The 72089-nt window shown below is 39.5% G+C and overlaps 2 protein-coding genes across 2 annotated transcripts; one reads left to right on the top strand and one right to left on the bottom strand.

Annotated features, from left to right (window-relative positions):
* Positions 1 to 6220: 6220 nt before the first annotated feature.
* Positions 6221 to 9399, top strand: myl13 (myosin, light chain 13). The gene is given in 8 exon segments (XM_056390458.1): positions 6221 to 6244; positions 6246 to 6290; positions 6292 to 6402; positions 7926 to 7953; positions 8364 to 8513; positions 8696 to 8869; positions 8971 to 9082; positions 9180 to 9399. Coding segments are annotated over 7 exon segments (639 nt in total). The 3' UTR covers positions 9078 to 9082; positions 9180 to 9399.
* A 4300-nt stretch (positions 9400 to 13699) lies between these two features.
* Positions 13700 to 47874, bottom strand: LOC130179444 (corticotropin-releasing factor receptor 2). Its single transcript, XM_056392423.1, has 12 exons — positions 47680 to 47874; positions 47448 to 47567; positions 27595 to 27680; positions 26929 to 27035; positions 25659 to 25776; positions 25334 to 25487; positions 21486 to 21546; positions 21337 to 21409; positions 20690 to 20775; positions 18882 to 19017; positions 18289 to 18330; positions 13700 to 16826 (listed from the first exon to the last, which is right to left on the bottom strand). Exons 1-12 carry the CDS (start codon positions 47798 to 47800, stop codon positions 16686 to 16688), a joined length of 1245 nt encoding a protein of 414 aa, XP_056248398.1. The 5' UTR covers positions 47801 to 47874; the 3' UTR covers positions 13700 to 16685.
* Positions 47875 to 72089: the final 24215 nt, after the last annotated feature.

The following is a 72089-nucleotide window of genomic DNA, read 5'->3' as shown; positions in this document are numbered from 1 at the left end:
TGAACTTTCAATAACAGACACTTTTTGTACAATAAAACAATGGTGCAATTACACAACAACAACAAAATGTTTGAGGTCAATGACTGAAACATTCAAAAATTGGAGTCAGCTGATCCAAGTTCTTCAGGCATTTGTCAATCAAGTGATGTAAAAGAAATTTAAATGATTTTGAAAGGCGTACTAAACTGAACACAGATTTCCCATTTTTAAGGAATAAACTGAGATGCCATGTGATAACGTTGGACGCCCTGGGCGCCCGCCTCACAGTTTAACTTTGCTCCACTGCCCTGGACAGGGATGTGTCCAGTAAACAAATACGATGTGGACAGAACATAGGAGGTCATTTAACCGATCAATAACAAATCAGAGCACTGGGGTTGAAGGGACGTGAAGAACAGCTGCGTCAAGGGGGCTGTTTGTAACTTTAATGCAGTCTCTGCACTGTGCAGAGCTCACAACCCAGAATGCAGTTTTAAAATAAACGAGCGCTTGTCACAGTGGCTTGGCAGTTGGCACTGTCGCCTCGCAGCAAGGGCGTTCTGATGTGTGCTGTGGTGGTCGCTGTGTGCTGGAGAGTGGCAGCCCACTGCTCTGCTGAGTCATACGTAACTCTTCTCTATCAGCTCAGTAAAGTAGAAGGCAGTATGGTAGGTCTGAGGGGACAGTGTAGATTGCAGAAAATAACAGGGAGAATCGGGTTTTAATCAAATTAACTTGATATGTGTGTGTGTGTGTGTGTGTATGTGTGTGTGTGTGTGTGTGTGTGTGTGTGTGTTCGTGTGTGTGTGTGTGTGTGTGTGTGTGTGCGCCTAATGCGAGGATACTTTTATACAAGGTTATCTGAAACATGCCTCAGCTGGGTTCAGCAGCCAAATGTTCAAATGACTCCATTGTTTCTGTGTGTGAACTCATGTCAGCTGAAGGAAAACATTATGAAAAGAGGGAATGGGTGAAATGAGTGAAACAAAAGAGGACAAATCAAATAACCTGGGGTTTGAAAAGAAGATTTATTTCTAAGTGATCCAGCTAGTTACACTGTGACCAATGGAGGGCGCTGTGGCTCAGCTGCTGAGTTTGCTGTTGCTGTCTGACAGCACAGATGTTGACATCCGGCCCCTGAATAAATGATACTTCTTCCTCTGTTAGTGTAATCTTTGATGCACAAACTCTCCATCTGTGAAGATACGTGCTGATGTGAGAGGTGTTTAATTGATTGTGAAAGAATGAAACCAAGAATAGTTAAAACTAGGACTTAGTAAATTTTATGTTGGACCCTGGAAGCACACACACACACACACACACACACACACACACACACACACACACACACACACACACACACACACGCCCACATAAACAGGAACAGCACAAATGTTGTTTATCAAGGCCAAAATGTTTGATATATAAATGTTTTTAACGGAAATCCTGCTGTGAATCTCCATAAAAACAGTGTTTATATTATCTTTACTAAACAAGAATTTCTGCCAAACAACATGGCTACGGAGTCTATGTTGGAGTGAAGCCTGTACAGACTGGCACCATCACCGCTTCTGCACACTAAACTGGACACCGCATCGGGCACTGTAGCTGGACAGGGGACAGTTTAATTACATGCTCGCTCACTTCACTGACTGCCCTGTGGATTTGATAATGAACACGTCACAGCTACCAGGAATCCAGCTGGTGTATTAACTGCCTTATTAGTATTAGCATTGGCATGGACACGCTATATCCTGAGTGCTGGTAAATGATCACAGTGGAGCAGTGTCGCCACAGGTCCACAGAGAGGTAATACAGAGCCATAGGGGAGTTTCAGGCTGTTAATGCAGTTACAGAGTGTGGCGCACACTTGATACTCCTGTTTTAAAGCAATCTAAATGTAAATAAAAGGGTTGTGCCAAGACGGGAACCTGCAACCACTTCCAAATTGACTGACAGGTTTTTAATACAGGTACGAACATTAGACAACATCTGTATCCAACATATTCATGTTTCCTGGTGCTGGTTAATGGCTGTTTTTTGTCTCTCTGATAAACAGCAGGAAACAGGCTTGTATTTAAACAGTGATCAAATACTGAGTTTAAATCCAAACTTTTTAATGATGAATGTGAAAGTTAATTGTGTTTAATATGAGTAATTGCAGATTTTTTTGCACATGAAAACCATTCTAAGACATCAAGTTTATGACCTTTGTATTGGCATCCAGCTGATAATTTATCAACTGGCATTTTAACCATGTTATTATTGTTAAATTTTTTTTTATTTATGCCAAATAAGCTCATGCAGTGTGACAGTTAATCAAGTCTAATGACTCAAACTGAAGCTTAGAGTATTTCATTCTTTAAACAGACAATTATAAAAGGTTCATCTGATCTAATCATGTCTCAGCATCAAAACGTGCATCACAAGTGACTCCATCAAATTCTACAAACACGCGGCTGCGACAAAACAAAAACCTGCAGTTATAACCTGCATTGTGTTGCATGTGCTCAAAAGGATGTGGCAGTAGAATCGAAACACACGAGTAATACAAGCATTAGAGTTGACTCAGCGTTTCCTACTCAGCATTAAGATTTGTCAAAACTATTGTGTGAGTGATTTAACATTCTTGTCTTGTCTTGTCACTGCAGTTTATTTCAGAGCCTTTCTCCTTTTCCTCATCCACCTCCTCCTTCTGAAAATAGGGCCCTTTGTATCTTCGCTAACAGGATTTCACACCTAGCCACTGTCACAGCACATATAGCGGGGCGACATATATTGCCTGTTGAACTGCACTGTGGAGACGTTTCAGATGTTTTTTAACGTGAGGATTTCATGTCTTTCGGCTGCAGATTATCTTCTTCATGAATAACGTTAATATCGTATGAGTGGCACATCTGAATTAAACTACCCTTTTTTAGGGGGTTATCATATAACAGCCCTGCTTTTATCCAGGCTGTTAATGCACTGTACAGCAAAGGCTGCAGCTGCACTGAAGGTCGTCGGATGGGTCCAAGCAACAATTGGCATTGTGCACAGATTGGAGCCTTTCCAAGGTACATGCCAGCAAGACAACAGGCTAACTCCAAAATAGCAAATTGCACAGGTCTTGGATGTTTTAAGAGCTTGTATGGGGTTGGTCATGTCGTGAATTGCTGTTGGAGCTTGTCAATGGCAGTCACCTGGTGGGATCTGAAAGGGGGTGGGATGGGGTGGGTGTGTATGTGTAGGGCTATGTAGGGCCGAATCCATTTATACTCAGACTGACATACACTGTTTCCGTCTGTGTCTCTATGTAGGTTATAACTCCAGCCAGACACTGACAACTTCAGTCATGTGCTGTTTGAAAAATAATGAGGAACAAACTGCAACAATGACTTATTATTTCTCCATGCAGCTCGCACTAATGTGGTGATCATTTTATCCCTGGATGTCCTATCTCTTCCACTGCAGTCCAGGCCACAGAGAGAGAGAGAGAGAGAGAGAGAGACATAGAGAGAGAGAGAGAGAGAGAGACAGAGAGAGAGAGAGAGAGAGAGAGCAAGAGGAGCATAGCGGGCCGAATTGTTTTCCAGTGTGTGCTTCTCTTAATTGTGTTTAAAGGATGATATTCTCTTGGTCTTCCATTATGGTTTAGTGTCTTCTCATATATCAATGAACAATACCAACCTGCTACCATATCAAAAACTCTTCCTGTCTACAACAATCTCAACACAAACCCTGCAAATCCGTTTCTGCAAATTCTTACTGACAGGCTGTGCTAATGTGAGCTATCATCTTGGTCCAAAGCCGATATTGTCTCCGACATCATCCCCCAGAGTGTTAATTTAATTCTCCAGTTCGGTCATTAAGATTTGTTTTTAACTGACATGAGTAGGTTTTGTTTTAATCATGCACAACTACTAGATTATCATCACTACAGTGAAAATCACCACTTTATTAGGCTTTAACAATATTGTCGTTTCTTTCAACCTGTCAATTGCAGACCACTGAAACTCTCTCAGCTGGTTCAGAATTCATACTGACTTAAAAGTCTGTGCTCTTCATCTCCGAAAGCCGGTCCGCAAGGGTTAAAGGCAAACAGATAAACCTAAGAGGAATGTATGTAATGCGGCACTTCAGGCCGAACAGATGACGATGAAGGCCGTGTTTTACATGTGCCAAAACTGCACCATTTGCCACTACCTTTTGCCACATGAGATGTGTGGGAGCCTACACTTTAAATACAAACCCCGAGCAGCTGTCGAGTAATATCTCTCAGCGCAAAGACAAAAGGATGTAATGAAGTCTGTGAGATTATGGATGAGCACTGTGTGAACAAAAACAAACCATTTGTTGGGAACAGTGATAAGATGAAAAAAAACAAACAAAGAGGTATCTAAAAACACAAATACAGGACTGAATTTATGTCTCTGCATTATTAATAGACAGTTCTAAGTCGGACAATGTTCAGCTTGATCGAGCCTTTGAAGTTGCAGGAAAAATTGTTTTCGTCTTTTTTGTTTTTCCTTTTTTTTATAGCTTTCACTCTTGTTTATTTATGGATAGGTCATATTTCATCCTCCATATGTCAAGAGGTGCAAAATCAAAATAGATGGTGGCACACAAATAAAAACGTCCTTTTCAGTCCATACTGAACGAACCCCACAACCCACCCACCCCCCAATATTAAATATAACAAAACAGAATAAGGAAAATACTGAAAAACTCACACAACTCACACAAACCATTTTTTACTCTCGCAGGACTGTGAGCTGTCAACCAAATGACTCGGCCCTCATAATTATGATAATTATGATTAATCTTCACGACTCCAGTCTTACCTGCTGTCACGAAATTCAAATGTGACCCACAAAAACTGCACATTCTTTAAGGGATGAAGCTCATCATCCTTGACTTGAATATTTGCTAACAAGTTTCTTCTTAACAAATACTGTAACATTTTAATGTTACATTTTGTCACCACACCTGTGTAGAGGCTTCATTTATTAGCAAAACTTTCATTGCAAAAGACAGACGTTCAGGTTCATTTGTATAGAGCACAACGTCACACAGGAGCAATCCCACACTGGACGGCTGTTAATTCAAACACAATCACTGAATGCTCTATTGCAAATCAGTTGCGTTACAGTGTGTGCTTTTTTTAATGTGCTTATTGATCTATACACAGGTTACAGTGTGAATACCGTCTAACAGAAAGAAGAGGTTATTTAGAAGACTTTTGAATGAACATCTTATGTGAAGTCAAGCATGACCCTTTCGGAGTCAGATCCACTCGAAAATTAATTTTCAAATTGATTGAATGTTTATTTTCACTAGTATGACCTTTATTCCATGACAATGCGAGCCACCAAAAAACACCACCCTGGCTGCCACTCTGTCTGTCTCCACTCAAGTGTGAATGGCAGCTTCACAAAGTGGCACTTAGTGTCATCCCAGATTACTTTCTTGACTCCTGTGTTCGAGACACTCACACTCACACACAAAAGTCCGAGATACAGACTGAAACAACATTCAGTGAATCCTGTTTCGGGGCGGATTTCAGTTTAATACTCTGCAAATCCCTCTGATCAGACCAGATAAATGGTCATCACAAGGATTTGTCCTGGCACATCATGTGCACAGTGAATAATGCTGTCTCATTGGTTGCACTTTTGAATAATAATCAAGGATAATTACTGGCAATTGCAGTTCATCACACAGCGCTGTGGCATTGTAATTTAAACAGCTTCACTCCCCTCTTATCCAGCAATCATCATTTTCTTCACCCCCCACCCCCCTCACTGATAACAGCCGCACTTCACTGAACAAGGTCAACAGTCTAAGATAAGGGAGGTTACTCGGGGTCTCACTTGTGCTGATGGAAATAGCCCAATTAACAGAAGGTTCCAGGCCTGGAATTTCGGCGTATATAGTTTTCCATCATCTATATCCTGATGATGTACACACACACACAAACACACACACATACACGCACACACACACACACACACACACACACACACACACACACACACACACACACACACACACACACACACACACACACACACACAACACACACACACACACACACACACACACACACACATACACAACAGTCTTTGTCTTAAATAGAAGCACAAAGGCATATCCTTTTATAGTCCTCCCCCTATTGTTGGCAGTGTGGTTGGGCGTGGAAGGGAGGGGTGTGGGGTGAAGATGACACCTGTGGACAGTGGATAAAGGGACCTAGCCTCTAATGGGCCACCTCCAGCTGCAGTGTGCTGGATCCCCCTGCACTATCAGTCCTCCCCTTCTGTCTCCTGAGAGCTTCTTGCAATGGCCCCCAAGAAGAAGGAAGAGCCTAAACCAGCACCAGCTCCAAAACCCCCAGAGCCTGAGCGCCCCAAGACCCCGGCGTTTGACGCCGCAACAATCACGGTAAAACAACTAAAACATCTTTATTCAGCAATGCTGCAAGACTGTAAAGTGACTTTAGATGAGGATAGATTAGAGTGGTTTAATCTTTGAAATGACTGATGAACACTCTGGAAATGAAACTTATAATCCACAGATTTGTTTATTAAAATTGTAGCGTTTATGTTTATTTTACAGTTGGATTATTGCTAATAATTCTGATCTAGTTCACTAGTTTCTAGCCAGAGCAGTGTTTAAAGAGCATCAGAGACCCCATGTGACCTAAACTTGGCAGTGCAGGCAAAACAAGACTTTGCATCCATTTGAGTGGACTATGGTTATCCTGGCAATTTGTATAAGATTCACAGCTATTTCACAGAATATCTGTTAAAGTTCAAACAGGCCTAGCAAATTATATTACACAGTAAGGGAAGCTGTGACTTCTTGGGGAAGTTCAGAGGCAAATTAGCTGATACCACACATTATGGAAAGATCTTCTGCTGACTTGGCCCCTTCTCAATGGATAAATGTTTTCCTGGTTGAACGAGCCGCCATGTTACAATGGAGCGCGGTTAAAGCCACAAAATATGATTTTCATTATGTCTCTGAATAGCAGACCACCCGCACCAGTCCTCCCAGGGCAGAAAAGGGTGGAAAAACTGAGAGGAAGAAAAATATAGATAATTAGATCCATCACCATCCATCTTGAGGCACGCTTAGATAAGTGTTTAGATAATATTTTTGCAAAGCTTCGCGGTGGAGACAGGGTTTTGTGGAGGTCCAGACGTCAGGTAAAAAGTGAGGGCACTATCTGATGGGAGTCCAAAAAATACATGGAGTATTAATAGGCAACATTTGTCATGGCTGTTCAGAATAATGATTTATTTTTAGAATTAGAATAACTCATCAAACAGGAGCGCAGTGCAGAGTGTAAAACCGAAATGCAATACAGATACTGTAGCTGTAGTTAAACCTTCATCTCTTTTTCTGCTAAAGAACATTAACATGCTCTGCTGTAGTACTGAACTGACTCAAAAAAAATAGCAGCACATGTTGCAAGTCAATGTATTCTAGTAACTATTCATTTTAAATTGTGTGGGACCGTGCGATTTATCGGCTTCAATCATTTTCTTTAATGCTCAACACAAACGTCCAACATAATCATTAGGTTGTGGATTACTGCCCTCTCTGGTGTTTATTGTACCAACAATTCATTGCCACATATCACATCCAAAAATAAACTCAAATGAATCTGACAGTAGCTGACAGTATAAATACTATAAGACGGGGGTGTTAGACCCAAGGTCACTGATAAACAATGTACTATGATCAGAGCAGATGCAGACTGTAACTGGATCTGCTGGAATGGCATGATGAAGGTGGAGGCAAGGTCAGGGATCATGCTTAGCAGTTTGTTATCCTTTTTTTTATTTTTATTTATTAATTATCCTCCTCTGTAAATCCCATTCATTTGCCTTGTCAGCTGTAGGAATTCTTGAATGAGCAGCAGCATCTATAAGCTCCCTGTTTGCTTTGTGTCTTTTCAGCTGGAATTCACCCCGGAGCAGATTGAGGGTAAGGTTGAGGTTGCTGTTACGGTTGTCATTTGTAGTGCATGGACTGTCTGCTATTTATAGAGGGAATTAATGGGTTGTGTGATGGTGCTCTCCATTGGTGTTGCGAGACATGTTCAACAACAGCTGATGATACAGTGGTTCAGGGATGTGCTATCGTTTTCAAGTAAACACATCTAAGTCAATCCCTCTGAAAGGAGGGTTATGTTGATTGAGGTCGAACACCTTAAGGATTGACTCTCTCTCTGGCTTTGTCTTTAGCAGAGGACCCTTTTATCCGAGGCATGCCATCATACATTATGACTTCGCCACACAGGCAGCATCTTCAAGGCCTCTCCTCAAAGCTTCTTAGATCACATTGAACTGAACAGAATTCAAAAGGAATAACCAGCTCTTTATTTCTGTTAACAGATTTCAAAGATGCTTTCCAGCTGTTTGACAGGACTCCGACCAATGAGATGAAAATCACTTATGCCCAGTGTGGTGACCTGATCAGGGCTCTGGGCCAGAATCCCACCAATGCAGAGATCATGTATGTCCTTGGAAAACCCAAAGCTGAAGGTTGGTAGAATATGCACACAAGTACACTGAGTGATTCCCCTGTATGTGCATGGTGACACTGGTGTTAATACTCTGTGCTGAATCTGGTTCAAGGGCAGCATCTGTTGAATACAGAGAAAGAAGCCTGTTAAGCTTCTTTTTTTTAACTTAGATAAAATCAGCACTGTCATTATTTTCCGCAGACATGCAGAGCAAGATGCTTGACTTTGACCAGTTCCTCCCAATGCACCAACACATCTGCAAGGCCAAGGATCGTGGAACATTTGAGGACTTTGTTGAGGGTCTGAGGGTGTTCGACAAGGAGGGGAATGGCACAGTCATGGGAGCTGAGCTCAGGCACGTTCTGGCAACACTCGGTGAGTCCAGCAGTTTTACTGCAAACAGAATTTTTTTTTTTCATAACGCTGCTGTTGCAAGAATATACACTGAGCATGAGTTTCCGCCTCATGGACCACAGGTGAGAAGATGAGGGAGGACGAGGTGGAGCAGCTCATGCAAAACCAAGAGGATGCTAATGGATGCATAAATTATGAAGCTTTTGTAAAACACATTATGGCATCTTAAAAAAGGTACATGTGTATTTCAACCATTGTCATTCTGGTGCTACATCACACTGCATTATGAAATCAATGAGTGAGTAATGAGATTGTGTCTTCACTTCACTAGAAAACCAACACCCTGAATTCTTGACTGCAGAAGATCTCTATCGTTCTGTAAATCCCATCTTGTATATTTCTCATTTCCATGCTTCTCAAAGGGATCTGTAACTCATCAATATTTCACCTTGTTTTTCTAAGACCACTTGTGTTGATGCTGTGCACACATTGCACATTGCCCCTGTTCATATTGTAGATCATGGTAAATAAATAAATACATTTTGATGGTGTTCTTTTTTAAAACAGTGCTCTTTCACCACAGTTTATCGTCTGTATGCTTCACAGGAAAAGTTGTGCTTCAGAAAGAGTCATATACACATTACAGTATGTCATTACAATAGAGAAAATAGAAACTTAAGTAAATTACGTGACAAATTAAAAGCGGGATCCCTGCTTTCATCGGAACAGAAAGAAATCACAGTTGGAAAGCAAAAAACATCTGAGGTCTGTGGGTGCATCAAAAACCAAATCAGGTGTAATATAGAAAACAATATAGGACACAGTTCCATTAATTGGAAACCATCATGTGAAGGAAATGTTTAGAATAGTAGTATTTCCACTCTTTGCCCAGCAGAGGGAGGTGTTGCTCAAGTCATTTTGGGAGTCAGGAAACACAGTGGTATAAAGAAGACAACCTGCCATTCCTGTGCTGAATAAGTGAATAAACTTCAATACAGATCCAAAGCTCCAGTGGTTTGTTTTCAGCGTAATGAGAATAAATCGCTATAATTCACCTGTCAGTAGCCCATGCATCCCACAGAACTCAGATCCCATGCACTCAAATTCAAATTTCCATTTGTTCCAACCACAGTTACCTCATCACTGATGAATCTACATCTTTCAACACTTTAAATAAAGACTCATAATCAGCCTAATTTAAATAACTGTTAGAGGCTCTTTCCCTCAAAATGCAATACACCCCTGCCCTTACTTGTAGCTGTGGAATAATCCCTCTCTTGTTTCACACTCACATTTCCACTGAATGTGAAATAACACAACTTCCTTCTAGACCTGAATATGATGGATTTGTGTTGTAGCTGGTTGAACATTTCAGTGTTATTATGCTACTTAACTTGTTGCTAACAGGCTGATTTACGCCATAAAATATTTAGTGGCTGAAGGTTATTAGTTTTCAATGGCAAAATCATCCTTTTCCACCAACGGTAGGATATGTATTGTGCATTAACTTGATTCAACAAGCAGTAGCCTATGGGATGTGTACACTACAGAAAAGTGAAAAGTGAAATATTCAAGCTAATTTTTGCTGTTCCATGTATCATTTTATACACATATCCCCAAAATGTATTTACATTTTGCATCCTGGAATCAGGTTTGAACAGTGTTTTGCTGCACCACATGAGTTTGTAATGCCTGACCCACCAGTTTGGGGATAAATTTGGAAACAAATCCTTCCTTACTGTTTTAATTTTAACACTGATATGACCTTCATTTCTTCTGGCCTTCATCACATCACGTACCCTTTGTGAGTCAGCTCTGCACTTCCAGCCTGAGCGTCAGGCTATATATTTATCCATTATTTGTGCACAGCCAATATTTCCGCTGGACCTCCAGGATGGCACCAGTGTCACAAAGTGACCTGGAGATACGGGGTTATAGGATTGCACTATGTTGACTTAATTGTTTGCAGTGTTGTGTGATATTGTTTAATAGATTTGTCACTAGGTTATCTGCTGAGTCTCTGGAGGACCTCGACTGCGTGGATGCAGGAGGACAATCACCTTCCCGCACAGTGATTGGTTGGACAGAATAGAAAAGACACCGAGAGCGGGGCTGTGGAGCAGCGGCCGAAAAAGAGAGAAAAAAAAACAGCAGGAGGGAACGGGTGTGAAAAGCAGCTCCCGATCAAGGCAAGACTTGTTGAGAACATGAGAAGCGAGTAAACTCTTAAAGGACTTATTGAATGCCGCTGTGATGTCGATGTTTCACCTTTCCCTCCCCCTCCCCGAGATAAAGCGCAGTGAGAAAGGAGCGAGGAGCGTGCACCAGGGCCGCAACCACGCCGTCCACGTCCCAGCTCCCCTCCCTCTTCCTCCTCCTCTCTCAGACATTGCCTTTAGGACTGAAGTAAAAAAAAAAAAAAGAAAAAAGAGAGGCCTCAGGGACTATTAATAGGGCTATATAGACTGTGTTGGCCAACAAATAATTCAGACTTCATGGGCTGCTCCCCAATCCATTTGAACAGTTTTAAATGAGCTTGCCTGTGGAAAAATAAACCATTGTTCTAAAACTGAATCTTGACTGTCTGTCCGTTTACTGCGTACCAGAGAATAAAAGATATCTGTGACACCAGTTTCTGGTTGCTGGGATGTTTTGATTCAGTAAAGCAGCTGTATCTTAATGAAACCATTCCCCTAATGTTATTCCAAGTAAAGACAAATGCTGCTCCTGTTAAAGAGCTATTTAATCTTACTCGGCCCAAGCTCCCCCCCCCCAAAGTCTCATCCTTAGGGGAAAAATAATACTGAAATGAAATGTTCTCATTTCACATTCTTTGCTTTGGCTTGATTGATTTGATTAATTAGACAGATAGTGTATTAAGCCTTCCCTTTGCAAAGAATTGAGCTAAAGTATATAATTCTACTGGCTCCTCCGATTTTCAGCTTCAGTGTTACAGACATAACATAAGTCCAAATGCAGTCCACCATACTTCCATTAAGAGCATCCGTTCAATAATGTTTCCAATTAGTGAATGATTTGTTGGCAACAGGCACTTCGTGGAACAGTGATGTTGCTTTGATGTAACCAGTGGAAAAATGTATTACATGTTGAACATCGTGGCCTCTATTCCAATAATTTTATAAAGAAAAGTAAGAAAGTTAATCAGGATATGAATAAACACAACGTAACAATTTTGCCTCTGTTGTTACTATTGTAAACATAAACGCTGCAGTGCTGTGCTTCAACTAAACAACCGACGTTTAAAACATATGTTTTAGTTTACACTCAAGAAAATTGTTACCAATTAAAGGTGTACCTTTTAGTACTGCACTTCCTTTAAGTTTGGGGTAAGTCACTAATGACACCTTTAAAAAAGAAGAGATATCCTTTTTCAGATAGCCTGAAAAATGTTGGATCCCACATTTCCCATCATGTAACCACAGTATTTTTTGTCAGATCATCCCTGCGTTTAACACAGGCAGGACGTTTTTGGAGTTTTAACAATTTTAAGGGACATTACATTAAGTTCTAAACAACATACTTAATTTCGACTGCTTAAACTAAAAACAAAACACATCAATAAAACATTCACTGTTTACCACCATGACTTGTTTTCCTTGCTGTGCGTAAAAGGCTTAGTAACAACATTTGAGAAACATTATTGAAAGGTACAAATAATTAAAACATTTTCTAGACTTTCCTCTTTGTGTCTGGTCTGAATCTTCTGGGGATGGGAATGGAGACAACTGTGGGGACTTGGACAGAAGATCTCAGTATTTCTAACATCCTGGCTTGGGCCTGAACGCAGGCTCTTTTAAATTTAAAAAGACTTGACTTGTCAGTCTTGACAAACCTCCTCAGGATCCACAGAAAACATTATCAAAATGACAAATAAACTGACTTTTATGTGGAAAATCGACAGGGTGCTCTTTAAAGGATGCCACCCAGGAGCTTTATTCTGGATGAGATCATCATTCTCTCTAAAAGCAAGCATTCCTTAATTGATTTATCAATCTTAACATTTCTGCTTTTTTTTTTTTGTTTGTTTTTTGTTTTTGTTTTCGATGGGAAACACCTCATTATAACATTATAAATGGCGAAGCATTGTTAAGACTGCAGAGCTAGCCTCAGGCTGTCATGTCAGTCATTTATTTTCAGCTGAGGTAATGACTGGTGAAATGTAGTTCAGTATAGACACAAGGGAGCTCAGGGCAAACAATCCACAATAAAGTGCAGATGTGCAGCTGGCCTCTGGCATTGCTAAACTGAAGAATATCTAATCTACTGTCTGCCTTTCATACTGTTGTCAACGATAAAAAGCATTAATTGTCACAACAAGCCTTTATTAGGCCGCATCAGAGTCCCGGCTAATTGTTTGGGGATGTATAACTCATCGAGTCCTGAGGGTTCTAGGCACAGGCAGTAGTTTCTGCTCCACTTCTCTCCAGCCCAGCCTGAAATATATGAGACTGTATCCACGATCATATTACATAACCTAACAGGCGTTCTCTTAGGGCATCTTTCCTTCCATCACTAAAAACTATATTTACAAGACAATTACATGCCACAGTGCCTGTGAGGCTGCAGTAGTGTACTCTATCATAAGAATAATTACTTGATTGAGTCATCACAAGAGTGCTGCATTTATTTCATACAGTATGGGATAAATGGCAAATGAATCAACTAAGCAGATCCTATTAGTGCAATCTGTGGCTAATGTTAAATTGCCAAGTTGCCCAATGTAACTGAATGGACATAATGCATCATATACTTTGTCAACACGGATTACCGTTGTCTACAAACTCCCTCGAAAATATGAGATTGTTAACAAGAAAAACCAACGAGCAAAAATAAGAGTATCATTTCAATTTAAATCAGTATTTTTCCTTTCACATGTGCATGTACAAATGTATATCAGAAACACAATGATACATCATTTACAGAGACATTAGCTTCCTTTTCACAAAAAAAAAGCATTTCCTTTTGTTTGTAAGGCAACATGGGTGGTTCAACAAAGAGTCTTCAATAAAATCAGTAGGTCAAATATAACTTACCAAATCTGACATCACACTGCGTTGAATACATTTACTCATCTACAATAAATGGTGTACAAAATAACAGCAACAAGTTTTTTGTTTACAAAGTGCAGTGGGAACAATAGAAATATGTAGATAATAAAAATTCTATATGTTGGTAAACATGGTTTGTCTCTTTGGTGAGTCTGAATAAATGATTTGTTTACTTGTTTACGTATGAAAATATTTCACAACCATTCTGTGACGTACTTTCTATGTTTATGATGAGGTCATGGAAGGGTGTGCAGTGTTACACGCTGCACAAGCTATGATGCTGGAACCAGAAATGAAAATATTTACATTAAAATCACTTTGGATGACCTACATTTGATATGACACATAACATCAGTCCACATGAGCAGCATGTCAACAAAAACAAAAAAATGTCTGCACTATTGTAAGAAAAGTTTGCAAAATACAAATTTGAAATGTATCTACATTTTAAAACAAAGACTGATGAAATATTTTATGTTCTATACAACACCCTCAGATACATATGATCACAGGTCTCACATAAATTCTATATTTTTTATTTTACTTTTTTAAAATCCATACTCCACAGAAGTGTAGATCCAGTGGATTTTAATCCTGTATCAAATAATTTTATAAATAACAGATAAATACCAAACAAAAGAATTACATACAAACTAAAATAAAACAAGATAATTCATTTAAAAAATGTTCACTGTTTGTTTTGTAAAATGTGCTTATTCCCTTTCTTGCTTAGAGTTAGATACGAAGATCAATACCACTCTCATGCCTCGATGCTAAACATGAATCTACAACTAGGATCCAGATATCTTAGCTTAGCATAAAGACTGTAGAAGCGGGGAAACAGCTAGCTTTACTCTGTCCTCACATTACAATTACATCTCTATAAAATTCACTTATTAACAGTAACAGTAAGGGAAAAAAATGTGTGGTTTAATGGGAGGGGGGGTTTGTTCCATGTCTTTATGCTAAGCTATGCTAATAGCTGCCGGCTGTACCTTCATAATTAACAAACAGACATGAAAGTGGTAGCCTATCAATCTTCTCATGTGATTCTTGGCAAGAACGTGAATTCCCAAAATTGTCAAACTATTACTTCAGACATTCTTAATTGTACCACCTGACAGACCAAAAGTCTTTCTGGGACACACCAGGGAACATCTGCATCAAAGCTTAAGCTTGCGGCATAATTCAGACTTTTTGGATTGTTCGTAATCCCATTCAAAACTAATATGTCCTTCCTCCACTTTATCCTTTAGTACAAACAAAGGTACTTTTGCTTGTTATTGCACAAATATGGCTGTTCCCAGTATTACTGTTTGAGCAGCCTGAGCAGATGTAAGAGATGGTGTTACAGCCCGACAGTATGTTGATCTGACCAGGGCAAGTGGTTAGGGATACAATTGGCGCTCACTTAATCAAGCTTCTCTTCTCTTGAACCAGCAGCTTAGTTGTGACACTGATTACGAGAAAGCCACAAGGATTTTATGAGGCCAAAAGAATTTAATCTGCTTCCACTGTGCCTGCATGATAAATCCATGCATGGCACTTAACTCACATTTGCATTACATAAATGACTTCAAATCACTTTTGCAACTCCATATATAATCTTCCATTTACTTGTTTGGAAGAGAGCTTTTATTTGGGACTGCTCATCCATTAGCTTCAAAGAATTCAAACACTTATCACATTAAGTTGCTGTATGTTCACAAAAACCAAACAATGGTGGAAACAAATAGCTGGAACACAGCATTAGAGAGGAAGCTTAGCTTTTGAACAATTATTTTCAACAATGTTTAAAACAGCACAATACGAGAATATAAATTCAATGTGGTATAAAAAAAAAAGAAAAACGACTTAAAGGAGAAGACTCCTCTGAGGAAACATTATAAAGGCTCCATTAGAATGGCTTGTTTGTATAAAATATTCAGCTCAGATTGACCAAAACATACGCCTCAACCGATTGTGTTTTGGCGAATACTTTTTATTCACCTAACACTAAATTATTTTGAATCCCTTTTCACTACCGAGAGCAGTGACTCTTTTGAATCTCATGCCTTTTATTCCGTGCAGTTTTTTTTTTTGATATTTAATTCAGGTGAATCATCTTCTTCCCCAAAGCTCCTTTCCAAACTGTCAAAAGCAGCTGTTGATGCCAAGGAGCACTTAACTCAAAGAGCATTTTTTGCATTTTGATGTTCATCATACTCAATAAAAATGGCTGCTTTGGCAACATTGTGAATGCATCTTAGCCAATTAAACTGCAAGTATTCCTCAATGCCTTCCCTCAAAGTCACAATGGAGCCACGTGCCTACATGTGTATGAAATATCCTGCTGCAAATCCCGCAGGATTATCTTGGTCCACTAATAACTACTAAGCAGTAAGAAGACAGGAATCAGATGATAAGACTTGTTGTGATGTGACAGTTTGATGATGTCATTTTTATATCTTTTTAATACACTAATCTCTAGAAAAACTCAAACCCTCACATCTCATGTAGGCTACAGTATGTTACATGGACATAATCTTCCAAGACTCTTATGTGTCCATTTTACTTCATGTGCACTTCAAGTGTAATTTTAGGTGCTTTTTAATTTTCTGACCCGACAACAGAAATTTCCTGGACCTTCAGTCACGTTGGACACACTGTGGCCTTGTTTGAGAAATCAGTCCGTTCTGTAAATCACTTCATTATTTGTACTGGAAAAAGAGTAAGTCTGTTCCCTCAGATGCTGTGGTAGAGATTACAGTATGTGTTTGTTCCCCTGGTCACACGGCTGTGGTCTGTTTGATGCTGTGGAAGCTGATCCTGGTTGGAGATGTGGGGATGGACATGGCTCGTGCCACTCGCACTCGAAGCGCGTGGTTGTCCTGCCAGCGATGCCACCGCTTCCGTACTGCAGACCGTACCTGAAATGTTGAAGATAAAAAGTGGTATTATTATAGGTCTAGCACTTATTGTAACTGCTTCATATGAGAAGAGAAGAGGAAATGCTACAACTTCAAACCTTGACCTTGATCTTTTATTGATTTAGGGAAACATACTTGCTGAGAGTTAGATGAGAGAATGTATTAATTGGTGAGCTGCTAGGTAGATATTTTTAACCTTTGGAGACAGTCAGCTATTCTTTTCTGGATTTCATTTCAAGAGCTACATGAGAAGAAGTTTAGTTTAGCACAAATGCAGAAAACCAGGGGGGGGAACAGCTAGCATGGCTAGCACTGCTAACCTGGCTCTGTCACAAATTGTTGTCCTTATACTTTAAGTTTGTACAGATTAAACAGATAAGATAAACATGTTAAGAAGTGAACTTCAATGATTCTGTTTTTACCTTTGAATGGATCCAAGCTAGCTGTTTCCCATTGTTTTTCAATCTTTAAGCTAAGCTAACTGTCTCCTGGCTGTAGCCTCGCACTCAACAGAAAGATATGAGTTGTATCAATGTTCTTGTTAAAGATAAGAAAAAGATCCTTTTTGCAAAAGAAATTAAATGTCATGTCAAACATTTCCTTTAATGATGAATCCTACAAACAATCCAGAGAGAATGGAAGAGCAAGGAACTGTAGGTTTAATTTCTTACTGAATTTACATTTTCGAGTTTATGGGAATAGCAGTTTGAAAAGTTATTGCTATCCCTTCGCTGTAAATGTTTTAATGGCCAAATGTGGAGAAACCGCAGGCATTTTGAAGCATGCCCAATAAAGCATTTCCCCGCCTTTATTAAACCTTTTAAATCAGGGCCAGATGAAGAAGAACTGTGGCAAACAAGAAAACCGCCTACATCCATGAAAGCAGTGATTCAAAAACATTTAAACCTATCCATTAATGCCACACAGTCATGTTTGCCAATGGCAATTTGAACTTATGTTAAATAATTTGACAAGAGGGGTGTCTCAAATTCTTCACAATTCTTTATTAGCTGCCTCTCCACCCCCAAATTTCAATTATTCAAGGCTATGAGAGAGCTGCAAGAGGGTCCTTCATTTTTCACTATTCTGACATATGTGTAATTCTTATGAAGGCATTAATGACTTTCATACAGCTGGATATGCAGCAATTTGGCTTTATTTCAATTAAACAAAAATGACAGAGCTCAATTAAGGTTTTTTATCATATTTTAGGATCCTCATCAAATTATTACAGTCTCACCGATGGAACAGAAACCCTTTTAGCTGTTTTGTTTCTCACTTTTGAAAGCTACCTGATCCTACCCCTGTAACTCGGAGGTAATTTAGAAAAAAAAAACATTACTAAACTAATCAGGGGAATTTGTTTGGAATTTTATTAAAATCATATATCAAGAACACACATTTCACAACTGAATGAAATTCATAAATTCTGACAGTCTTGTGCAAAACTCAAGTGACTCACCTCTCCGTTTAGAAAGCAGTAAAACACTGACACAAAGAACCCCTGCAGAATCACAGACATTACAGTTAGAAACAGAAAATGCTGCAGGATTGTGTAATGGCACCTGAATTAGACATAAGAGAATTCACATGCTGCAGTCATGAAATAAAAATACAAATATCTGTTCAATTTTGGGAGCAAATCTTGTCATGCCAAATATAAAAAAAGGAACTCTGCTCGAAATCCCTTTTTCCTCTTTCCTCCCACTCAGTCTTCGATTTAAACACAGGAGATAGAAAGATAAAAAAAAAAAAGGCCACAGAGCAAAAATCATGCCCATGTGGCCTTGTTAATCCTGACAGTTGAGAACACTGAACATGAGGCAGGAAGGCCATACTGTGTGTAAGGACAGCCAGGATGCTACTTCTAATCATTTTCCCACAAGTAAGCTCAAACCTGAAATGGCACCGTGAAAGAAGTGATACAACACTGCGATACAATGAAATCAGCATGAAACTATTAAGATTTCATAGTGATTATGATTGTTCGCTTCAGGACAGAGTGTGTGGGTTTTCTAGGTCAATGTCACACTGTATCACTATAATTATTCTCACCTGGAAGGACTGTAAAAAGGAGTTGAAATAGATGAAAACGATTTGTGAGATGTCGTCCTCTCCGGGATTCACAAAGAAGAGCATGTAGGTGATGCCCAGCAGAGGTAGCAAGACTAGTGTTGCTTTCACGGCTTTTCTGTGAACGCAAGGATGGAGCAGCATTTGTAAAATGACTAAAAATAAGAACTTGGATTCCACTAGGTGTTGGAAAGTTAGAACAAACGCACAATCCTGCGTCAGTGGCAGAGTGGGAAAAACACACACCACTGCTTTTGCTTCTCACATTTTCAACACATTATAATGTCTAGCTTGCAAGATGGGCGCCACTTTCTATCAAGACACTCTGTATAAAGGGTTTATAAGATGCACAGTAACTTATAGATTTAATAAATAGTTAACAAATCATTTACTAATGCTTTGAAGATCAGTTGTAGAACAACTTATGAGGTTCCAAGTTACCAAACTACTTTTGCATGGTGTTTGTCCTGTTTGTTTGGAAATCATTAATTATTACTCATACATTTTAAACCATCAGGTTGTAGCTAAATGTTTATTAGTCATAAGTAGTTTTTAAAATAATCACTTGTAAATGTCGATAAGTTGTAATGTTCTGCAGGTGTAACTGTCCATTAGAGAATTTTTTCTGATGGAATAAAAGGGATTTTTTTCACAACCTGGAAACCCAAGATGTTAAAAATGAAGATATGTTTTCTGCCCATGTTCTTCTTGATGTGTTGTGACAGGCCAGAATATTTAAAGATGACAGAAAACCCCAGAAATACCCATCAACGCATCAGCAGCGTTTAGAAGGAACCATTATATTTCATTTTGAGGTCAACAATTCAAAGCTTGACACTCTTATTCTTTACTCACTTGCAATCTGCATGGCTCACATCAGCATGTCTGTCACCCACCAACCAAGGAAACCAACTCTAGCCTGAAAAGCCTGAATTAAAGTTATCTGAGCTGAGACACTGTAAACACCCCATCAACTCAAAATAATCCCTGAAGGAGAAAACTACAAAAGGCGAGAAAACAAACTCACAATTTTAGCGGTCAGACGTACAAGATAACAACTTAAAGCGCACCGCTCACCTCACTCAAGCACATATCAAACACTCATCAAGTCCTGTCAGACACATTTTTTTTCCACCTCTGAAGACTGGGGACATGTACTCGTGCAAGTTGGGCTCGCTCAGACCAATTTGTTTGTCTAGACCTGAAATAGGCTCTGCGGGATGTTACTGAAACACAACAAATTAAATTGCACCTTTGATTTCCAAGGAAAATAATTCAACATGCATCTCTCCTATGATATTGGAGGAACAATACAGCTGAGAAAATCAACATGTTTTGGCCACTTTTTGACAATAGAAATGCTGTTTTATTTGCTTTAAGTATCAGTGGGAACAGAAATAATTAGGTTTTAGGGTGTTAAGGTGATTTATTGTTTTTCATTTACCAACTGTAACTGCAATTACCAGCAACACTGAAAGAGGCAAAGAAAAGCCATAATAATGATAATGGGTCTCTACTACTATTGCGGTACTTGGCTGTGATTTTATTTTATTGTCAATAACATCAGATCCTCAAAAATCTGCTGGATGGGAAAATATTTGTGGACGAAGCTCGTCGAGAGCAGTGACACTGATTATAAAGGTTCAAATGAGTCTGCTTTCTAAACTGGCTACTTTGGCGATACTTTCTGTCTCCTGACAGCCTTAAAGCGCTGCATGTTGTCCTTGCAGGATCAAAACAATAGGAGGAAGTCGTTTGTATATCGTACACAATCCTGCACAGATACTCACCTGTATTGTATTGTTTCAGATGTAGTTGAAGCTCTTAGTTTGGTCATAAGAATTCGTACTATATTGAAGAGGAACACAAAGTTTATCTAGAAAAACAGACATACAAAATAATTAGTTTTGAACCCTGCGCTAATGGCTCACACTGAGATACACTGCGAGCAATTTTCTGCTGCGAACAAACTTTGCTCATTAAATGCTGAGTAGGAGGAGCAGAGGGCGACACAAGTCAGAGCCACTTTCTCAACAAGTAAGTGTCAGAGGAGAACACTAATCAGAACTGGTCACTGCACTGCTGCATGCTGGTGTAACAGCTTGTACATAACCATTAGTGGATACATTCCTATGAATACAATTTCTTATTTTCAGGGATATACATTTGCGAGAATACCTTAACCCATCAGGAAGATTAATTCCACCTTTTTTGGCGAGCTAGTCGAAGGATGGAAATGGCTTTCATTATAAAAACAATTTTCATCTCAGGGCAGATTTTTTTTTTTTTTTTTCATCAGTTTACACCTACAAGCAAACATTAGTGATAAATCTTCTCTTAGTGTCGCATTATATGAATTAATGGTTCTAACAAAAAGTAAAACTGAGAATAATGGCCGCGGGGACACAGTACAATGGCTTTCTGTGTTGTTACTTACCAGAAGGACAAGAATAACTGGCCCCTGGTAAATGTAGTCCATATATTTTCCAGGCTCTTTACCGAACCAACATCTGTTGACAGAGGAGAGGAGAGAATCAGTAGCATCTAATCAAGGAAAATTTTAGGAAAATAGATTTGGACACTTACTGTTCATTTTCATAATACAACTTTCCGATGGCCCAGGCAACAATTATAGGGAATGGAATACCTGTAACAAAAAAAAAGACATAAAAAGATTCAGATAAGCCAGGAGCAACATAAAACAAGTATCACAGTTCATTCAATCATTCATCCATTCTCTGCTCGCCTTTTCCATTTTAATAACCCCGGCTTCCCCGCCTTTTATCTGCTGCCCACCTCCTAACCTGTTCCCAATTCCCTAATCAACTGTTAGTGTTCATATCGACCTGTTTCCACTAATTCCCCACTAGACTCTCTATTGTCTTTTCCACACTGTCTCTCTTTTTTTTCTTGTTTTTGACCACCTGCCTGTTTTGGGATTTTGCCTTAAACTGCCAGCCTGTTACCAACCACTGCCCACGCTCTGCTTTCGCCTGCTGTTTGCCTTTGCCTGGTTCTGCCTGCCGAGTCTTAATGCAGGTGAACTGTTCTGAACTATTAGGGTCTCTGAGTTTTGCCATAGTGTTGTCCTCAACCTGAGCCATGACAATAAGGGCCATAGAACATTGTTAGGAAAAGATTTTAACGAAACTAATAAATGTAATATATTAAATAATACAGGAACTCACAGTAAACCCATTGGTAACATCACTACAAACAGCTTTCAGATGGCACTGGAAGCAGATGGTGATGACCACACAGTCTATTTGTTCTGCTTGATCAAACATAACAAGACTGCAAGACTCTGGACTCTACAAAGCACAAACCTGGGGAAAAAAAATGAAGAAACATGTTCCCACTTTCCAGGGCTACAGAGTCAGCTACACTAACAACATTTAACCCTACAGAGGCTTCACAGTCATAAGAACACGTCACTCAAGAGCTCACGCTCACAGCTGCTGCCTTCATGGAGGTGCAGGAGAGAAATAACGGCCCTATGTGCATGTATCTGTGGAGTGGCTGCTGGTCTAGAAGTAGAAAAGTTCATTTGCATAATTAGATGACTGACTTTATAGACTCCAGCCCCCTCGTTACCCCAAATGGATAAGCTGTGTGGCTAATGAATGAAAGAATTAATTAATGACGAACTTGATTTAAAACAGGTGCCCGTACCGTACATATGAAAATCATTGTTAGCTTCAGTTATCCCTGAAAAAATGTCACCAATTTACATTAAATACTGCCACTTGCTAAAATGCACAAGAAACACTCTCCACAGTGTGTAGATTGCAGCTCTGTCTGCTGAACACTGTTTCAACAGTAATCTGCAATCAGCATGAGTTGAAATCCACACATGGCCGTGACATGTTTCGAGTGGAGGACGACCGCTCACTCGGCTCCGGGGATTTTATTTTATCAAGTCTGAATGTGTGGTTGAATTTTCAAAACAGAGGGACAAAAATATTACGGAGATTTTTAAGGAACCTTTTCACACTAGAGCACTTGTATCAAGTTTATTATCAATCAATCAATCAATCAATCGATTAATCAATCAATCAATCAATTAATCAGACTTTATTTGTATAACACTTTTCATACAAACAATTTAACACAGTGCTTTATAAAATAAAATGAATAACAATAAATGAATCTACGATGTTTTCATGTCTGTGGTCTGTGGGCCTGTGCTGCACCACAACCTCTTTGCTGTTGAAAAGTATAGCCCAAAGCACTCAGGACTGCAGTTCAAGGAAAAGTGTGCTCCTTTTACACGAGCAGTTGATCCTTGACTTTTTTCACCCTGAGCAAAACATCTTCCAGCTAAAGATCATTAACCAGTGCATGAATCAGACGTTTTAAAAACAAGGTCATAGGGTCAACTCTGTAACTAGCTCGACGAATTGGATCAGGTGGTCGAAAAGGTGAAACGATCATCGAAAATGACCTTTAATGGAGCTGAAAGAATGGTCTGGACCTATTTAGATCCCAGCTTCCATCAGGCCTCTAGTGGAAGACAGATTTAATGTGCCCTACTTCCATCATTTCCTCATGCATTCTAATTTACATGTTCTCAAGACTAATGTCAGCGGCACAATGAGAAGTCCTTTCTCTTTACTGATTGCAGCCGTAGCCAAAATGAAGATGATTTTATAAATTATTATTCACACCATATTACATGTACACTGTAGCTATTATTTAAACATTATTCTTAACAATTCATTTCAATTTTTTATTTTATTTTATGTATCTGATTTTAAATAATTATTCCTCTATGTGATTCTTCTTTAGCCTGTTTCTTTTGCTACTGTATCATATGAATTCCCCCCCGGTGATAAATAGTCAACAGGTTTGTAACAGGTGAGTGATACTGTATTCTTTTCATGGATTAAATATCTTGCAGCAGGTGATGGGCATCAATGACAGAAAATGAAAACATGATTTTTCAACATGTTGTGTTAACTGAAAACACCTCCAACATGTGGTATGTAGCAGCACTGTCACACTGGATCCCAAAAAAAAAACAAGTTTAATCTGCACTTGCACAGTGTGCTCTGTGAATTTAAAGTACTGATGAGTTGACCATCCTCACAGAGGAGGCAGCACAGATAATATAATCATCATACGAAAAGCTGTCTGTTACTTAAATTTTTTAATCTTATTAGATCATTAGCACTAGATTGATATGTGTAATATGTTACTTTGGTGACTTCTATTTTAAGGTCCATATGCGCTTCCCAATCATTTCATCCATCTGTCATTACCAATAATCTGTTATCTCCTACTTATATATTTATACTTCATTCTTATGTTCATATAGCTCTGACTCATTTTAGCCCGGCCTATAGGCAGTAGGGTTACTGTATTTTCTTCCTACAAGAACATACAATGTCCATTACATAAAAAGGATGGAATGAAATGTCAGACTGTCTCAGGGAAGCAGTGAAGCATGTTTCCATGTGCATTTTTCTGCCTCAGGATGGAATATCCCAACACTGGTTTTGTCTCTGTCCAATTTACTATATGCTTCCTCCAATAATTTAAGTCAAGGTGAGCATAAATAATCCATGTGGTCATGACAGGGAATCTGCTGCATGTTCAAAACTCCTTCTATCAGTGGAAGTCAAGCACAAAAAATGACATTTTCCACACTTCACTGCTGCTCTGTTCTCTTATGAAATCAGAGCCTTATCTTGTGTCTGAAACACTAAAGGGTCTCCCTCCACTTCACTCGCTGACCAGCCTTCACCTAACCGCTTTCATTCAAGCAAATGTTCACTCTGAGCTGTGGAGAAATATCATATAAAACTGCGGTCCAGCTGTTTCACAACCGGGTTTTCATTTAAAGGAGTTGAGTCAAATTCTGATTAAGCTCATTGCATTTTGCTAGATATATGATTAGTATATCTTCAATGTATGTAAGCCATCAGTCATGCAGAAATAATTATGTGATCAAATGACCAAAAGCTCAAAAATTTTTAAGCAACAATGGATGAGAAGTAAATATGGAAACTTGACCATCTGCATTTCCACGACAACGGAGCAAACACCATCTGCTGACGACGTGATATGATTGGAAGCTCTAGAGCAGCTACTATAATGAGCCCAATCATTCATAATCTTGATTTAGTATCACCAAATACATATGAATCAACAAAACCAATGCATTTGAGTTCATATTAAGTTTAAACTCAGAATTCAGGTTCTAATATTTTATATATTATATATATATTACATTATAAGTGAAATGTTATTAAAATCAGAAAAAGGTTAAACCGGAAAACCTTGTTTTAATACATTCTCATGCACGAGAAAGAGCAAACACCTCTGCTGCCACGTCGTATTTTCAGTGTACCAAAGCATGAGCCATGTGTGTCGTACAGAACCAAGAGCTGAGTGTAGCGTTACTAATGCACTGTCAGCATGAACATACTCACACCATCCGATGAAAAGGAAGACCCACTTTCTGAGCTTATCGGTTGAATAAGTCATTACAATGGCTGTGTGAAGGTAACACCCCTCAACAAACATCCAAAAAAAGTTTGTCACCACAAAGTAGTTGTATATCGTCGTAATTAATCGACACCAAGGCTGAAAAAGAGAGAGAAAAAAGACGCAGAGTTATTTAAACAGAACCACAACTACTTTTCTTGGTATGAAGAACAACACTTCATATCTTATTAAGACTTTTTAATTGCTTTCTGTACTCTCACTTGAAGTAATAATACATTACAACAGCCCATAATACATCAGTGCTGTTACCTCGTTGCTCTCATGAATATTGTGGTCAATCAGCTGAAGCAAAAACCACATGACATTCCTCAGTATGAAGGTGGTGATCAAATTCCAGTGGATGATGTTTCGAAGACATCGTATGCTCCTAAACCACAAGTCGAACGAAAGAGACGTTTGATCGTTATGCTTTCATAGAGACAGCATTCATAGTAAAGTGAGATTCTACGTGTGACTGATGCCAGATCTGTGTTGTACTTAGTAGGGTTAGAACGCAAATTTGTTTCTTATACTGCAGAGAGAGGCGCCTGTAGTTCATGCAAACAGTCATGAAGTCTGTCCAGCCCTACGTTTTTTATACCGAATTAACCTACTAGCAGCTCCAGTCTGCCTTGTATCCATGGATGTGCAGACAACTATCATTGGATTTCTTCAATAATGAAGAAAACCTAAAAATGTGATATTTCTCTGTCCAGCAGTTATAAGAAGCATCTTTTTTCCCCTATTATTTCTGAGTTGTTTATGAGCATTTATGCATGAACATCAGAGGAACTGATGTCCCCATAAAGTGTAAGTCACACTGAATCTGTGATCATGAATATCATGTCCCTGTCTTCAGATTTGACTCGGCTATGACTCAGAGAAAAAGGTGTCATCTTGATGCAAATTGCAGTTAACGGACTCCCACTACTAAATATTGAAGATATGGTGGGTTATCGTGCTTTAAAGAGCTATTAAAAGTTGAATAATTTAACTTATCTGGCTTTTAACACAGAGTTTTAGGTTCAGATGATGGTCAAAATGCTTTTCCCAGACAATTTTCTATTATGCAGAGGAAAAAAAAAACCATGGGCAAAACAGAAGGTGATGCTCCATGAAATCTAAAGAGATTCAATCCTGGGACAAAATATTGACTTTTTTTTTTTTTTTGGTCTTTAAACTAAAGACATATCTATTTGCTTTCAGAAGCCCACACTGACCCAACCCTACTGCACAGCACTTCTGAGGCTGTTTGGTGTTTACAGTGTTCTGACAGAGTAGATGTAGGTATGTGTGTGTGTGAGAGTGTGTATTTAAAACAGTACATAATGCCTGGATAAAGACGTGTTATGAAATACACATTATGCCTTTCTTAAAGCCTGAACTGTTCCAACTGAACTGTGCTGCAGACATCTATTCATTTGACATAAGTGAATTAATTATAAGCAGTCCGAGATTATTACATGAATTTCCCTGATTGTCTTCTATGAGGTCTCAGGCATACAGGACACATTTAGATAAGCATTATTTCTGTACTTGCCTTAAGCACAAGAAGAGAATGAAGGCCACCACTAGAGCTCCCACAGAGATACAGTGGCCTAGGTAGTTGATGCTCAGTGCTATTTTATAATGCATTGGATATTTTCTCTGGAAAGAACACATGTGAATTACTTCTTTAATGCACAGACAGAAATGAGGTTAAGAATACATGAAGACATGAGAAGAAAAGGGGTGTGTCTGAAGTGTCTGTCTGTTTTGGCTGCAGTGTGTTGAGTGAATGAAACATCATTAACACACTTCAGATGTCGTGGCTTAAAATGATGTGAGAAAATAGAGCGAGACCCAAAAATACACATAATCAGGAGACATGATGTGAGGCAATCAGGCCAAAACTCATTACACACAATACATCAGTCTTACACTGAGCCCTCGGGCTTCTGTTCGTAGGGACACAGGCAGCACTGTACTTATGCATTTGTTAAGTCATCTGGAAACACATCTTTAAAGTCTTTAAAACTGAATGCACTTCAGTAAAGCTTGAAGAGATCAAAACACCACAAGTTACTTTCCCGTATATCTGATTAGTTTCTCCCCGTTTGCTATTAGAGTAATGATGAGACTGTGAGGAGCATTTGTCTGAGATGATTAACAGGTTGTGTACTGAATGAAGGGCATAGCAGGATTTCTCCTGCGTCGCCACACTAACCTTCTCCTCCAAAATGGGTTCACAATTGGAGTAATTGCTCTTCAACGCCCACGTCCCATTTTCCATGCACTCTCTGTAAGCACTCCCTGCAAGAAAAGAGTGAGGAGCACAGCTGAGACGAGTGTAATTGTAGCAGCGTTGCAAATATTGTTAACGTTTAAAAAAAACCCACAAATTTATTAATAGATACTGTCCAAGATTTTGTTTGTCAGATCAAATCTCCCATCTGCATTCAACACCACACGCTGCATTAGCCGAGTCAGTGATGGTGCAAGCCTGTTATTTGTTGTGGCAAGATTGTAGAAGTGTTTGCCAAGCAGGTAAAGCTAAAACATCCTTGTAATTTCCTCAGGGCTCAGTTCAAAGTTGAGCACTACTATCTGTCTGAGTCTTGCACAGAATACCAATTTGGCAATGCAAAATTTTATACATGGGGGGGGGGGGGCACAAAGCCTCTTACTGTGACAGTTTATTTGCATATCATTTAAAACACGCTTTCCAGCAACTTTGAACTGAATTTTTCATTTTGCTCTTCCCCTGCCGTGCATTCAGTGGGCTCTTTATCTTTTTAACACTGACAAATGTATAAAGAATTGGGCAAAAACAGAGCAGAAATAAATTTGTAAAGGTTATTATAATCCATTCTATTATAACCGGCCACTTAAAGTGATAATTTTAACCGCTCTGCTGCCAAGATATGAATCATATATATAGTTTTTTTTTAAAATTAATATTGTGCATGAAAACTCATCAATTATGCCGCCGTCAGAAGTCACCACTGCCGGATTCATAATATTTTCATAATAAGCAGAATAATAGATTCAGTTCATCCTTTATGGTTATTTTACCAAATTATATTTTCCCAGGTCAAGGCCTCTAGTGTGAATTCTTCGAGTCCAGATGTCTGTATGTCAGATTAGTGTATCCTGAATTCACTACATGATCAGTTTAGCTAAACATTATCACTTCCGCCAAGGAGGTTACATTTTCCCGTAACATTTTCCAAACGATGTATGGATCTGATTGATGTAAAAGACATATACATGTAACAGACATATTTATGGTTTTGAGACCTATGATTTTGAAATGTTGTTATCATACTAGTGCTTTTTTCCTTTTATTTTTCTATTATCAGAGCTGGACAGACGTGTAGGATTGTTTGGTTTAGCTGAATGCTGCTTTGAAATTATGTTCTTATGTTGCAGCAAACGATCCAACTTTGCGTGAGTAAATGAACCCTGGAGCCTCTAATACAAAATACAAGAATGGATAAATGAATAAATGTGTTTATCTCTGTGTCCAGAAAGTTGCATAATACAGATGTTTTCCCATTGTTTTCCCATTAGCGTTTTAGACAAATCGCACAACGTAAACTGTAATGTTCATGTTCACTCATCCTGACTCAAAGAGTCTTGTGAACAACAGCGAGGAAACCATCCACCTTAGAAATCCCTACAGCGACTCTTCAGGCAATGGCAGCAGCAGAGTCAGATCCTTTGCATTTGAATCAACGTTATGTAATACGGCATTAGTGCTTAGACAGCAGAAATCTGCTTGTGGCGGCTAGAAACAGAGAAGTAGAAAAATCATGAAAAATAAAACCTTTAAAACAAGCTCACATTATGTTTTTCATTTGACTCATGGCAGTGAGTACTGTACTGTGACTAGGCAATGCTTTGTGCGATGTTTAGGAGCGAAACATTTGAGTCTGAGCGTTGTGGCACAGAACAGAGTGATAAATCAGTCAGTTAAACCACTAAAGCTCTTGAATGAGGGGAAAGTGTGTCCCCTGAGATGCAGAAAAACAGTCAGTTGCAATACATTCTAAAACACACTGGGCTTGTTTGTTTAACTTTGCGAAAACAAAAATGAAAAAAAAACTGCCTCGACATTTTCATTGATCAGTTGCCATGTGGCATTTACAGCGTTCTTGTGCAGTCAAGGCAACCGTGATAGGACAGCCGATGTGTCACGTATGGTTCGACCACAGGGCTGCAGATTGTGTTTGTGCCGGCAGCGAGGACATGAAGTAATGAAAGTGTTGTTGATTTAACTCTATGGTAATTTGCAAAGCTTTCTGTTGTTTGCATTGGGCTCCACGTACCTTAATGTCTCCAGTCTTGAAAATAAAGCAGTGCAGCAACAACAACACAAACTACCCCTGAATCAAGAGCTATCTTACTCAACAATGGGCTGTATTTAAAGGATTTACTTCTTTGTATGTACTCTAACATGTTACTGTTGTTTCCACTTATAATAAAGAGTTTACCAATGATCCATGAAGCATTTACCAATGCTTCATGGATCAGTTATAAACTGGCTTAAATCCGCTTCTTTGGTTGCTGGGCCTCCAATTTGACCATTTGACCTCTGACCTTTTGGCCTTTTAACAATGGCAGATGTGATTTATATATATGTAAATCTGCAGGCTTGATGCCTTGTAAAAAGAGATCAATGACTGTATTACAAAATTCACGACTGTAAACATCAGCCAAAGGAGGTGTTTTTTTTTTCAAGCTGGTAACCCAAAAGATATTCTTATCAATGGCTTCTAACTTGACGATGTACATTTCAATTCCATTACAAAAAGCCAGCTGAATAATATTATTGCATTCCCTGACATCCGTCTGTTTATGCACATAATTTAAAGATAACCCAATGTTTTTTTTTTATTTTTAAAAGCTTTTTACAGGAAAATAGTAAATCTTTACTCAGTATTCAAAGGAAAATTGGAAAATTACTGTCCACATTTGAATGGGACAATACATTATTTTGTATGAATTGATGATTTTATAGAGAATATGTTGATTTTAATCTGCTTTACTTCCATATTGATTCAACAGTTACCTAAGGAGAGATTTGCTGCTGAAGCTTCTACATGGATTTTTGGTGTTAGGAGTAATCAAACTTTATTTCAAAAAGATTGTGTGGGAAATCACCTTCTCTTTAATTATAGAGGTGTGTTTATAATGTTCACGATTCTGTCTCTGGTTAAACTCATTTTTGCTATAGGCTACCAGAAATATTTGACGTAACACCACATTGTCTATATCTATATATATATATATATATATATATAGATATATATATATAGATATATATATGTGTGTGTGTGTGGTCACTCCATTCTCTGCCAGTCTTTTCCAATACCATTTCAGACCCTGCCACTCCCACTTGCCCTGCAGTAACCCCAGTCTTTCCCACCTTCCAGTCACCTGACTTCTCCCCGCCCACCTGCTCACCTGATCCATACTACCTAATTACTTCCTGGTATATATACTGGTCCATTTCCACCTACACTCTGTCTGTTGTGAATCGTAGCTTTGCAACCACTTGTTTTTGGACTGTTTGCCTGGTTTTCCTGACTTCACCTCCTGTTTATGTTTGCCTGCTTTTGTCTGCTGAGCCTAATTAAGGTAAACAGTTTTGTCTTTAAATCATGCATTTTACTCCTTCTAATCTGAGCTGTGACCCAGGAGATCATTTTCTAAATGAAAAGTATGATGGATAATCTGTGCAGTTCATCACAATCATATGCCCTTTGTGTCATTCATACAGTTTTGGAGAATCAAGTTGAGAGTCAGCATGGCAACATCTACGGCATCACTTTCAAGTCAACAGCAGCTAACATTCCTCCAGGCAGGTAAGTCTGCAACATCTGACGTAACAACACAGCAACTCAGTCAAAGGTTTTACTACATATTCAACATTGTACTTATTTGCAAAACATGATGAACACTATTCTTACCCTGAGCCTTGTTATATCTGCAAACAAAATCAAGAAAACTGAAAAAAAACAAAAAACTGCAGTGTTGTCGTTGTTTTCGTCTGAGCTAATATTACAGTAGCAGCAGATGCTCCAGATAAAGTTCTCAATCTCTGCAGGCAAATATCACACTGGGTTTTGTGAAAGAATCAGTGATGGTGCAGAAATGAGCGGAAAGGGAACAAGTTGTGAGGTTTGACCCTGTGAGCTATTCCACTGATGCAGGACTAATTCAAGGCACCGGTGTACGGAGAGTGGATTTCTCTCTAACCATCTGTGCATTACGAACGATAAAGCTATTCTTTTCACCTTTTTTTTTTTTCTTCCTTCATATTCATGCAATTAAAATTAAAAATCACTTGATGACTCAGTCTCTGACGAGTTCGGGGACTGGCATGAGGTGTTAACAATGCTGTAAGCAACCTAACACTCCATTGGTGTAAAGATACACAACGAGATTAAAGAAATGTGCAATTCCCAACTGGCATACCCAACGCCAACAGCGCCCACCCCCTCCACCAGCTACCCCGCCAACTTTCTTTCTTGGATGCACAAATATGTACATGCAAAACAAAAAACACCATTTTGTTGTTCAGGGATTGGAAGATTAGAAGCTTGTTTGTTGAGATAAAGAAGTAAAGGAGCTTTTAATTACATATCGTAAGCATGGATTGGTTGTTCACGCTTAAGTGGTGCTTCAATTAAGGATGGAAAACAAAATTCAGTTATTAATTGTGGAAAGAAAAATTACTAATAAATTCTCCTAATTAATCTGGAAGGCAAACCAAAGAGTGTGCGTCTTCACTGCTGCCGAGCTTGACCTGTTTCTCTCAGCTGATTGTTTCTGTGCGACCAGCCGTGGGATCTGCAACAATGCCACAGGAATATAACGGTACAACATTTTTCACTTAAAGGTTGTGTAAGCCTGCCTTTCTGTCGCTGGCGTTTGATTGCTCTGTGCTTCAGATTGTCATCTGTCTCTTTAGTTCTGTGTTACTGTTGTGCTACGAGGTCGGTTGTCTGATGGATGGACTCAAACAAACAAACAATAAAACTACGCCTCCTCATCAAAGCACCAGGCTCCTGCTCACGGTTTATCACAAATTACTCACTCCTTTCAGCTGTTTAGTGAAATAACCACTAAAACTGAGAGCCTTCTATTTGGATGAGTTTCAAATAGTTGGAAAGATGAAAGGCTAAAATATCTCAGAGTTGAGTGATCAAAACGGTTCATGCAGGTTGTAAACCTGAGCCACTTATGGCAGCGTTACCTCTGAGCTATATGAAATTTAATTTCATGAGCCAGAGTAAAAGTAGGCCATACCATAACATAGCAGGAATCTCACAGATCATTGGGGTTTGATATTACGTTTAGGTGGCAGGAACTGGAGCAAAGCTGCTGTGTTATATCAACACACACACACGTCAGAGGGCAAAGTGAGGACGTGAAGGCGGGAGACAAGCGGATGCAAATAAAACATGACAATACAAAGAGGAGATGAGGGAATAATGACAGCAGCAATTCAATCAGTCAGTCATATCTGATATTGTACATCACTTGTAGTGATTTAATTGAGGTAAAAATCAAATCACCATTAAAGTATCTTTCACATTTATTTAAAATTAAATACATCTCTGACAATAATTGTAGTAATGTATAGTAAATGATGTGGGAGTAACAAACATGTAACCATTTTATTAAACCGGGCCCCATTTCCCAAGAGCATCTTAAAGCGAACCTGGTCGTAAAGGATTAAGTATTATTTCCCATAAACACTTTAAGTATTAGTTATACCTTAACTTAAGTCCCTCCTGCCTTTGTAGATTTAAAAGCTGCAGGAGGAGCTGAAACCTGCATGCTTTACCGACGACTTTACTGTTTGTGATCATTTTAAAATCTGATTAGGTCACTGGTGCTCTTGGTAAATGGCAGATGGTAAGTGGTAACATCTGCCTCGAACATCTGTTAAAACTTCCTTTAAACTTCATTTTACCCAGTGATGAACTATACAGGGCAGCGAGCTGAAAGCTCCGACCGGCCATCAATTTTACACACAAAGTCTGCTTACAGATCTTGGTGAGCAGCTACTACTAAGCTAACCCCATTACATAAGTGGAAAAAGTTGTGTAAAGGCTTTTGTGGCTTTACACAAATCTGCCTCAAGTGACATCAATTGACTCAGTGTCCTCCTGTCTGACTACGAGTTAGAGAATGAAAACAATCTGGGGGTAAGGAGTTAGAGAGACATGCGTCTAGCAGACCTATGCAGCCAGCTCCTCATCGCTGCTTGAGGCTCTAGTGGTTGGCTGCATCAGCTGCTAAAGTGTCATTGGTTGATTTGTATTGTGGGTAATCTAGGCGTCAGGTTTTGACAGGAAACAGGAATGTGTGAAGTCAGAAAGAAAACGTCTCTGGCATCAGTGCTGATCTTTTAAGTACTCTTTTAATCTTCGTTTTCATACTGAAGAATTCCAAGCATAAACTGCTTCTTTGTGTGTTTTTTAAATTTACACTTTGTGATTTATGTGTTTTTCTAAGTCGCTATCTATCGCTGAATGAGGTGACACAATGGTGATTGATTCTATGGCACACTGATGAAAATATTGCAACATGCTACTTATATATTTGCGGTTTTACAAACTGAGTGTCAGTGGCCACATTTCCAGAAAGAATGCTGGATTAAGTTGCTGCTAATGCAAACCGAACATTTCCTGCTGTTGCAGCTTCACATTAAAAGCACTTAACCGGCGAAACACAAGTCCACTTTTATTATGAACAAAGTCATTTTTTGACAGCAGAACAGTGTGAAATGTTGCAGGGAGTAATGGACCGAGGAGCAGCGGCCACAATGATCTGTTAGATGAAGAGCTGCGGGCGACAGACTGCACACCTCCAACTTCTCAGTAACCAACTTCTTTCACTGTGCCCCGCTGCTCAGTCATGACGTGAGCAGCATAAAATCAGATCAAGGTTGTTCACAGAATGGTAGGAAAAAGTGCAATTATGTAATGAAAATAGTTTGTTCAGCTGCCCCCAGATTTCTGCAACATGTAGTATTAAACTGCAATGACTGAAATCTTGCCAATCCCCCTCAGCACCTCAGAGAGCCAAACTTATAATGACGTACACTCACGCCTATTGTAAGAGCTTCTTTGGGAAATGCGTGACAAAATTTAATAGATAACACCAGTCATTTTTGGTCATTATTTGATGCCACCATCTTATATTAATTAGGTTTGCAACAACAGCAATTTCAGTCTCTGCACTTTTTTATTATTAAGTCTTCATCTACATTACTTTTAGTTTGAAAGACCACAGTGGAAAATATTTGTCTACCACTGTGCAAGCTGGGGGTTCTATAGGGAGCCATTGAAGTGTTGAATTTTTTATATTTGTCTGGATCTGGTTTTACAATAATGTGAGTTTCTGGGTTCTGTTTGTTACCTCTAATGGCAGTTCCTGCAATTTTTCAGCTGGCAGCTTATCTCCAAGTCTGTTTTGCTTTCGTGTGTGTGTGTGTGTGTGTGTGCGCGACCCCTCCTGCCCTTTTACTCTTAGATGCAAAAAGTGTCCTTTTTCAAAGGGCAAATACATTTATTTATTTTTTTTTTTTTTATTATTTTCCTCACATGTTCCCCCATTTACCATTCGGCTGGAAAATGATATGTTTGCCAGAAACACATACCCGAGGACAGATTTCTGCAGAATTAAATCACATATGAAAGGAAGGAGGAAGGCTCTCTTCCTATGCAAACATAATGGAGAATTCAAACTGTTTTGTATGTGAAGATAAAATGATAGGACTGCCTCCCATTTCCAAAAATCATATATTTATGTCCCAGATGACCTGTGGTTCACATCATACAACGTTAGTCTCCAGTGAGCCTAACCTGTCAACACTAAGTTGCCAACATCACCACATTAAAATGCAAATGTTCCCAAGCCCTGGATTTACCCAAGTTTGATCAAACACAACATGGCAGCCAAACCACTTTACAAAAAAATGATACTGTCCTGTCATTGTCATATTCACTCTGTTATACAATTTGTCAGAGGTGCTGATCCTCTTCAGAGCAAAACAAAGTCCCCGGCTCTGTGGCACGCATCAACACGCACTTCAAAAATGACCGGATTACCTCAAATACAGTCCTCTGGGAGGTTTATTGTGAAGTTAGATCACAAGTTCCACATACATCAAAGTATTTGAACTCCTCCCACCAGGTAACAGCTTTTTTTCTGAGGCTCAGAGCTGTTATATTTTCAGAAATATGCATATGACTTCCATCAGTAATCGGCACAAAAAAACATTAACTCATAACCTCACCTGTCCTATTTTTTTAAAATTTAGTTTAGACAATGGAGGATTATTCTTCCAATTATGTGTTTTTTAAATTGCTCCTGGAAAATGAACATGTTGCAGTAAATTTAATAAATGTCGCACAGAATATACAAAGTTGAAGAGTTTATGAATCAAATGCACATTTTGACAAACTGTGTTGAATATCTTTGTTTTTTTTTTTATCTGTTCCCTCTGTGAAGTCTCGAAACACTCATGGCTTCTATAACGGGAACAGCCCAAGGGGAGGAATAACTCCAGAGAGAGAGAGAGAGACGCTCAAGCTTTTTCTGTGTCATGCACATTCATAGCCTGTGCAGAAATGTTACTGACACGTTTTTTGGTGACAACATTAAAACACCCACTTCTACTGTTGATACTTTGTGCATTTAAAAATATAACTCACGAACATAACTAACACATTGGTGTTGATATTAGCTGGATAACAAAAAGGACTGTTACTTGCACCACAACCAACAAGGAGGTGAAAATTTAGAGCAGAAAACCTGGCAGAAAAAAACAAAACCAAAAAACAATCCCACTGTTTTTTTTGTTTTATTTGTTTTTTTTACCGTTTTCTCAGAGTGAGTTCAAGCCTCTGTGTCATACTCTTCCTCCTACGGCTGACAGAGAGAGAGAGAGAGAGAGAGAGAGAGAGAGTGAGAGAGACAGAGAGAGGCAGCTGGAGATGTTGCTGTAGAAGTAGAAATGCTGCACCAGGTTTAAAGAGATACATCTGAGTGCCTGTCTCTAGAAGCTGCACTCATGGACCAAATAATCATACAAGCTCAGGTCAAACTCCACTGAGCCAATCAACAAAAGACATATGGGGTTAGCCTAAAAGCTTTGGCTGCTTGCCTGATCAACCTGCTGCCACACAGTGTCTGACTTTGATGTCTTTATACTACATCCATGCTGCATGACGAGCGCATGTCTTTCCTCGTTATTTGATTCATTTCTTATTCCTTTTAAAAGATTAAAACAAGAGGTTGCCTCAACCTGTCTGGGGTAGTGAAATGAATGTAAGGAGTAAATGAATTGATTTTTTAATTTTATCTTTTTGTTTGGGTGAAATACTGTGCAAATTTATCTCTTCAGCCTTCAAAAAAGCGTTCAAACTAGCAAGGAATATAACCACACTCATTGATTGAGCCACTCAAATTAGATAAGGTAGACAGACCAGAGGCAGTAAAGGAACAAGACCACATTCTGTAACATCCAGTCACTGCAAAAATACGACATAAAATATATGCTTCCATACATACTTCATGCAGTTGTGCAGCTGGGTCAGACAGGAAAGCTGTAAAGAGCTTTGCTGCTTTTTTTCCTGTTTTAATTATAATACATCATAACAACAGGTAGTTGTTTAAAACTTCATATCCACTATCAAGCTCCGCCTGGAATAGCTGCTAAATGCGGCTACAAGGAGTGGCCAGCTGAAAAGATGTTGAAACAGCTCAATCATGTCATCATTCTCTTACCGTTTCAAGTGGCGTCCTCTTATCACAACAGGAAATCTGCGAAGTCAGTGTCATGCTGTTAATCTCTGCATTTTAAAGTACTGCGACAGCTTTGAGAGCAAATCAAAAATAACCGCATAATCTTTTAAATTATGAAAGTATGACCAATGTGAAATATATATGATTTTCACTCCTCTGATACATCAGTGGTAAGGCCTCGAAAGCGATGTTCTCATGAGCTAAGTGTAATTAATTGTGATGATCTATTAGCAGGCTACACTGAACATATATTAGCTTATTAAAAAATTATATGCATGTGCGTTTCCTCTTCCACTGGTTAAAGTCGCCATTGTGCTTGAGTAGAGCATCACAGAGGCTGTGGGTTTCTTAGTGTTGTTAGTAGCGGCCCCAGTCTCTTTTCACTTGACTTGACGCTAAAAGTAATTTTGTAAGTCTGTCAGAATTCAATAAACTCTCAGACCGTCTGTCCCTCCACCTGTAAGCAGGATGGAAAAGTGGGATTAGCTACTATTGACATTTTTACTTCTTGTCGATGCTTCATAATGGATTCTACAGAGTTACCTTCATTAATTCACCAGAGCTCTCGCTATTTCTAGTCAGCCTCTCGTTTAAGAGATCAATGAAACAAGTGGGCCCTGCGGGTTCCCACGTCACATCATAGTGAAGGGAGCTTTATGTTGTCTGAAGAACTTGGAACAAACCACCTGTTTGTGTGACTTGATGACCTGATGAAGGAGCGCTGCTGCTCCACTGGGCTGCAGGAGCTATTTCCAGAGGCAAAACACAGGCTGAGTAACCTTCACACAGAATAGCTTGTTCGGTTTCAGAGCAGATCCGAAGACACCTCGGAGCAGTTCTCTGCTGGAACTTGGAGGATATTTTATGTCTCTTAACGTGTCAATTGAACATATGGGGCTGAAGAATTATTGGATGGAGAAGGGAGGGAGGGAGGAACTGTGATTGGCACTGTCATTACACTTGAGATGGATGGTTGAATTTAAGAAATGAAAGAGCATGATGTACATACGTGACATACCTTTTAATGTATTACTTGCTCATGCCCTATGGTGAGGTTTAGGATGTTCATAAATATCTGCACTGGATTATTTTCAGGAAGAGGAGAATTTAAAGCGAATAGAAAGTGGGTTTTTCTCTGCTGAACTCAAAAGAAGGGGGGCAGGTTTTGTTTGGGCTGCAGAGTCAGTCAGCTGGACATGAGACAGAGAGAGGGAGAGAGACAGAGAGAGAATGCAGCTGTTATTATGAAAGAAAATTTTGTGTGTTTTTCTTCATAAGGTTGAGGAGGTCATTGCATAAAATTAAGTTTACGACCCCAGCTGGAGAACATGTGAGAGGCCTGACGCACAGGTCAAAGTGAGGACTTAAGTATTTAAATAATTAGAGGATATAAATAATTATTTATGGTTGTTTACACCTGAGTTAATGAAACCCCTGATGTTTAAGATTACAAAAATAAATCAATGCCATATATTTACAGTTAATAAGGCATTGTAATATCATTCTGTGAATGAGTTTAATGCTCAACAGGAGCCAAGCTAATTATATTAAGGGCTTATAATTATTTTCATTCTGCTGATGATTATTCTGATTAATCAGTTGTTCAAGTTGATATATTCAATATCAGATAATATCGTGTAATATCAGAAAACTAAACAACTAGTGAAATCCGCCATTTGTGAAGTTGGAATCTGAGACAACAGATTTGAGATTTTCTGTTGTAAAAAATTATTTGATTATAATTGATAATAAATCTTAAAAAATTGTTTTTATATTAAATTTTTTTTGCCAATTGACTATTCGGTTAAGCCCCCTAAATGTCCAGTTTGATATAAATTCAGATCAAAATAATCTTGGTGGTTGAGCAAACACTCTAATAGCTTCACTGCAGATGTCTTGTACGCATCACACCATAAATTGCAGTGAAAGGGACTTTGGGTAACTCTCAGCCTATCTCCTCTTGTTTAGCAGGGAAGACCCAGTCTCTCAAAAAGCTATGTGCCTTGAGCGATGACCACTGATGCAGACAGGCCAACAGAGCCTGAGGAAGAGTTGCTGGGTAATCTTTTACTCACAGCTGTGTCTCTTAAATTTGCCATGTTGGCCTTCATGCCCTCATGACGCGTTAGAAATAACTATAATTGTGGGTCACGGATTCAAACGTTCGCCAGTGCGTTTGCTGTCAAATACTTGTCGCTGTATCGAAGTCAGTTGGAAAATGAGCTATGGGCTGCGTATGCTACAAGTCTGTGGCACCCCCAACCGCAACCCCCCCACCCCCCACCCCACTCTGAGGGAAGCCAACAAGCCAAACGTGGAGCATAATGTATAATGTGTCTGGAAAATGTGAATATATTAGAGCACATCACACAAGCAAGAAGCACACACATGCTGTAGCATTTAATAAACGACGATCCAAGTAATTTATAGCAGGTCAGCGCGATAGCAAAAAACGCTTTTCACTCTGACTATTTTATAGTATTAAAATCAGTTCACGTCTGTTGGTCCTGCTGCCTTTTGACGTTTACATAAAAGCACCACAACACAAAGCTCCCAATCTCATATTTCACTGTCGCAAATGTGTTACTCCGTTTGCTTTAGAGGAACGAGCATTATGCCTACTATACAACTACACCTGCGGGTTTGGGGATACCGCCTAGCCAGGCAAACACATCAGTGTGCATTTTGCAGAGCAAGGGTGCAATAATCAGTCGTCCACCTTTCGATGTAATATCAAGCTATAGTGGAGGGGTTATTAAATAGATGAGTGTAGATGAGACAGTAGTTACCTAATCATGCATGCAACATCTCCACAATTACAAATACGAAGTGAACGCATCAAGGCACATTTTTACATTTTATTAAAGACAATGAAAACACCAGCAACAGAGAAAGGAGTGATGTTGACAACTGTACAACTGACAAGTGGCGCTCCTACACAGGGGTACTAAAGTGTAACTGATTGATAGCACTGAAACCAGTGTTACCGCTGTTACCAAGTGCTATGATTCTACAGTTTTTTTTTTTTTTTTTTAACAAACAAGCTGAGTTTCGATGTGTGAAAACTCGTGGGGGTGGGGAAGGAATGGAAGACACCTACAGTACCAAGGCACCACTACAACCTGATTATTTTTAGGAGACGGGGGCTTGTTATTCAGCATTCAAAATAAAATGAGAGAAATGGGCAAGAGACAAGGAATTAATAATTGAATTGCTCTACTGCTAAGAGCTCCTCTCTAAACGATTGTAACCATCTGGGTGTGTGTGTGTGTGTGTGTGTGTGTGTGTGTGTGTGTGTGTGTGTGTGTGTGTGTGTGTGTGTGTTATGTGGTGGCTTCAAAAATGTGTGTCCAGCTCTTGTGCTGGAGAGTAGTATGTGTGGATGCTGAGCCAGTTGGGAGTGCAGCCGAGGGGGGGCTGGTGCTGATTGGACCCCCTCCCCTGGGGGACTCGGTGTGCAATGGCTAGTGAAATGTTTGCCACACATGCTGACCTGAATTTGATGACTGACTAACCTCTTACTGAGTCTCTCCATGGAGAAGTGGATCAGAGGGTTCAAGGGGGTAGATTCACTGAGGGAGAGGTGATTTACAGACAGACAATCACTGGATTCAGCAAAGAAAAACTAAAAACCCCAAAACAACACAGGTTGTGCAAGAACCATGCAAGAAGTGCATGATTCAAGGAGCAACTGCACATGGGAAGTCAGTTGCATGGAGTAAGATGAGGGTTGAAAAATAGGACGTTCCGTGGTTCGTTCGCTGTTAACACACAAGCACACTTAACAGCTTTTACAGGTAGAAAGAGTTTTAGTTTTATATCAGTCCCCCACAGGGGAACATGACAGCTCACTGACAAGAAGTAGTAGAGGAGCAGTATTACCCACCCTCATTTAGACTGTCATTAAACTTTAGTGGTGAGTCATTAGGTTATACTAAGTGAGCTTTTGACAAGCGGAAGGATTTCTTTTACACTGCCTTAACTTCTCAAATCAGTTACACAACCATACCTCTCAACGATCTCCGTTAATAACTTCAGTCGTTTTTTAAAAGATTTGCACCCACACGTCTGTCTTTCATTGTCACTTGTGGCGTTTGCGCTGTGAGTGATTTATTTATCCTCGATGTAAAGCATCTAAATGATTTGTAAGTTTAATTTTTCTTATAGCGAAAAGATCGTTTATGTAGGTGTTCGGTGCTTTCTCACACAATGGAAAAACACACACACACACCTTTTTTATATGCAGTCTATGACACACACATACACGCAAAAATGCAGATAGCATCTTATAAAGCATCACTATGAACCTCCTATTTATTCACCGCTGAGTTTCTGTTTCATGTTTGCCTCTAAAAGATGAGGTACTGCCGCACAGACTCGTCTCCAATTCGGAAATAAAGCGTCGAGCTGTATACCCAAAATGCAACGCCGTAGCAGCAGCGCCGCTGTCTTCTCTGTACCTGATACACATCGCAGCGCAGATATGCCTCGGACTTTATTAATCCTGATAAGAGGATAAATAAAGTTCTATTGTTGAAACAGCGATTCTGACTTTGAGCTGTGTAGAGCAGACACGTACATCATATGGCGACAAGACGCGTGCTCTGTGTGAATGAACGGGGGACGGAAAGGGATGAGGGGAGTTAACTATGATTCACAGAATAATTACAGCTACACTCTGGGAGTCTGAACACCGGTCACCAACATATGGCTTGAATTTGCAAAACTGACACTGCAGTGTTGATATCATTCATCTATCCCACTGTGAACATCTTGTCTTGCCTGAGGCTTGACAGAAAGCACATCACATGGGGGGGGGTGACAAAGCAGAGACAATGAATAACAGAGACAATGAACCACATTTAACATCTCTGCCTCAACTGTGGTGATGTGTATCTCATGTATACCAGAGAACTGAATAAATGCACAAAAAAAAGGGGACACAGGAAGGTTTAAAAATGCATAAACCTCTTAAGCCACTCTACACAGACATTAATATTTATATACGTTTGAAGAAGTGCAGAGGAATTTATAGCCCCTTACCTGAGCGTCCCTGCTAAGCCTGTGAAAACTCTGATATTTTTTTTTTGGGTGAGAATTGCAACATTTTGCTGACATTAAACTTCAGCCATTTTAAAGTACTACACAAACCCTGTGAGGTTACACACGATACTGCATTTATATCTTCCGGTGTTCAACTGCTGGGGGTACAAAGCTCACAGGCTTGTCCTTAAAATAAAACAGTGGGTCATTCTTTTCTAATATGCAGACCTGTGCATGAAATGTGCATCTCTGAGACGCCACCAAGGAGGCAAATGGAAGAGAATCTATTGTTAGTCCCATGGGTCAGACACCATATGTGGCCAAAACGAGAGAGTTTAAAAAAAAAAAAAACACGTCCTGAAAACATTGTGCTATAGCTTCAAATCAATGAATTTTCTAAGTCTACTTTACTTCAGACTCTGTGTGTCACTGCACTGTGTTAATTAACACCTGCTCATGTGATGTTGGGGCCTGCTTCTATTCTCAGTCTGACCTACTTGTGATTTTTTTTGTTTTAAAGTTTTATTTATCCGTGGTGCTGCTAATGTGACCCAGCAGGATCGAGATAATCGCCTTCATTGTCTCGGGACACGCGTCACTTTGTTGTGAAAATATGCAGTATCCTGTGATTTCAAGCATCACTTATGCAATCAGGAGTTTTGTAAAGACTTGCCTATGCTGCTGCATTTTCAGCACATTCAACCTAATACTTTGCATTCAATACACTGGATGTTCTTTAAATTTAACATATTAGTGTTGGGAGAAATTAAACAACTCTTCTTCCTTTCTGACATTATTTGTTCATAACTTGACAAAATATTTCAAACCTCATTGTTTAACTGAAATTAGACCGAAAAAGAATGGGGAAACACATTTGCACCCGGTGATGTAAATGCGGATCGACTGGCAGCCCGCAGAGTTTCCCACTGCATATAGATATGCAGTAAAAGGTAGACAGGACTTCATGGTGCAATATCATGCTGCAAGATACATGAAAGAAAGCTCCATGTACATGCACCATTCAACACGCATACTGTCGCCATCATTAAATGCTGAGTTAATTCACCAAAGCAGCCAGGTGTAAAACCAACCGCAGAGGAGCAGGCACTGGGAAGCAAAAATAATAATTTACCTAAACCATAGGAGATGGTTACGAATGAAGGGCTGCTGCATAAAAGGGGAAAAAAGCCTAAAACTTTTATAAGAAAGATGAAAATAATACTAATGCTTATTCACATTCTTGCCTAGAGTTGGATGAGAGGATCAATACCACTCTCATATCTGTCCGTCAAATAAAAAGCTACAGACAGGAGACAGTTTCCTTAGCTTGGCATACGGTTTGGAAACAGGCCGAAACAGCTGGTGAGAGAGACTTCCTGGAGTCTCGTCACAATGGGGGGTGGAAGCCTAGAGAAGCGAGCTCCTGACCTGGGTGGGGAAAAAGTGAAGTTTTCATCAACAACACTGCGGGTGCCCTTCTGTAAGACAATTAACCCGAACTGCTTCAGTTGAGCTGCGCAGAGGCCAGCAGGTCACGCTGTGGTTTTACTGGGCAGCTTCCAGGTGTGAATGTGAGTGTGTAACTGTGTGAGAGTGATCGGGGCGTTCCTGTAATAGAGAGGTTGCCTTCCAGTGAAACTACCCTGAATAAATGAAGGTTACAATGAGGTTACCAGACAAGGAATTCACTGCTTTCTGCCAAGAAATAGTTCCTTTACCTGCTTTCCACATTACTGCCTGTAAAACCCCTTTTTGTGCTGATTACACAAAGAAAATTTAACATGTTATTTTGGGAGCTTTAGAGGTGTTACAAGGAGAATTTTGTTACCTTTGGACAGAGCCAGGGTGACGTTTCCTACTTTTTTTTCCCTTTTTTTTTTTTTTTTTTTTTTTTTTTTTGAGCTAAGCTAACCAGTTTCTGGCTGTGGCTTCATGTTTAATGAACAAGATAGATATACTGAGAATAAGCATGTTTTCCAAAATGTCAAACTGGTGCTTTGATATCAATTCCCTACCCTTCTCTGAATATACTGAAACTACTACAGTAACATGGTTTAGTCATTTAACCCTATAGACAGTGGCCTACAGAAGAGGAAAGGGCAGTTTGCAAATGTGAGACATGATAGCAAAAACTTATTATTATTGGATAAGATGCCAAATAAATAAATTAATATTTCCCCACTGCTTGCAGAACATTGCAGATTTAATTTTTCAATTCAGGCTAAGCACGCAATGTTTAAACACATCATGCTACAGTGCCATCAACCTCCTGTGAAGACTCCATGCTCATATGCATCACTGCAATAATCTACATGGACTGCAATGCTCGTTCACATGCTCAAAAGTGCATTAAACAGCTCCATACAGCCAGTTCTCACCATCCTCTTAAAATTCCTGTGTGGTTTCCCGAGGGTTTTTAGATAGGACAGCTAAACCGATCTGCCACAGTGGCTCTGATACAAAAATCCACATTCCACAAAGTGTGTTATCTTCTGGTAAAGTGGGACTTGTGGGCAAAATCAGTTTAAAGTCCTGCAGTCAATGTGGGAAACAATTTGTAAAATATTCTGTTATATGACTGCAAAGTTGACAAAGTGTAAAATTCCCTAATAGTCTCTACTTCCCTACTATATTCCCTGTCTGAAACCTCTTATACAGTGTTCTGAGGAAAATTACATGATACTGAGAACTCTCTACCTGCTCTCATATGACCCATAGGAGCGTTTAGGAGATTATGTCACATTATATCAGATAAACTGTTAAAAATCACTGCTGAGAATTAAATACCTAAACCTTTCATGATGTGACAATGGTACAGTAAAAGTTTGGTTAGGTTTACGCACAAAGAGGTTGGTTAGGTTTTTGGGAAAGATTATGGTTGGGGTTCTTATAAGTACTTTGTTGGACCTTTCTTGTCCATAATAAACATGTTAATGTTATAGAATGACTGTGGTCATGGTTACAGGAAACAACACTGACTGACTGGTTTGAAGTTGGAAGTACACAACAGTCGTAATTACCATAGCCATAACAGGGCTTTTTCACTTGAACGTAAACATGTTTTTTTGTGGCTTTTGCTGAAAAGACTGATGCCATCACACATCATTTTTTAATAAGAACTCCTCATGGTGAAACTAAATAAAATGATTTGTTTTACACACTGATATAATGATCACTTAAGCGTCTAAGCTTGCTTCAAGCACATTGTATGTGACAAACCAACGTTGATCTCCAGTTCAGTCTGTGGTATAAGTGAATCAACACTTTTAAAAATGCAAGAATGAAAGCTGTACAATCTGCTGCTGGAAAGACTCCTGTAATTACCTTAGTCAGGGGCATTACACAAGGGAACAAAAAAAGCTGTCACCTCTTATATTCCACTTCAACTGCAATCTGTTCAGTACTGTGACTTAATTTTCCTAAAAGAATTTCTTTGATTCCTGTGCTCATTCTTACCTTTTTGATTTTTCAATCATGGTGAAACTATATAGGGCAACAGAATATTGTAACCTCCTACACCCACAAATTGCCATTACACTCTAGCGTATGTGACAGACCTGTTACTTGACTGCAGTGTCGGACATCGCTCGGTCGTCTCTGTGTGCCTGTCATTCAGGGTGTACGTCAGAGCATGCTGGATGCGTGTTGCAGGACTGGGCTCACTGGCCAATCACAACCAATCTTTCAACCCTGAAACTGAATTCATTTCCCAGTTCAACCCTGCTTGACTGGAAAATCTATTTTACAGGATTATTCAATCAATGCATTTTCACACCAATCCCCAGCCTGTCCGAAATATTATATCTAGCCACAAGGATGTCAACAACTGAAGGTACCCTGTATGTTGGGAAAGGTGACGTTGGTTGACCCATGTATTCATGGAAAATGACAGCAATTATCACACCAACTGGATAAAGCCATGAGGCAGCGGAAGGTGAATCAATGCAGTAAGAGGTGACTAGGCAGACGGTAGGGTGTGTGTGAGTGTGTGTGGTGGGGGGTTTGTGGGTAATGACTCTGCACCTGAGCCTATTAAAGAGATAACAGCCAGGGGCATGCTTACACTGTCATGCAGGACCTTGACACTGCAGTACATTACAGGGATTATTTTGTAGTGTTGTTTTGTGAGATCAATGCTGTAACAGTTTTTCTGAGTGTGTCAACAGCTTCATCAGTCTCCTGATTAAAACTGGAGTATAATGTGACAGCGTTGTTGTGATATGCTTTTCTCAGCTCTTAGCAAAGCTGCTGGCTGATACAGTTTGGGTTTGGATTGTCCTTCCAGCCAGCAGATTAAAGCTGTTCTGTTGAAATCAACAGGAAGTAAGAGGTGTTGTTATTATAGCTGGGAACTACAGATGGTGCCAGTGACTTTAGACTGCTGGCTTTTTTTTTTTTCTTTATCAATGGGCTGACCAGCTTTGATGACAGGTGTGGGAAGGTGAAGCTAGATTCAGCAAAACATTGGCGATGGGAGGAGACCTCGTGAGCTCAACTCTGCACCAGATAATGTGGGCAGAAAATGCTGCTACCTGGCTGACAGTCCTGGATGTTGCAGCATAAACTGAAGATTGTTTTATTGTGTGTTGAGCATGTAAGTAAATTTTACTGCTGGCATTTTTTTCTTTTCTGTTTATTATAGCCACACAGCAAGTACTGCAATGCAATGTCACATTATCCAACTTTGGGCAATTATCTGTTGGAACAATCATAATTCACTACCAAGCAACAAACTGGGCGAAGAACTGCACAATCAGCTGAGGTTTCAGTGCTTTTAGGTGGATTTGTTTTTTTGTTGGTTTTTTTTTTTTGTTTTTATCAACACAGGCTCATTCTGATGCAGCTGCTCCAGTGGCAAGAGGTGTAATGATCATTGAGAAATCACTGTCATCACTGCTTTACAGAAGAAGAATAGGCCTTTGAAAAAATCATCCAATTACAAATGAAAATTTGTAAGATGGTAAATGAAGTCATTCGTTTACTGCACTTGTTTGCTACTCCAGATGAAGTCCTTAAACTAGAACTAAAATTCTTTTTTTTTTCCTTTACCTTAAATCACATCTTTATATCGTGTGCATTTGCAAAGATGAATCTCCCTTTTCAAAACAAACAAAAAAAAAAAAAAAAACAATTTTGTAAGAAATCGCCAACGAATTTCCAAACAAATGCATGTTAAAGAACTTTTGCCATGACAGCCAAATGTCTTACTGGTTGTGTTGTACTTCACCCCATTGATGTACTCAGGGCACGGTCTCTCTACAATCCTCCCGGTGCTGCTCCGTGGCCAGCAGGTTCCAATCTCATCGGTTGTGGCATTACAATATAAACCTTGAAAATAAATAAAGTAAAAATACAAAAAAAAGCGGACGCTTATAGTTTTCCTTTTCCAAAACACCTTTCAATACTGAACAAGGGAAAAAAGGAAGCAATTCCATCTTACCATCAGTGCTCAGGAAAGACAATGAAGCGTTTTCCAAAAAAGTGTCTTGGAAAGCATCAATCAAACTACAGTTTAGGTCCCCGAGCTCTCCAAGTATGATCTGATAAATGGTAGCGTCCATGGTGCGAGCTTTAAATGATGTCAGATTTATTCCAAGTGCGGGAGGAGATGCTTGCACCGAGCCCAGCGGTGTTCTGTGGGCTTGTGAATCGGAGCAACAGAGATGCAAAGTCGAGAGCTCAGCACTCCTGCTGGGGGGAGCGCGCGCCTGGCCAATCAGAGCTGATCCGTCATCCGCGCATCCGTCCACGTGCTGCAAGCAGCAACCCAGTGAAACTCAGTCGACACACCGCACTGACCTGACCGTGGGCTTTGTCGCTCTGACATTTCACACCTGCCACTCGCCTGTCATGTTTATTTATGAGGGGAAAGTCGCCTGCAGTGACACGGAAATGAATGAATGAGGGGAGAGATGTTACAAATGTGCGCGGCGCGTACCTGTTGATGTATGTGGATGGAGCCTGAATGTGAAGTGTAGCTATAAGTTCACGCACAAAGGAGAAGGGAATAATGTAGGCCATTGTATTGAAGGAAGAAAAAAAAAAAAAAATTAAATAAAATTGATTTCATATTTTAGTTATTACCCACCCCAAAGACTATATAGACATTGATTGATAATTTCCATCATAAAGGTATTTTTATAATGTCTTACTTTTGAGGTGAAAGGTAGTTTACATGATGAAACATGTACACTGCTTTGATGACCGATAGGATTTTTGAGCAATTTCTGGCTCATACCTATCAGCAGTACTGGAACACAAACAAATGAATTTAGTGCGACTGCCCTAGCTCAGTATGATACCACACTTGGTGCTGTTGTCTTTCTGTGGAGCAAAGCTGGATTTGACACTTCACTGACTATAGATTTACAAAGAATGAGACTTCCTAAAATACATGGCTTTCACCTTTAACATAATAGGCCCTTTTGTTATTTTAAATGTAAAAATATTTATGACCACAATGGAAAATTAGCATATAGTCCAGAACTCCCAACACTTAACATTTTCCAAAACACTGCAAATTAGAGTGAGGTTGAGTGACACTCCTCCATAACAATCGACAGCTGTGTTCACCTGAGTGCAGGTTTAGTGTCGGTGTGTGTCATGAAAACGAAAACCTTTTCACGGTACAGTCGAACGCAACACATTAGTCAGTTGATACAAACTTGTCAGTGTAGCCAGACATTTAGACATTTGCTGTGTGAACTTGAACTTAAGTTCAGTTTGTGACATTAACAAATTGACCTTTACTCAGCTTCTCTAAACTGGCTATTTCCAGCTGTTTCTGAAAAAAAAAAAAAAACAACGCTATACGTTGCGTCAAAACAAAATTGGGATGGCAGTTAGAAATGTGGACTGGCAAAAATGTTATATATTCTTTGTTTTAATGTTATAAGTCCTGATAAATATAACAACAGCCATAATATTCAAAATGACACCTCTAAAACTTTAAAGTGCCCAATGAAAAGTGTCTAGACTAAACATGTGCCTTATAACTGAGTCTAATATCTTGGCTGTTTACCTGTTAAATTTGAGACGTGACCTTTTCGCCAGCGTGCGGCTCTCTTGCTCGCTCTCTCTCTCTCTCTCTCTGAGCTCCCTCTGAGCTTCCGCATCTAGCACTCATACACTCATCATTTTACCGCCTTGTGCTTTCACATCACGTACATGCAGATCTGTAACACACAGTCGGCCTACACAAGTCCAGCATTTGAATGTCGACTTGACTGTGTGATGAACAATGTTATAATTGCCCCCAACTATAAATAGTACACCAAAAAGTTAATGAATTCCTCCACAGCAGCCGCTCTGTGCTGCATTGCATTCAGTGATGCGAAGAGTGGCATGTTGTTATTGTTATTTATTGTTTTAAATTTGGTTGTTGGTGATGGAAAAAGCATTTTCTAGTGTGAAAAGAATATTTCTATGTTGTCTTGTTTTGTTGTCGCACAGTGCATCTGAGAGTATGACTCATGCATGTAAAATTGGGCAGAACACATCCTTTAAAATCCTGATTTTATAACCGCAACGTCGTCTGAAAAAATGACAATATATATAAGTGAAGGAACAGTTTAACAGTGTACAGTTATATTTACCTGTATGACGGTAACTCAGAGAGAAACTTAGAAGCTGATTCACACTCGGCCGGCCGACCAGTGGTATAACTCATCACTCCATCACGCGGCATTCAGCTAACCAATAGTGCAACTTCATCACTCAGTCTATCAGGGATATTCTTGTAGAGCTGGCCCCACTGTTACATAACCCTTCCTCTTTTCTCACCCACTCTCTTCCCCAAGTCCCCAGAATATATCAATTGAATTACATTAAGTTTTCTATATGTCAGCCCTGTGGTAGACTGGCGACCTTTCCAGGGTGTACCCCGCCCTTGGCCAATGTCAGCTGGGACTGCCTCCAGCTCGCTGCGACTCTGAAAGGATAAGCGGTATAGCTAATGAATGAATTATTTTAAGTGGAACAGCCAGACAAAAAATAACTACGAAAAATTGAATTCAAAATGCATTCTTTAAATTGGATTCAGACAATGATGCTACAAATACTACAAACACTATAAATTTAAATTTAACATAGATCTTATATACCTTGCTGATGAACTGAGTCCTGTACTGATCAATCTATACTTGTTGCAAAATTAACATATGAACTTGTTTTGAACTCAACAATGCACTCCTGTGGGCTTACCATAGCAAGACTTAAAGGAATTATAGATCACAAATGATGAGGATCTGCCTGAAGCACATTTGTTAAATAATGTGTAATCCATCATGTTGCCTTGGATCTCAGCTCAGCAAATTTTAGTAACTTTAGGAGAAATAGAATAATATAATATTCTCTTCTACCTAAATGACATTACATGACACATACAGAATGTTTTCATGCATTCAGCAATCTGTACACTGTTTGAACAACAGTGTGTTGACTCTGAGCTTAGATAGGGGACATTTCATCAGAGTTGCATGGCCCCAAAGCTTGCAACCATGAGCCTCAGATCAAGGAGCCTAAGTGTCCTGAGACCCAAAAGGCCTTTAAGCCAAATCCCACATAACTCAGCTCAACCATGGATTGTGTGTTGATTTATAAAAGTGTGTTGATTTTACATGGGATTGCTCTGGTGATTCAGAGCAGCAGGGTGCTTAATGACTCAGGGTTCTATTTGGTAATGTAAGTATGGGTTTCAGATGAGAAGCCAGTTTCATCTGGCATGAGGATGGCTTGTCAGATGCACAGTGGGCCGTAGAGCCGAAATATAACTACTGATTATTGCTGCTTTTTTACTTGCTTTTTGAGCATTCCAAAGAAAATGAATAACTCTGAATTCTTGTTAGATTTTTTATCAGTTTGGAAGCCCTTTGAAGGAAATCCTTTTTTCCTTTTGAATTTAGTTGTTTCTACAAGTGAGCTGTGTTGCAAGTGTTTTTTTTGGCATTTGGCCTACAAAGGCAGAGCCAAATCCAAAAGAAGGAGAGAATCTGCAGGCTGACTATGTGTCAAAAGATCATGGAGGTGTGGCTCAGAGCAAGGGCACAGCGGGAGGACAGTTACTACAGAAAGACAACAGGAGGGGGTGGAACACAAAGTGTCCCTTGGAGCGCTTAAAGTACCTTGTGGGTTCAGAACAATTCAGTAAATGAGACACAGCAAAACAATACCACTGGCTAAGCTCACGGTGCTAACATATCGTGTAAAATATAAAAATCCAATAGCACCTATACATTATATCTACAGCAAACAGGACAGGATTTGATTAGGCTTTAACATGATTCCATACAGTATAGAAGGGCAGAATGATCTCATGAGTCAGCCTGAGAAGCTCTGCATCACTGCGGGGTTTAGTATGAGCTACTTACTGCACTCAGTGGAATGACAGCTGCCGAATAAATATCCCTCTTGCACAGTGGTGCAGGCCTCAAGGTGACTTAATCAGAGCTTAAAGCCGCCTGACAGTGCAGCTCGGCAGTCGCACACTGAGCCCTGCCCAGGTGGCACGAGTGCTAAGCCCCGCTCATTGTAGCCGTTTGACTCCCAGTTCATTTTGCGGAGGATGTGAATGGTCGGAGTACAGTCAGCTTATGTCCTGCCGCTGCCAGCCACGACTCACTCCGCTGAGTCACTGCACCACAAAACACTAGACTGGCATGTACAGCCCATGCCTCATGGAGGAAAAACCTTTTGACCATCACGTTCTGACTAAACTGCCAACTGACATAAAGCTGTTGTTAAAGCCTCCAGTTCATTGCATGGTTTAAAAAGACATTGGTGTTAAAAAGCTGTAAATGACCTCTCTGGGGGTTGAGCCCAGGCAACCATACTGCAATTAATATGCTAAAATAAATGAGCTGTTGTCAGTGGTATCTGCCTACAGTACATCGCACTGCGTTCTCTGCTTCCATGCCGAACCATGATGAATGCAGCGTGTTATCACGAGCGGGGAACTGCCCATGCATTATGAAGGGTAAATGGAAAAATCCCACATCGTTTGCCAAAGCAGATCATTGTGGTGGGCTGAGCTCAAACTGAGATGCTGCACATCCTGCTGGTTCAATGTAGATAAACGTACAGGTTTGTACCGTTGATGCCGATGCTTTGTGACTCATATCTCTTGCCGTGTTGTGCACTATATTTTCACCTGGCCACATTATGAATAACAACTGTGAATGCAGATGAATGTGTGATTGTGTTTTCCTTAAAAAGGAAAATATGTCGCCGGCCTGAATTCTATAAGAAAGCATTAACAGAGGTGATTCCTGAAAAAGTGTTTAACCAAATTGTTCTATAGCTCATTCGTATAGGTCACAGTGGTAAGTACATACATACATATTAACATAATAGAGGTTGAAGTTGTGTGATATTTCCAGTGAGAATAAAAAAAAAAAAAAAAAGAAGTTGAATCCCGTTTGAAGTTAGTTTGGGATCATAATTGATTGTAGCTTTACCACATTTATGATTTTGTATTAATGCGATGAAAAGATGACACTTCAAAGCAAGACGGTTGTATGACATGAAGATAAATGTGGTGATACTGTGTGTTTATCCAAGTGGAGAAAGTAAGTTGGATTTGACGTGTTGATATATATGTATGTTTCAAGATTGAAACTGTGTCACAGCCCCTATAAGAACAAACACTGAGACACAAGCCTGAGCGTGTGCAGTTTATAAAACAGAATAGGAAGATAAAAAAGGACAAAACAACACATGTTCAATGAAAACTCAAAAGAAGGAACACACTCTGTAATGAGACTGAGCCAGCTCTGTGTGTGGGGGGGGCAGTAAATGTTCACCACCTTCTTCCAGCCTTCACCCTAACACATACACTCCAAAGTCCTGCTCAAGCTGTGACCAGCTGATGTGTTTGTGTGTATTTGTGTGCATGCGTGCCCTCATGAATGATGAGTCTTCCTGTGTATTTGCATGGGTTTTGTTTCTTTGCCAGAGTGAGAATAATCTAACTGTTGTTTCAGTAATGTGGAGCCCATGTGGATGATCTGAAATGACTGCCAGTAGCTTGTGTTATTACTATGACTCTTGGGACTCTGAAGTGTGAGTTATTGGGTTGAAGATGAGAAAAGACTTGTCAACGGCAGTATTTGCTTTACTAAATCCTTTGTCTCGGAGCATGTTCTTTCTCAGTACGCCTTACAAGAACGCCGCTACCTGAATTAATCTGTTTTTGCCTTCCACTGTTTTATTCTCTTTGGAATAAATCCTCTCACGCTGCGGCTATCAGTCTTGAATAGTGTAGACAACACAGATTGCTTTTTGCAATAAGGCTGTGGTCTCAGGCAACAGAAGTGGTACGCAGGTACCTGTTGCATACACTATATATCAGTCTTCACATCTGGTGTGAAAACACAATTTTCAATTCAGCTAGAAACGGTACAGATACTTTGGCAGGTCTTGTTGTCTGTGGACAGATTTGAATAAGAGTGATAACAGAAGGCCAAATTCATGGGTGTGGTCCAACACGTGAGTACTGTGTGCTCATGTAGTAATGTAGTAATAACTACATTTACATTTATATTTACTCATTAGGCAGACGATTTTATCCAAAGTGACCCCAAGTGAGGGACAACACTAAAGCCTAAGTGCAATAGGAGACCTTGGCGGATGTAGAAAACACCACATCTTGCAATGTAAGTATTAGTTAGGCATGTCGGTGTTTAAAAGTGTTCGGAGAGGTGGTGCTCTCAGAAGAGATGACTCTTGAAGAGATTCTTGAAAATGGAGAGGGACACCCCTGCTGTGTTAGCATTCAGTAGCTTGTTCCACCATCGGGAAAACACAGACGAGAACAGTCAGGACTGCAATTGCCTTGTGTGCAGGGATGGCAATACCAGACGACCCTCCTTGGAGGAACACAGTGGCTGGGAAGGAGCATGAGCCTGTATGATTGAGTTCAAGTAGATGGGTGCAGACCCAGAGGTCACTCTGAAGGCAAGTATTAGTGACATGAATTTGATTCGGGCAGCCATGGGTAGCCAGTGTAGGTCGATGAGTAGCGGAGTGACATGTGCCCTTTTTAGGCTGAAGACCAGATGGGTTGCTGCATTCTGGACCATCTGTAAGGGTTTCACTGTGTGTGAAGGGAGGCCTTTACTGAGTCTGGTAAGGCCTGATTTTTCTGATGTTGTATAGAACAAAGCGGCATGACCGCGAGACGGAGGCAACGTGGTCAGAGAAGGATAGCTGGTCATCAAACATGACACCCAGGTTTCTTGCAACCTTGGTTGGTAAGAGATGAAACAACGATTTCGATATTGACATTGTGATGGAACTACTGAGTATACATGTAATAACTACTACTGTACCATCCGTGTGAGTGAGTACTCGGTAGATATTACTACAGTATTACATGAGTCCTAAATTTTGTGAGTCCCTCTTGCACAGTCGTGATGCTATTGCAAACATCTGTCCACAATCAGTGAGACATATAATCACCTGCCAAAGTAAAACCACCTCTGTGGTAGTTTTGGCTACAGAAGGTGTCTCCAGGAACACATTTTGCCAAAATTATACACACACACACACACACACACACACACACACACACACACACACACACACACACACACACACACACACACACACAGAGAGAGAGAGAGACTCACTATGTGAAAACGAAAGCAGCCCCATGGTTGTGGCTGATAATTAGTATTGAAAATTAGACCTTGTAGTGATGTTATCATTTTTATGAGGAAAGTTGCACCATAAGCCGTGCAGGAATGTCCCCCTGGGCTCTAGACACTGGGGGGAGTGAAAGAGTGAAGAACAAAACTTTTTGAAGATGTGGATAGGCGTGATGTGAGTTAGGATTCCTAATTTACTCAATGGAAGCAGCCATTAGAAAGCGGTCTCCCATTGGCCCTGAGAAATAACCGCACTGCATCCTAGGAAAACACATGCAAATAGACAATGCAAAAAACAAATTCAGAAAACATCTTCATCAATTTGACAACACATGCGCTGCAAATACTGACAACCCAAAAGAAGTGTTTCCAGGGGACACTAAAAAAGTGATCAACCTGGCTGAGACACGCTTGTTGTTCAATGCTTTTAACTTCAAAAGTCACAAAGCATTGAACAACAAAGGCCCACTTGAGTGGAAGGAAAGAGTGTTGTCAGTATTTGCAGCACATGTGTTGTCAAATCGATGAAGATGTTTTCTGAATTTTGTTTGTGTTTTGTCTATTTGCATGTTTTTTCTTAAGCTGCGGTGCAGTGAGCTCTCAGGGCCACCGTAGATCTCTACTTACAATCTTTACTGCTGTGTTTTTGTATTCATCTAACCATGCAGAGGTACTTCAATGATAAATATATTTGTTTGTGGAGGAGGCTACATGTCTCGTTCTATGCCTTAATTCTGGAAGACCTATCTGACATTATTTCCTCTCTGATTCTTCCCACGCTGCACCACGACATTGCTAAAGTGAGCGCGCTTAGTTTAGGGTTAATTTATCTGGCCTTTCTAAAAGAGACCAGTTGGCCTCAGTCTGAACCTTGTGGTTTAAATGAACCAGATTCGCCACTGCCTTGTTGCTGCTTTCCACAACCTCGAGGAAGCACCCAGTAGGCTATACATAACACTGAAGCAAAAACAGCATCTCGGAGACCGCTCTTCCCTGAGGGAACAACAATGTTAATTTTCTGCATGAAATTATTATTCAAACACAGAGTAAAAAGCATAGCTGGCAGCAGGAACAAAGCTTTGTTTCATTTACAGAGTGCTTCTCAATGTTTTCTAATTTCATAGCAATCTGCAATTTGCTGTCATTTCATAGACTCCTCATTTTGTCTTGTTAACGTGGAGGGTGGCGGGTAGCAGGGATGCGAAGAAAATATATTTCTTCACTTATCTGAATGTATGTAACTGAATAAACGCCACCTTCCAGGCTTATGTGGTACAATGGGGAAAAAGTGCCACTCTGAGCTGTTTGTGTGAGCTGCCATGTCAGACACTGCAGTTAGTCACTGTAGGATGAAGAAATATGTTGAGCACAGCCACTTTATTTCCCAGAGGCTGCTTTCTTCCATGACCTTCATCATAATATTACATGCTAGACTCACATGCCCTGGATGCCTTTGTGAAATCACCTGACAAAGAGCAATGCCTTACGGGATGTCACTCCCACTTCCTTAGATTAGCACTGTGTGAAATAGTTTTGGTTCTGAGGCCTTTTTTTTTTCTGATGGTGCGTCATAATGTTTGAAATTTGTTCTGGGGTGTTGTACGAGATGTCTGCTTAAGACAAATCTCAGGAGCTCACAATGCCAACAGACTGTAATAGAACAGGTTCAGTTCACCTGTAATGTCATACTGGGCCTCTCGGTTCAGGAAAGTAAGATTAAGCTGTTCCACGATGTTGTCACAGCTCTCATTCAAACATCTGCTGCTCCTCACCGCTTAGTTTGAGGTGAAACTTTTCAAATGTAAACATTTTTATTGAAGATCAACTCTGTATCCAGGAGACCCTAGCCACGTGGCGTTCCCAGGTGTCCGCAAACATAATTACGGCGATATATCAGTATGAGTTGATGGCGGAGAAACTCCACAAACAGCCCCCCGGGGACAGGGGCAAATCTCAGGATATCTTCAGAGACTTTGCAATGGTTTCTCTAGAAACTCATTGCCATACGTTGATTTTATTTCATTTTTATTTTATTTTTTTCTGGTTTGCTAGAAATATAAGCAGCGTATTTAAACACTGGATGGCTCAGGATCTCTACAATAATGTTTGGTCTTTGTTAGTGGTCTTTGGTAATGTTTGCCTTGCTTTTCCCTATAAAGCAGTGTTTTACTCTGGAGGCATGTTTGCACAGTTGACTACACACACATCATCAGTGAAGAGTGAATGACAAATCTAAGCCACCACAAGGATCAAACAACTCCTGGCGTGCGTGCGTTCCCTGATGGATTTGTAGATCTATAAGTGCAAAAAAAAAAAAAATTTTGGAAATGGCTGACAAAAAAGCATCAATGTGTTGCAACTATTACCATAAACCTGCATTATTTGGTGTTTTGGAAACATAGGCACAGTGCAACAAGCCACAACAAGCTATGCAACATTCACATATTTCTTTTCTCATAAAAGTTATATGGGAAATGTGTTAGAGAAAAGCTTCCTGTTTACAGATCCAACAGACAGTTCATCTGGCTCTTTAGCTGGCTAAATGCCCTACTATATTCACTTGCTAGTTGCTGCTTGTCAGGTTGCGAACAGGTGGTTTATTAGAGGTACTTTGCTCTAACAGCTTCCTGCTGCTTCTGGAAAACAGACGGATGAGACTGGAACAAAGATGTTAATCACAAAACCAACACTGTGAGCTCAAAGGCACTAAAACACTGCAGAGGGGAGACAGTTAGCTTAGCTTAACACAAAGACAGGAAACAGGTTGAAACATCCAGCTTGGAACACAGTAATATTTTTACACGCTAATATATTTTCTGGTAACGCTTTACATTACCACCTGCAAGTTACAGTGACATTATGTAGGAAGATAGACACAGGGCTCATTAAAATACTCTGGCATGAATATATAAGTACACTGGAGAAGACAAGGGGTCAGTGAATGAAGGGAAACAAATTTGTGTAATAAAAAAAATATACTGTAAGTATTTCTTTGACTACGACTGAGCCGGCTTGTGTTGACATGTGAATATGGAGTCTAGTTTTGGTTCCGACTAACTGGAAGAGCAATTTAGTGCAGTTCCCATCACTGGCATTTGTATTTCAAAAAGCTTATCCCACAAGTAAACATATGAATAAATAAACAGCATAACGACTGAAATCTAATCTCACATACTGCCACGAGTAACGCTCACATCCTGCATCATCGTCTGGATTTACTGCAACACCTTAATGAAGGACTGGTTGAATGAAGCTGCGCTCCTTGCCATCTGAATCATAATAGAGGTGATACCGTCGCCACAAACTGTCATGTGACGGGCAAAGCAATTCTCTGTTTTCCCTATACCACTGACCGGATGTCATTATTCAGGTGACTTCTCGCTACACTTGACTTGAAATGGAAGAAATGCAGGCCGGGGTGCTAATGAAGTCTACAGAGGATTTCTGGGTGTTTGAGACAGAGAGTGGACGAAATGTTAAAAAAAACAAAGCAGTGTCACCTGATCAGAGTTCAAGATGCCACAACTCCTCACTATTTCTTTTACTAGAACTATGAAATGAGAAATGATGTGCCTGCAAAAATCATTCCCTGCTAAGGGCTATTGTTCGTGTTGAGGCTGTTAGACCTTTGATTAACCAGGTTAATTTTCTAAGAGTTCAATTTACAGAGCGTTCTCTAGATTACTGCACAGTACAATAAACGAGAAGAAAGCGGCTTCTTTTTTTTAATTAGAAATTTCAGTGCGAATGATGATTAAAATGGTTTTCATTTGATGGTCAGATATTTCATGAGAATGTCAATATCAAATGTGATGTGTTTTTCTAAGTAGACCCTTCACCTTGTAATTCTCTGGATCATGTGATTATTATTAGAAATCTGTGAAATTTGATCATTCGTTTGATCACTCAAATATCATCTTTATGTTGCTGGGTTTTGACAGAAACCTCAGGTGTGACATCCCATAAGTTGACAAAGCTGATTTCACGTCTTAACTGGGATTTCATCTGTAGTGTAGCTCAGTGGGGGATATGGATGGCATTTCAGCATTTCAAGCCCTTAATCCCTTAAAGACTTATTATAGCCGCTGTTTGTGTTATTTATTTCCATCTTCTATCCAGGGATGCAGATACGCTGGATACAAGCTGGATACAGATAGCACAAAGTTCAAGATGGAAAACATGAATGTGATTGGGGTCCCAGATGAGGGTGAAACAGTCTTACCCAGCTCTAGCTTTGACTCCATAACTATTAAGGACTTATCAGCTTATCTTATCTAACGTATCATGAAAGGAAGCCCGAATTCACTTTAGATCCCGAAATGCAGTATATTGGATTGTGATCCCATACCATCTGTCTTGTGCTGTTTGCTACATACAGTAGGTACCACAAGAACAAAAACTCTCTGCTCCCAAGCTTCAGCTTCCCCAGAGATGTCAGACTCATGTCGAAGAGAGAAGCTGAGTGAACAGAATGCGGTAAAGGACATAGAACTAAATTGCTTCCCTCGGGGTGTGTAACATGCTCAACACAGACATTTTGCTGCAGTGAATCATGGGTCTCCAGTGTCGTCTCCAACATTGTTTGCAACTTTTTAACATAAACATGTTCTATTAATAGGATAGCGCAGTATAGGGCTGCATAAAAACAAAACGTACTACCAAGGAGAAAGCAGGGAACAATCAGAAAGTAACTGGAACAGCCAAGGGACTGTTTGAAAATTACTAGGGGAGAGATTATGTATTTTTATTTATTTGTTTAAGGGTGGGTTGTCTTTGTTTTTCTTCCCTTCTTTTTTCATTCTTTACTTTCTGCAGTAATTGTAAAAAAAATAAAAAATAAAATATATATGTGCCATATTGCTAAATGCAGAGGACGAAAATTATGCATCAGGGCTTTATTGTCTAGTACCTAGTTAGACCAACAAACAGTAGCTGTAGATGATTAAATCATTAACATTTTTGGCAGTTGCTGATTCCGCTCTTGATATGAATTGCTGGCTATTTAAAAATGACTGTCTCATTAACATATTCAGCTGGTTAAGTTGAGAAATTAAGATGGAGTCAAATGGACAATCCAAATATTAGTAACCATCACTTATTATCATTAAAAAAAAAAAAAAAGTGAAACATAAAGTTAAGCTTATATATAATTTATTCGAGACTAACAGGCTGTTAAATGCTCTGTTAATGAACCAGCATGTAATGAGTAGATTCCAACTAACTGTGAGCACTTGGCTCATCATTTACTCTGAATCAGGTGCCACACAACCACTGACTAATACTTTTTTCCTTACAAATATATTAGTTACTATTTTAAGCCCTGCATCATACTGAAATGTAATCACCTCACTATTACTCACCCTTTTTGTGTCCCCTCGAGAAAAGTGCCAATCTTTTTCCCCAACCGATGAGTAGCTGAATTTTCACCGGCGATGTCTCATCAGTCTGTGAGTGACACGAGCCAGGGACAGCAGAATCTTCCCCTTTCCAAAAAGGTATTTATATGCAGAGCACATTTACATTTGTTCCATCAGTTCCACATCCATATTCACATCCGTATGTCATATTGCATTTCTGAACTGTACCGTAATTTGGAACATGAGCTTAGAACACTATACCATGACATGATCTGACCTGCAGCAACAAAATGCATCTGCACATGTTTTCACAAATAAGAGATAATGCAGAGGAAAGCATGGAATAATAATAAAATAAAAAAAAAGAGGCAAATTTTGTTCTGAGGTATAAATATTTAACTGAAGAGCCTGCAAATATAATGATAGTGATATAGTACACTGATTATTAAATACAATATAAAAGGAACAAATACGAATAACAACAAACTTTCTCTGTGAGACTTTGCATCAAGATGGATTGAGTTTCTGCTCTTTTCTAGGCTCTTTTGAGGTCCTGTTTTTTTTTTTTTTTTTTTATTAAAACAGTGTGCTCAGTTTAATTGTGGTATGTGCATTTGGATATACTGCAATGTGTTGTGGTAGCCAATGTCGTATAAATATGACCAAAAGAATCTATACACCATAAGAAGAGCTGGAGTGGCTGCCAGCCCTGAATAATATGTTACTGAAAAAAATGATGTTCGAAGATAGGTATACCAGAGGTGTGGCAAATCCATTATTAAGGGGGAAAGGGATGATGGTGTGGGAGGTATAGCTATGGATAATGTGGTGCCCACCTCACTGTTATTTTATGTTTTAATTCAGACATTTGCGATTCAAAGTAGAGCCACATGAGAGGCTCCCCGGGCTGTTCTCCACATCACACACAATTTTCTGAGCCAGTGTCCGCTACCGTCCATTGTCTTTGTGGTGAATAACCAAAAATTAGGAGAGTCAGTTGTAAATTACACAGCATGACGTGACAATGGAGACTAGATTGTACTGTGTTGCAGCAGCAACTTGTCTTAATATGCGATTGAGCTGTTTACCACACAGACGAGAAACATAGACCAGACTAAAATTTTGCTTTTCATGACTCTCTTAAAAATTCAATGCCATGTCCTGTCTCTTCATTTTGTGCTGCCTGTCTTTGTGCTGAAAGTCTCTGTGCCATTTCCCCCTGTTTCTAGTCTGTGTTAAGATAAGGTGACTTACTGGTGACTGACACACACTCTCTCTCAGCAAGAAAACAAACAAGCCAATTTCCTGCAGTGTGAAACTGCTCCTTTTTATATTTTGTCAGTGAAGTTATTTCACAGTTGATTCCTAAACGTATGAATCATAAAAGTATAAAGAAAGTATAGGAATTGAGACCATAATATGTTTTGTTTATAAAAAAAAAAAAAAAAAAAAAAAAAAAAAAAGTTTTAGTGATGGGCTCTTGGTATCTACAGTGTAGCCAATACCCATTCTTCAGCGAAGATCTTCATTTGACTGACAGATACTGTATCTAATGATTTGCATCTCCCTCTGCAAATTGCAGTCTATTTAGTCTGCATATTAATGATTGAACCATCTCGGTAAAGAAATGATGTAACAGATGGATGCATATTGTAAAGTGTACAAAGAAACTGAAAGCGAATATGACACAACATAAGCATTATTTTATATTTAAATGAGCAGGCTGATTGCGTAGACAGGCATTCTGCAGCTTCATTGATTGTTTCACTGCCTATTAATCTTAAATTGTTACTGCTTTACGACAACAGCGGCTTGTTGGGCTGAACAGCAGGGAAATCTCGCTCGGCATGATTGATACAAACCAGGATGCTCCTCATCTTCCTTCTATTCATCCTCCCACTCTCGGCTCTCACTGTGATGCTCCCGCTGATTCATCTCCAAGGCGGGAGAGACACCTTTGGCCCTCTGCTCAGTTTTGTAATTGTACAATTTAACAACTAGTGTTTGCACCTGTGAGTAGCCAGAGCAGCCAATTGGTAATTCCAGTTTCATAATTTGGACGGCAGCTCTTTCCACGGGGAGAAAATGTTCTTGCGCTTGTGTTATTTATTTATTTGTTTGATCAGAACAGCTTCAAGTGCATCTTTGGAGTTGTATCACGGAAGTGTTATTTTCTTAGAAATCCTGATAAGGTGTTTTTACAATCAATGCATCTCAGCTATTTTTCAGATACGCATCAGTGTGATGAATTTATGTGTGTTGACTTTCATTTTCGGTGTAGTTTAGCTTTATGCTTTAATTTCCTGTTCTGTCTTCCCTCCAAGATAAGATCACAAAGCTGTTCCCTGATGTGTTTTTACACGATACATACAGTATATATTCGTATATATATATATATATATATATATATATATATATATATATATTCCTGAAGGAAATGGAGGTGTGCAGTGCAGTGTGATTACAATAGCACTTTGTTATGTAATATGAAGATACACGTATAAATCATTTCATAATCATTCTCCCTCCTGGATGCAAAAAGAAGGTTATCTCTCAAGCCTTCACCAAACCTCTGCCCTGTCACATTTTAATCGTTATTTGCAATAAATCCTCCATTAACCTGCAGCTGTGCATCTTTCTTAATCTGTATCTGACTCTATTAATATTCAGCGAACATTAAAAATTGACAGACCATGCTGTGTAAATCCAAATTTAAAAAGTGTGTGTCTAAAAGTTGTTTGGCATTACATTAGTTCCAAAGCTTGTGTGTGTAAATATAAAGTTATTATTATGATTGAAATGTTTCATTTGTTCAAATGGATTCTAGAGACATAGAGATTAATCTCCATGATATCATGGACCTGAAATGGGCTCTGTGAGAACGCCATATGCGGTTATAAATACTGACTGTCATTGTGAAAGTTCATGATCGAGTCACAAAGAGATTAGTGTGAAATGCTTCTCAGACATAAATTACTTTGAAATCTGTTGCAATACTTTCTACACAGAGGTATTTTATTTTACAATCCAGAAGAGTGACACGAGATGATAGGATATGTGATACAAGACGGAATAAAATTGGAATAGAAGCAAAACTTCTAAAGATGATAACAGTCCATGATATTATAAACAATCCATCAACCATGACAACTGACTCAGAAGGATTGATGGATGCCTGACTGGATAGAGAGATGGATGGACAACCTATCAACTAGATAAAGAAGAATCCCACCAACACTCGGTTTATCCACCGCTGTATTGTCAGTATTTTACCTCAGTGGCATCTACGGTAGGTGTGTAAAGTGTTCAACTGAAGAGCTTAACGAAAGCAGCACAACACTGTGACTGAAGCAACAAGTATTCTCATTTCATGCCAAGCAATTCAAAGAGTGGAATGAAAAAGCATCTAAATCTGCATTTATACACCATGAGACATTAACGCTGCTCTGATCTGTACTTTTATATTAGCAATAAATTGAATTCAGGTGCAACGTTAAAGGGGTCACTCATAGAGACAGACCAACAGAGAATAACCAGCCAGCTCTGGGGTTTCCCTCAGCTCTGAGGAGTATTTTAGTATCCTTGAGTTCATTGTTTCAGTTTTTACCGCTTGCAGCTTTAACGTGTCGGTTCAGTCTCACAGCTCTCATCAGTCACGCTCTGATGAAGCCACTGTTCTCTACCTGCTCAGCACCAAACAGCAGACAAACACACAGTTAGCCACTAGCTGGGGAACATGGAGGAGCTTTTAGCTGCTAAAGAGTCAGATATCTTCCCTCTAACATTTATCAGGTAGAAAAAACATGAGAAAAAAAAGGGGTGTAATCTTATTTACATATTATGATAAAACTATCTGACCAGCATCTATTTCTCTGTGTATACCGTATGTTCTCATAGTAGTTCAGCACACAGGAGTTACCTACTGCAGTCCATAATTAAGTACCTTTTCATGCACCTCACCAATCCTGTCTACAAGTATTGGATGCTACACTGCTCACTGGCCATAGTTTAAATGAGGCAGAGCACTCACTGTTTCCCATCTCCTTTTGCAACACCTCGACTTGGCTTTAACATCCATGAAATTCTTCTCTGCTCCCTGGACATCAATTGTATGTCACTCTCATTCTTAAAACTGTCCATCTTCCTACCTTCTCCCCCTCTGTGATGGGGTCTAACACAGAGCCCTGGTCCATTAACACTCAGCTGTCGTCCATGTTATCTATCCCAGCACCTGTTTCAGATGCCCCTTCTCCTCGAGTGAAGCTTGAAGAAGACGTTGAAACAGGTGAGTAATTGAAAGTCACGTTGCCAGATTAAGAGTGGAACAGCAGTCTGATAGCTCACAAATACACTTCGGGAGGCTGCGCGAGGAGTCTTGCATGTCAGCAGGTGTTTTTTGTGGTGTTATTCTAACGATGACTTTCACAGCTTCATTTCCAAGAGAAAAGTGAAATCCCCGCTGGGATGTGGTGAGAGCGGCAAAAGGAAAGATGTTCCATTTGCACCCACAGCTTCACTTCAGCCAGTTTGAATTGATTTGAGATATTTTGGTTAAGCACACAAAGACTGTGCTTAAAAAAAAAAAAGAGGAAATCGTTTTAATTGGAGATTTATCATGTTAGCTTTCTAATTTATTTTTGTCCACAGTCGTCTGAACTTGACAGTGACATATTTGTCTTTGAGCTAATCTGCTTCATTGTGAATACCGAGTTTATGTTCATTCATGCCCTTACACTGCTTCCTTCTTCCCTTTGTCAAAGGCTCTTTCAACATTACCAATCCCCTTCCTCTAATATCCAGCATTAATCCCTGCCCTGTAGCTGGAACAACAAATGCTTCTGAAGTGCCAACATCACAATCCTGCTCCTGCAAATCAAACACGCGTGCACACATGCAAAGTGACAACTGGGAATTCTAATTCTGTCGTTCCCTTTCTTGCCAATAGCTTCCCTTCTCACACATTATTCCTTAATTTTGTTTCAAATATATTTATGTCCCCTTGTTTCTGGAGGCAGAACAGTGCAGTCCCTAATAATGGATAGCATGTACAGTGACTGCAGCAACGTGTGTAGCACAAAAGAGTCCTGATATCGGTGTATGCACGTTCAACTCCTGGATTAATGAATTGAGAAGAGCCAATGCATTTTTAATGTTCCCTGTGGGGATACTGGATTGATGGAGCTTTAAAGCAGTACTAGAACACAACAAATGTACACCAAGAATATAGGAAATGCAGAGTATTGAACATAATTGAGGTAATGGAATATGAACAACAGGAAAGTGTCTAAAGAATCAAAAAAATTAATTACTAAAATTAAAAAAAAAAAATCACAATTAAAAGAATATATTTAATATGTATTAAAAATGTATAGTAGATTTGGTCATGTGACGTATCTGCTGTGGCATAACTGATTCATGTGGTGAAAACTTCATGCATCACAAAGGTCCCTGCAGATAGTTGGGTGAAACAGCAAAGTTAACTTTGCAACTCTGAAGTATGGCAAAGGTTAAATGATGGCGAGCGTATGCATTTTTGAAAGACTACGCTATAATGAGGGGGAAAAACATTCCTAGCCGGTGATCTCCAGCTTCATCTGGAAACAAGGTGCAGTCTGAGGTGTACAGTCTCTTGTGCTGTTAATTGGATGCACAATGTCTCTTAAGCAGATGTCATAGTATATGTTACTCAGAAGACCTGCATCTAATACGATGTTGGCTATGAGTTTATTTGGTGCAAGTGGCACTGATGTAGCCTGGTTTCCAAATGCCATGAACCACAAATGACACATCTTGATTCATGGGGTTTGCACACTGCATTTCTCCTCTTAGACATGAGTTATTGCAGACATGAGCACAAAAATCACATTCACAAACAACTGCAAACAAAGACCTTTAATTTAAGACTGCCCGGCTCTTTTAATCAGTGCTGTACGATTAAGGGAAATCCACACCTGCTGCACTCCTTAAAGCTGAATATTCACACTCATGAGCAATGACAGCCACGGCTTTCCAACTGGCTGTTGAAAAAGCTATAAAGGCAAAAGTCAATTTTACACGCATCCGCAATTTGTCATCAGTCTCTTTACGGTCTGGAAGGACTTAAATGCTACTTCAAACAAAGCAAGCAAATGTGAGTAACCTTTTTCTATTTGAGTAAAGTTTGTAATACAGACATTTCGTCTGTAATGGTTGTGGACTTTTACGAAAATTTAAACAAACAGCTGTCCCAGTTCTGTTCGACTTCTGTCTCCTTCGCTCATTCACTTTGCTTTTCAGTGGTTTCCTGGTAGGAGACAAGTGGCAGTAAGGGAGAAGAAACAGGCGGGAGGAGAGACAAATGGACTGCCACGGTCACAAACGCTTCTAGTGATCACAAGGAAAATAGTGCCACAATATGTTCTGTTCTATTTATTTAAAGAATTGAATAATTGTTTCCTTTGGACCATCATACATCCTTCTGCACATACAGATCACGTAAACTTGACTTACTGTGAAAAGCATCTTACCTGAATCCACGTAAAAGCTTTAATCTCCCGATACCATTAATCTAATTATTCTCAGTAATCAGACTGCATTGTGCATGTTAATGAGCTGTGCGCTATAGCAGGCTTTGACTTCAATGTATTGATTCTCCTTATTTATCCTTTAATTCATTTTATTTTGCCTTTTCAGAAATGGTTGATTTGATGGTTGGTGAATAGAGTGCTTTGTTTGCCAGTTCCCTCTCAATAATAGATTTGCATAGGCTATTTACACTTATCATTCAGCTTGGCGAGCAGGCTTTTTGTTCACGGTACCGCTGTAGACATACTGTAGCCTCAATACCTTCCCTGTTGAGCAGAAGGCGAGCAGCTCCCTGCTGCCTTTTCCTACCAGCACGCCACTCTGATGTTCTAATGATTGCCTCCATCATCTCCATGAAGGGGTAACTGTGCACCCTGCCACGTTATCAGTTTATAGCGATCTTGCACGCTGAAGAAAATGACACTGTAGGAATGTTTTCCATGACAATTCTGCACAATATTTATCTTGTCAGTTGTTTAGACATATGTCTAAGGGTAATTCGTATTCAGTTGATGCATTCACGATCATTGCCCTTGAAATCTCCAGACCATATTTTGTATGCTGAGTTGCACCTCACGTTGGCAATTTAATTAAGAGTGTATACTAATATATGCTAAATCTATAATTCTGGCATACAGCAGTCACGAGCGACTTGCTAATCAGCTTTCGTGCCTTGAAGAGAAGACATGTCAATCAGATTCTTTTTCTGAATTAAATTCAGTGGAAGTGAGTCACGAGGAGTAAACACACAGTCGATGACTGTACGCCACTAATTTTGTGCTCTTCTTTGAGTCTTTGCCAGAAGGTTATTGTGCATTTTCTGCACACAATTAAAAGAAAATTGGAGCCCAGTCAAAACTTTAAAGGTGCTGACTGCTTCTGTAAAGCGTTTTGAACATGCTTATATTTACTGAAAAGCTAGGGTTGGATGGAGGGTGCAGTTACATCCTCAGCTCTTTTTCTTTGATCTGATTCAGAGAATATGAACCGTAAATTAAACCAATTAAGTCCACAGTTTTAAGTCCAGCATAACCAGCATAAAAAAACAAAACAAAGAGACTCACAAGTAGCTCTACTGGAGTTTTGTAACCGATTTCAGGACTGCACAGCATATTTTCAGACATGTTGATGAAGTTCTACAGTCCACAGTCCACTCTGATTGGCATCAATCTCCCCTGCTAACCAATGGAAAAAAGCAAAAAAAAAAAAAAAAACTCAGAAATGATAAACACTCAAAAGCTGGAATAAACCTCTCCAATTGGACTTGTTGTAAATATGCCCTCATATCAACTTTCCACCACCCCCTATTCAGATGCTTGGTGGCAGCACAATGGATTCAGAGAGGGGCACCACTGCAGAGGTTAGCACTGTCATCTGTTGTGGAAATATTCTTTTTGTCGTCACACTGTTTACAATCCCATTTCCAAGCCTTTGCGGGTGTCGAAGCCACACAGAGGCCACCGTGCCTCTCTTCAGAGGCCGTTTTTGACTCAAAACAAAAGGGCACAGTGATACTTACATATAACATACATTATAAAATATATGTGGATGAGGTGAATAAGATGCGGTGAATGAGATGTTTGGCTGTGGGGAAACTGGTGGAACTGTTTAAATCTTGTGTGTTTGTCTATCTGATTTCATTATGCAGCCGGCTCATTACCACCCTCTCGCTCCCATTGTCGTCGCCAAAGACCAGATAAAGATATGAAGGGATTAGCATGGTGACATTCTTTTACACACAATAAACCCATTGTGTGTAAAAACCAGTCCGATGGGAGCACTTCTATATGAGGACCAAGAGATTATCTCTAAGGAGATACTTCAAGATATCCAAGAGAGAAAGTGAGAATGCATTCATAACCTGGAGGAAAAGAATCTCAGAAATAATGTCATTCACTTTTCTATCAGCTCCATCTCTAATTTATATGCTTACAAGCTTTGTTGATAGTGATAGTGGAAATGATCCAGAAATGAGGTTTCAACTCATTAATGTGATTACTATTTTTAATTTCCCAATACATGTTCTACCCTCATCATACATGTTACATATCAAGAAAACAGAAATGCACCATCCTAATGATGACCAGCATTAATATCTTCTTAACTGATTTACTGTGCATAAAACATAATTAAACCTGGAATCAAAGGCGTCAGCTGCACCCCTTTATCCACAACTGCATCTTAATCACCGGATGCTGGCCTCATTATTTCCATCCTGTCCTACACCCAAATGCTCTGATTACCATTTTAAAAATCTGAAATTGAATGTACTCACGGCTTCTTACAAGTTTCCTTAATTGATCATTCAGTTCAAATGAAAATGTTTCCTTTAGTAAGTCACCAATTGATAAGGATGAGTTTCTCGGAGTAAAAAAGAGAGTAGAATAGAAAATTTTGAAATTAAAGTTTCATGTGTATTTTCTTTCACGTGACATGTGGCAGTATTTAGTTGAGATGTGATTTGGGGATTAGGGAGGACAAACCCTTCAGGACTGTTACAATTTACCCTTTTACTAATTTGCCATCACAGTTGATGACAAATAAACGGAAAGGGTTCATGCTAATTCTCCGATCCTTCATTTAATTAGAAGCCGCTCTTCAGAATTTCTGCAGTCACATGAAGAATGGAGCTGAGTATCCCACTGTGAGAAGGGAGGAGGAGGAGGAGGAAGTGGAGGAGGAGTAGGAGGAGGAGGAGGAGGAGGAGGAGGAGGAGGCACTTGTTGCTGGGCACAGCTTGGATGCTTGTTGCTATCTGCTGAAAATCTCCAGTTTTTTTTTTTAACACTATAGCTGAAGGATTTTCTGTTCCTCTGTGGGCTGGGAAATCCAGAATTTCTGAAACAACAGATGAACAGAAAAATGTGGAGGCCGATGTGGAACAAGGTTGTTTTTCCCAGAACTTGAACAAGACTTGCATGTGGTTCCCTAACTGCCTTTGATTTTCACCTTGGGGTGTTTATAGTGTGACTCATTAGTCAGCGTGTGTGTATTTTCTAAGCCCTTGTTTTGCAGCATTGTTTTTGATCTATTTCTTGCTGTTTTTCACACTTGCATTTTTAACTTGTTTCCAGCCTGGCGTCACATCCACATCTAATAATACTGTTATGCTTTTGACTGTATTTAACACTTGCAGTAGTTGAAAGGACAGTAGTGGATTTATGAATGAAGGATTAGCTGGTGTCAAACTATTACACATCCATTGTTATCGTAAGCCCTGGAGAAAATGCATCTTTAATTAGATGCTGCTTTACGATCCATTTAATTATCTCCCTTTTCAAATGAGATCACCAGGGGGCAATCACCTCTGACCACGTATAATCAATTTGCATGTTTCCACTCTGTGATAATCAGAACTCATGTTGAGTAATCAACATTTTGACAATCAGCAGAAGACTTGCTTTCTGTCTACACCCTTGAGTGCTGAGGCTCACTGATTTGGCTGAGCCTCTGACTCTATAAGATCTCAGTTGGTTACGCTTTCATCTGTCATGTAGCCTAATGCTGCTCTGTTCACTACATAGTGCTGTTAGGCAGCACCTGCAGTTCATCCACTCTTCTCATGTATACATATTCTATCTAAAGGGACATCCAGATGATGCACATCTCTCTCCTAACACAGGGCTGCGTTTGATTGAGGCTGAAATCACAGGCTCAGGCAGGAGATGACGAAGCACCCAGTGTAAGCGCACTTCGAGAGTCAGTAAGCTGATTACCTTTGGTACATGCTTTCCACTTGAGATACATCAGGAACACAGAATGTTGGTGATTAAGTAGCTTCAATAATTTATCTACGGTGTGGTCGCTGTACTATATGGAATTATGCATAGGATTGGTGCTTGGAAAGAAGTTCTCTAAGACCTGGAATCATAATTCATATTCACCACTATTTGTCACTCATCCTAAACATAGTTATCTTCTGCAAATGTGGATTAGTTTAACATTTTTACACAAGATGGCAAAATTGCTCAGTCAGCCGGTTCCAGTTAAGTGTTTACTCATCTCAACATCTGCGCTCAAAAACAAATTGGATGAATGGATGAACTTTGGTACACACATTCATGTCCCCCTGAAGCTTTGAATAGACTGAAAACACTGCCTTCTCGGTTTCTAGTTTATTAGCATAACACTGACAGGTATTTTAATTATTCAGTCCTCCTCAATTTTTAATGCAATACAACACCTCTCTAAAAAAGTGACAGCGTCATAGCCTTCATGAAGGTAGGATTTGTTTTAGGTCTACTGTATTAGACTGCATTATTTTTAGCTAGGTGTATCTGCCACCTCATTGTATATGATGTTGCTGACAGTGTGGAATGAGCCTAATTATCCCATGCTGTGCACCACAGTGAAACTCCACCGACTCTAGCTGTGTGATCATTATAGTAAAGTGAAGTTATTCAATAATAAAGATGATCAGATTCCTCCATCAAGGCCCCTTCGGCTTTGGAGGAACCTGATGTACGGATCTAACAATTCAATTTAGTGTCTGCCTCTAAACTAATTTCATTTGAATTTGTGTTTTATTAGCCTCCCTGTGTGTTTTCTAAGGGAACTGATAAAAGTGCTTTATGAAGCCAGTTCAGATGAAATTGTAGTTGAGATATGGTTTCCATTACGTTCATCAATAAGGTTACTATCTATTTTTAGCTGTAAAGATGAGCTGCATAGGCAGTTAGAATAGAAAATCATGTTCAAGTAATTTTCAGGGGAACTATTTTCAGTTGTGGAGCTGCTCTAATACTCACAGAATTGCTTCATCACCCGGTCTGATCCAGCTGTTCAACTGTGCAAATTGCTGTATGTTTTCTCTTTGATTACTTTTTAAAGGCAAAAAAAATCCTCACAGCCCATTTTAACAATCAATATTCCAATTTTCTCATGGTAAACAGTTTAGAGAATTTAATAAACTGCCCGAATATGCATTTAATGTAAGCTTAATGAGAGCTACGTGGGGTTTGCGTGCATGTGTGTGTGTTTGTCCTAGGGATGGACACACATTACATGTCTGGGGCTTGTTATAGCTGTAATTTGGACATCACAACTGATCAGACTAAAGTGGATAGAGTTTTTTTAAGTTTTTTTTTTTAAATCATTTAGATTTTTCTGTCTGAAAGTGGAACCACAAACATCACAGGTGTGTCCAAGAGCAGCAAGCAAACAGAAAAATAGAGCGCTTCACAGTGAGTGAGAGTATTACATATTCCATAATCCACTTCATCCAGGTTTCATTGCAAAGCCACAGCTTAGTTTGATGTTTATCCTCGCTCACCTCCAACTCTGTC

Source organism: Seriola aureovittata, chromosome 12 (genome assembly GCF_021018895.1).
Source record: "Seriola aureovittata isolate HTS-2021-v1 ecotype China chromosome 12, ASM2101889v1, whole genome shotgun sequence".
Taxonomy (NCBI): Eukaryota; Metazoa; Chordata; class Actinopteri; order Carangiformes; family Carangidae; genus Seriola; species Seriola aureovittata.
This window is presented reverse-complemented; position numbering and strand designations above follow the sequence as displayed.

Coding starts and splice junctions, on each gene's coding strand:
- LOC130179444 (XM_056392423.1), bottom strand. CDS start 47,800: ATGGACGCTACCATTTATCAGATCATACTTGGAGAGCTCGGGGACCTA. Junction 47,568..47,679: donor GTCTTTCCTGAGCACTGATG/GTAAGATGGAAT, acceptor TTTATTTTCAAG/GTTTATATTGTAATGCCACA. Junction 19,018..20,689: donor TCTGAAACAATACAATACAG/GTGAGTATCTGT, acceptor TTGCGTTCACAG/AAAAGCCGTGAAAGCAACAC.